At 36.1% G+C, this 72,089-nt stretch overlaps 3 protein-coding genes across 3 annotated transcripts; 1 reads left to right on the top strand and 2 right to left on the bottom strand.

The window, feature by feature from the left end:
* The first annotated feature begins 26,644 nt into the window (after nucleotides 1-26,644).
* LOC108458610 (proliferating cell nuclear antigen-like) lies at nucleotides 26,645-31,497 on the top strand. Its single transcript, XM_017758019.1, has 5 exons — nucleotides 26,645-26,836; nucleotides 29,945-30,281; nucleotides 30,629-30,781; nucleotides 30,858-30,955; nucleotides 31,027-31,497. Exons 1-5 carry the CDS (start codon nucleotides 26,645-26,647, stop codon nucleotides 31,495-31,497), a joined length of 1,251 nt encoding a protein of 416 aa, XP_017613508.1.
* Nucleotides 31,498-31,970: 473 nt separating this feature from the next.
* LOC108460674 (probable sugar phosphate/phosphate translocator At3g11320) lies at nucleotides 31,971-35,576 on the bottom strand. Its single transcript, XM_053027029.1, has 5 exons — nucleotides 35,233-35,576; nucleotides 34,547-35,019; nucleotides 33,338-33,441; nucleotides 33,002-33,230; nucleotides 31,971-32,513 (listed from the first exon to the last, which is right to left on the bottom strand). Exons 2-5 carry the CDS (start codon nucleotides 34,985-34,987, stop codon nucleotides 32,367-32,369), a joined length of 921 nt encoding a protein of 306 aa, XP_052882989.1. The 5' UTR covers nucleotides 34,988-35,019; nucleotides 35,233-35,576; the 3' UTR covers nucleotides 31,971-32,366.
* A 125-nt stretch (nucleotides 35,577-35,701) lies between these two features.
* Nucleotides 35,702-37,604, bottom strand: LOC108460676 (60S ribosomal protein L35a-1-like). The gene is made up of 5 exons (XM_017760263.2): nucleotides 37,436-37,604; nucleotides 37,276-37,311; nucleotides 36,573-36,801; nucleotides 36,446-36,488; nucleotides 35,702-35,919 (listed from the first exon to the last, which is right to left on the bottom strand). Exons 1-4 carry the CDS (start codon nucleotides 37,465-37,467, stop codon nucleotides 36,447-36,449), a joined length of 339 nt encoding a protein of 112 aa, XP_017615752.1. The 5' UTR covers nucleotides 37,468-37,604; the 3' UTR covers nucleotides 35,702-35,919; nucleotide 36,446.
* Between the last annotated feature and the right edge of the window lie 34,485 nt (nucleotides 37,605-72,089).

Genomic DNA, 72,089 nt, shown 5'->3' with positions numbered 1-72,089 from the left:
TCATGGGTCGGATAATTTTTCTCATGTGGCTTTAATTGTCTCGGCGCATAGGCCACAACTCGCCCTTCTTGCATCAATACGCAACCCAACCCAAGTAGGGATGCGTCACTATAAATGACAAACTCTTTGCCCGATTCGGGTTGCACTAGAATTGGGGCTTCATCAAATAAGCTTTCAATTGATCGAAACTTTTCGACATTTCTCCGTCCATTCGAACTTAACATCCTTTTGGAGTAAGCCGTCATTGGCGTGGCTATCATCGAGAAACCTTTTACAAATCGTCGGTAATAACCAAGAAGCCCCAAAAGCTCCTAACTTCGGTAACATTCCTTGGTGGTTTCCAATCGACTATGGCGAATTTTGTTCGGTCCACCTTGACACCGATCACGGACACCACGTGCCCCAAAAGCTAACCTCTTTCAACCAAAATTCACATTTCTTGAACTTTGCGTATAACTGTTTATCTCGTAAGATTTGCAACACTAGCCTCGGTGTTCAAAGATGTTCGATTTCATCTCTCGAATAGACCAAAATGTCATCGATAAATACAACTACGAACCGATCCAAGTATGGCCTGAAAATTCTATTCATTAATTCCATAAACACCGCAGGGCATTAGTGAGCCCAAACGGCATCACCAAGAATTCGTAGTGACCGTACCTCGTTCTAAAAGCGGTTTTGGGTATGTCCGATTCTGGACCCTCAACCGATAGTACCCGACCTCAAATCTATCTTTGAAAACACCGAGGCTCCCTTTAATTGATCAAACAAATCGTCAATTCGTGGCAATGGATATTTATTCTTTATCGTCACTTTATTGAGTTGACGATAGTCGATGCACAACCTCATGGTTCCGTCCTTCTTCTTCACAAACAATACAAAGCGCCCATGGAGAAAAACTCGATCGAGCGAAACCTCTATCCGTCAATTCTTGCAATTGAACCTTCAATTCCTTTAATTCCGTTAATGCCATACGATACGGGGCTATTGAAATCGGCGTAGTACCGGTACAACCGATGCGAATTCCACTTCTCGAACCAATGGCAATCCCGGTAACTCCTCGGAAAAACATCCGAATACTCACAAACCACCGGTACCGATTCGAGTTTCCTTTCCGTCTCTTTACTTCCAAACACATACGCAAGGTATGTTTCACACCCTTTTCACATACCTCCGAGCGGTCATAGAAGATATTATCATTGGGCGCTCCTTTTAAATCGATGAGACTCGACTCGGACTACCTCATTATTTGCACTCCTCAAATCAATGGTTTTCCTTTTGCGTCCACCATCGCATCATGTACGGTCACCAATCCATACCAAGAATAACATCAATTCATGAAATGGTAGAAGCATCGATCGGTAGGAAAGCAGATTTTCAATTATTAGGGGCATCTCTTGCACACTTTATCAACGAGCACGTATTGACCCAAAGGGTTTGACACTCGAATTACGAACTCGATGAGACTCAACGGTAGAGTCTTCTTTGGATGCTAAGGTTTCACATACATATGAGTGAGTAGAGCGGGGTCAATCAATGCAATCACAATAGTATCAAAGAGAGTAAAAGTACCAATGATAACGTCGGGGAGGATGCCTCCTCTCGCTGGGATGGCATATGCTCTAGCAGAGCACGGGTCTCGGATCGGACAGCCAGTATTAGAGGCTCCTCTCGATTACCACCCCTACCTCCAGAGATTCTCGGGGCCTACCTCCACCGTCGTTCCACTAGGTCTTGCACCTTGCGTCTTATTCCTCTCATCTAGCTCCGTGCAATCTCTAATGAAGTGGTCCTTGAACCGCATCCATAACAGAGCCCTATTAATGACTTACCCCAACATTCACCTAGGTGTCGTCTTCCACATTGGGGGCATTCAGGTCTCTCTTGACGATTATTGCCCACACTAGCTACTGAAGTAGCTCGAGTCCGTCGATGGTCGGGCTCTAATGGAAATTCCTTGCAATGTCCTCGACTTCTTGGTGTCCTCCCCGAACCTCTTTACAGCCGAGAACGGAGCTTTACTCACGATCTTTTACGGTAATCTCTTGCTTCAAATTCAGCCTTCTTCTTCTCCTTCCCAAGTTCTTCCGCTTTGCGTGCTCGTTCGACTAGTGTCACGAACTCCTTTATCTCCAAAATTCCCACTAGTAACTTTAACTCTTCATTCAATCCTTCTTCAAATCTTTTGCACATCGCAACCTCATCAGCCACACACTCCGAGCATACCGACCAAGTCTTACGAACTCATGTTCAGATTCAGATCTGATCATCCGCCTTGCTTGAGTTCCAAGAATTCCTTACGCTTCGATCGATGAACCGTTGACTAATGTATTTCTTTCAAATTGATTGAAAGAAATCCCAAGTAACTCGTTCATTTGGGACTATGGAAATTAAAGTCCTCCACCAATAGTAAGTGAGTCTCGCAACAAGGATATAGCACACTTAAGACATTCATCGGTGTGCATGACAGTTCATCTAACACTCTAATGGTGTTATCGAGCGAACTTCGGCCTTTTCGGCATCATCAAGAACTATGGCCTTGAACTCCTCGGCCCCACGCTTCCTAATCAAGTCCACAGGTGGTTTACTCAACCTCACAGGATCGATGAATCGGAGGCATTGCGGGCTCTTGGGGTGGAGTATTTAAATTTGGGAATGGTTGGACAGCCGGGTTGGTTCGGGCATATTATGAGACCCACTCATTCATCATGGTGAAGAAGGCTTGTTTCGCCTTCATTTTGATTATTCGCGGATGATCGAGGCTCAGCAGGCGGTGTCCCTTGCGCAGAGCAGCCGCTACAATTTCAACATCATCCGCCAAGGGTCTCTCTATCCGGGTTCCATTGCTAATCAAAACAAAAATTTCAACCGTCAGAAGTCATCACATTATTAAGCACTAACAATTTGGCATGTATAGCTAGACTCACACGCGCTATGGTAGTCCTAGAACCGACTAAACCATAGCTCGATACCAATAAAATGTAACACCCGAACCCGTGACCGTCGCGGTGTCGGACACGAGGGGTTAATGGGCCAAATCTTCTCAAGGTACCAACCAATTTGGCATTTCCAGACAGGCTGGAAAACTGCGTCACTGTCGCCATAAAAATCATATCTCGAGTTTCAAAACTCGGAAACTAATTCCGTAAATTTTCCCTGAATTTAGACTCATATATCTATCCATGTATTTATTTCTAGAATTTTTGGTTGGGCCAATTGGTACAGTTTATTAGTTAAAGTCACCAATGTTACAGGAGTCGACTACACTGACCTTCGCGCGTTAAAACTTGAATATCTCTCTGTACAGGGCTTTAATACTGGTGCCGTTTGTTTCTAATGAAAATAAACTCAAAATGGAATCTGCACATATAAGGAATGACTTATAATTATTTCTGGATAATTTATAGTAAATTTTCAAAGTCACGACAGGGGACCCAGAAACCGTTCTGGCCCTGTCTCACGAGAACTTTAATATCTCTCAATATACTGCTCATATGGTCGTTTCGTTCCATCCATATTAAACTAGATTCATCAAGGTTCAATTGCATAATTTATTCACTATTTAATTCTACTTCTAATATTTTTAGTGATTTTTCAATCTCACCTCACTGCTGCTGTCCGCAACAGTTACTGCGATGAACTATGCCAATTTCATGAATCTTTCCTTGGCCTTAATCATCCATCAAACATGACGCAAATTATGGACACCTTATCAAAATTAAAGTTTCTAAGACTCGTGGCTATAGGTTCTAGCATCCCACTCGACGACCACATAGGCCATTTTCACATGGCTTAAAGTTTACAACCCACAGTTCAACAAAATATAATAGCCTATACATGCCAAATGTTCTTCAACAACAAAGACAATACCAAAATATTTCAGCGGTGTGATGACTTCAACGACGGTTCCGAAAGCACGCAACAATACGAGTCCAAGAGACCTAAAATGGGTGACAAGAAAACACCGAGTGAGTTTATAACTCAGTAAGTCATAAGCACTTTACAATTATCCATTAGCTAAATTCATCACAAAGTGAAACAATGAAACAAGGCTAGGTACTTCATCCATATCGGAACTATACCATAATTCCTCGGACCTTTCGGTTCAATCTCATACCAAGCCATACATCCACATTTCATATTTATACGATAAGATATTTGAGGCATTTTCACACACTAACTCATTTTCACCACAATCACACAATTGCAATCATCACATAGATTTAAAGCTTACCAAGCTCAACCCCGAGCATGAACATATTGCCTATTCGTCATGAGCTCAAGGTACTTACCCGATTCGCTGTCCGGATTAACTCGATAATGTCGCACACTCAGTGCCAATTGTAATACAAGAGCATATAGTGAATCCGCACACTTAGTGCTATATATTTTCAGCTCGCACACTTAGTGCTATAGAATCAAACTCGCACACTTAGTGCTGTACAATTTTAAACCCGCACACTTAGTGCCAATCTTGTCACCGTGTCCATTTATACCCGCACACTTAGTGCCGTGACCAATACCTTATGCATTTTGCTGCCTTTATACATTCAACAATGGCATCATTCCATACACATACATTTTCATTTACACATCAATTCATTAAACACAATTGCATATATATTATGATCATTTAAATCAATACCAAATATATGCTTAATGACTTACCTCGGATGTTGTCGCACGCTTTCAATGGCTATTCAATTACTTTGTCTTTCCCTTGTCCAACTTTGATCCTTTGAGTTCTTGAGCTAGTTCACACAAATTTAACTTATTAAAACCTCATTATGCTAGCTTATGGCCGAATGTGACAAGGAGTTTAAATGGTCATATGGCCACCCTTTTGCTTGGATACACATTGGTCATGCACATTTTATATTACATCAAGCAATTCAATACAATTCATTCAAGCATCAAGGAAAAGCTAAGGCCCTCAATAGGCTACCTAAGGCCGAATATACACATCAACATATGTATTCGTTCATGTGGCGAACATACACATTCATGTTAAGGCCGATTTCCACACTTGATACATTCAACAAGTAAGGTCGCTTGTATCGAATTAACACCAATTTGATTCAAGTTCACAACTAGGCTAGTATGCATATATACACTAGTAAATCAAACACTAACATTTGTACTTCACCTTACTAGCACTTCTCATTCAAATGACATGAACAACGAACATAGTTTCCTTTTATTTCCTACCATGGCCAAATGCCATACAACACCATACCATGCATCATTACAAGCTTTACCTTTAGCATGCAAATAACATCCACAAATCCACCTTAGTTGAACCTTAACTCATCTTCATGCCTCACCACCACAACATCAAACATCAAACATCAATGATACCAAGAAGACAACACCCATGGCCGAATATCATCCCCATTTCATGGTAAAGGTTTAGACCATGGATTAGGTGGAACTCAAACTATCAACTAAAAACATGCATAAATCTCATGGATAACATCAACATACCTTAGTCTAGCAAACTCCCATGGCTGATTTTCTCAAGCTTCCCCCCCTTTCTTCTTAGTACATTCGGCCAAGCAAGGAGAAAATGAGAGAATGAACACTTTTTTTTTTCTTTCTTTCTTTGTTTTTGTTTCTCTCATGTACGGCAAGGGGGGAAAGCATCCACACTCTTTTTTTTTTTTTTGTTATCATCATTTTCTTTTTTCCATTTCTTTAATGCTAACTTTCTTAATTTATTGTTTCCTACATGCATCACTAGTCTAACATGTTGGAGACATGTTTCCACCCATAGTATGGCCGGCCATCATGCTTCATTTTGGCTAATTTGACATGCAAGGACAACACTTTCCCACATGTATTAATAGGCCACCTTACATTTGCCTAGCACATTTCTAAATTTTCTCACATAAGTCCTATTTGATAAAAATTCACTTACAATTAACAAAATCCAAACATGAAATTTTCACACATGCATATATACATATAATGAGCATCAATTATGATGGTTAATTATTATTATGACTCGGTTTAGTGGTCCCGAAACCACTTTCCGACTAGGGTCAATTTAGGGATGTCACATATGGTATGGTATTATGGAAATGTAAAGGATTATGTGATCTATTAATAGTTATGAAATGAAACGGTAATGAATTGAGATGTAAAGTATATAAACATTACAAGTGGAAAACGAATTATATTATGACACGATATGCGTTGATCTTGTGGAATATAGTATTATGCTATAAAGATAGAAAGATTATGGATTTTATATTTATCAAGCTTCGTGCCAGTGTATACTTATCAAGTTTTGTGCTGGTGTATTTTTAGCAGACTTTGTGTCGGTGTTATATTTAACAAGTACTATGTACTGATGATGGATGTCATACCAATGGCTTGAAATCCTGCATGTGTTGTGGATTCTCTGAAACTTGTGTGAGCAGCATCGTGTATCGATTGATGTCCTTATGTCAGCTCGTGTGAGCATTACCCTTTCATGTATCCGAAGTTAATTTACTATTATTCTCCGAGCAAAACAGTTAATTATTGAAATGGAAATGGAATGGTAAGATATGACGAATTATATTTGGTTGAGTATATCTTGATAGATATGAAATGCTTATATGAATAGATTATACGGAAATAGATATATGAAATGGTTATATGAAAGTAGATATGTGAAATGGAACATTGGATATAGATATTTGAAATGAAATGTGAGTTTTAAATGTGTTTACTTGTATATTGTCACACCCAAAAATTGGGCCTAAGAGCTTTAGGGATATTTTAGGAATTTTGGCTTAGTTGTGCTTGGAACCTCATAAGCATGGTAACCGAAAATGTTTTTTACTATGGCTTTTAGAGAATTAAATCAATTTTCGAAAATGAATTTTAAAGACCTGTAATTTCAAAAATAGGACTGATTTGAAAAGGGGTCAAAGTTGTGAGTTTTTAAGAGACAATTAGACCCAATTTCTAGTTTTAACCTAAAAAATCTCATCTCTAATTTTATTTTCACGAAAGATTTTCCCATTATTTGTTCTTGCCGTCCTATGCTCGTCCAAACTCTCCCATTCAATTTTATTTGTTGAACCTTCATCCCTTTTATTTCTACCATTAACCAAGCCATAAATCTCCATAGAACCTTAAGAAAAACACTCAAAACACCATTGATTTAGTCATCTTCCAAGCTTGTTGGTTTTTTGAATTTTTAACTAGAAGCTCATTTTTTTTCCATAGAAGGAAACGATTTGATTTCCTATTAGTTTTTAATGTTATTTGATCATTTAAACTGAGTTTTTAGTCATTAAAATGCATGTTTTAAATAAAAGCCGAAAATTGATATGTTAATGGCAGATTTCAGGATTTTGGATCAAAACATGATTTCAAAATGTTTTTCAATTATCTTTGATGTAATTAGAAGGTTTCTAAACTTACTTTGAAATTTCATTAAAGATTTCCAACGTTTTAATGAATTTTTGTGAAAATAGCCATAACTTGTCGAAAAATTTTGATAGCATGAATTGGACAATTTTGTGTGGTTTAAAGGTTGAGAATTAGTCATAGATGAATAATAAGATGAATGTAATTGATTTTAGGCAAAAAGATTAAGTATAGACTGATATAATTGGGTTTTAAGTTTGTTAAGTTGAAGGTTTCGTGTGACATCCCAAAATTGACCATAGTCGGGAAGTGGTTTCAGGACCGCTAAACCGAGTCACCGACATGTTCGAACGTAATATTTATTGTCTAGAATATGTGAAAATGCATGTGTGAATTTTGAATTCTTTGATTTAGTTAATTTGATTGTGAATTGAAGGAAAAAGGACTCATGTGAAAGGATTTAAATATATGTGGCTAATTTTAAGAGATTAATAAAAGGATGAAGTAAAATAAATGGACTTGCATGTCAAATAGCCCATTGTTAAGGTTAGTGGCCGGCCATGTCAAGAGTGATGGGCAAGGGAAAACATGTTTCAAACATGTTTAGTTAATGGATTATGCTTGAAAGAATAAAGAAATGAAATTGAAAAAAAGGGATATGATGAAAACAAAGAGAAAAAAAGTGTCCATCCTCTCATCTTTTTCTTGCTTGGCGAATATACTAAGAAGAAAGGGGGAAAAAGCTTGAGAAAATCAGCCATGGGAGCTTACTAGACTAAGGTGTTTTGATACAAGAAGGTATGTTTTATGCCACTCTTGAAAATGCATGCATGATTTGGAGGATTGGTTCAAAATTTTCCTTGAATCTTGAATCGAAACTAGGTTGTTAGGTGAGTTAAATTTCGCCATGAATGTTGTCTCCCTTGGTGAGTGTTTTGATGTTGTTGTGATGAAAGCATGGAGATGAGTGAGTTCGAATGTTTAACAAAAAGAAATTTTGTGCCATTGAGTTCTTGTTGTTATGTGTGTGTGCATGAGTATTCGCCATGCTATAGAATTTATGTTGCAAAATGATTAATGCTTAATGAGATGTATAATAGTACTTGTGAATGAGCTTGAGGGTATTTAAACAATTAGACATAAAAAGGGTGGTAATGAGGTTGAAAATTGTTGAATGGTTAATTGGGTAATGAATGAAGCATTCGCCATATGGGGTATAAATGGGCATAGGTGTTAAATACCTTGTATTGGAAATTTTGATAAATAAGTAGCAATAAATTAAGATGAGATTGAGTAAATTTTCAGCTTAGTTGTGTTAAGTATTCGGCAATAATCATAATAATGCATGTGAATGCCGTATGTTTGTGTTTGATGGAGAGGTAAATTGTTTGATTTAGCTCAAGATCAAAGGGAACTAAATTGGACAAAGGAAAGGAGAAAGCAAACGAGTAGCCGATTTGGAACCGTTTCTACCCCAAACAAGGTAAGTCATTAAGCACGATTTGATATTGCTTAAATGATTGTAAAATTTATGCAATTGTGTTTAATGGGATGATATATATATTTACAAATGAAAATGTATGTGTATGGAATGATGACATTTGTTGAATGTAAAAGAAATAGTGAAATGTGTAGAAAGTTGCTTTCGGCACTAAGTGTCGGGCAATCGAGTGTACGGTGATTTAGATTGGCACTAAGTGTGCATGCTTGGAAATATATGGCACTAAGTGTGCATGCTGGAAATATATGGCACTGAGTGTGCATGCTGGAAAAATATGGCACCGAGTGTGCATGCTGGAAATATATGGCACTAAGTGTGCGAGCTCAAGGGTATGGCACTGTAAAAGGGCTTAAATCTCATGGCACTAAGTGTGCGAAATTGAGTATTAAGCACTTGTGTGTAAGCATACTATATATATATATATATATATATATATATATATATATATATATCTCCGATCGAACAATTATATGGAGGGTGTGTCTCCATCGAGTTGAGTATGGACAATGGATCGGGTAAGTACCTTGAGCTCATGACGAATAGGCAATACGTTCTTGCTCGAGGTTGAGCGTGGTAAGCTTTAAATCTATGTGATGATTGCAATTGTATGATTGTGGTGTGAATGAGTTGGTGTGTAAAATGCCTCAATTATCTTATTGTATAGAATATGAAATGTGGATGTATGACTTGGAATGAGATTGAACCGAAAGGTCCGAGGAATTATGGTATAGTTCGATATGGATGAAGTACCTAGCCTCGTTCTCGTTTCATGTTGTGAAAATTTTACTAATGGATGGTTGATGAATGCTTATGACTTACTGAGTTATAAACTCACCGGTGTTTTCTTGTCACCCATTTTAGGTCTCTTGGACTCGTATTGTTGCGTTTCGGAACCGTCGTTGAAGTCATCACACCGGCTGGAAACCTTTTGGTATTGTCTTCGTAGTTGAACTAGGAGAACATTTGGCATGTATAGGCTATTATGTTTTGTTGAATTGTGGGTTGTAAACTTTAAGCCATGTGAAAATGGCCTATGTGGTCGTCGAGTGGGATGCTAGAACCTATAGCCACGAGTCTTAGAAACTTTTATTTTGATAAGGTGTGACAGCCCAAAATTGACCCTAGTCGGAATGTGGTTTCGGGACCACAAAACCGAGGCATAAAAATAATTAAAAAATTATTTTGATGCCTATAATATGTGTGTGCCCATGTATGACATTTTATGATGATTGATTTAGTGTTAGAAAAGTGAATTTCACTAGAAAGGACTTGTGTGAGAAAACTTAGAAATGAGATAGGCAAATGTTGAAGTGGCCTATTGATGCACACTAGGAAATGTTGTCCTTGCATGTCAAATTCCCCAAATTTGACTATAATGGCCGGCCAAGGTGGGTATGATGGGCAAGGGAAAACATGTTTCCAGCATGTTTGGCTAGTGAGTTATGTAGGAAGTATTATAATAAAAATAAGCATAAAAAATGAAAAAAAAAAAAGAGAAAGATGAGCTTGGATGCCCCTTGTTGCCGTGAGTAGAGGAAAAGAGAGGAGAAATTTTTGTTCATCCATTTTCACTTCTTGGCCGAAAATACTAAGGAAAAAGGGGGAGGATTTTTGCTTCATGCTTGGTTTAGAAGAGATCTAGAAGGAGATTTGGCTAAATTTGCATCAAGATTAAGGTATGTATGAGGTTGTGTTGGGAGTTTCATGCATGTTTTGGTTGCTAACTTGATGTGCATGTTAGCCATGGCTCAAATCTTTGTTATGCCATGGAAATGGCATTTGGCCAAAGTTGTTATGGTGATAAAGCCATTGCATGCTAAGTGTGAAGCTTGATGATGATGCATGCAATGATGGATTGTCTACTCTTGAGTAAGATTTTGAGTTTTCTTTTTGTTTAACCATGATTGAAGTTGAAAAGGGCATGATTGTCATATTCGCCATGATGCATTCATGAGCATGATTCATGCTTCTTGCATGTTAGTTAAAATTTGTGTTTTGGATGGCTATGGACACCTTGAAATTCGCCATGCTCATATATGTATATATATGTTTGCACATGATGTTTTGGTTATGAAGGAAGTGATGAATATGTTTGTTTAAAGAAGAAGATGTTGAAGAATAATTGTGAAATTGCAAGCACATTCGCCTAGCACACATATGAGTGCTTGATGCTATATTATAAGTTTTGAGCTACAATATGCAAAGCATTAACTAGTAAAATGCATGCTGTTTTTGTGAGGTATTAAGTGCATAATTGGCCTCAACATGTACATGAATATTCGGCCTTAGGTAGCCTATTGATGGCCTTAGCTTTTCCTTGATGCTCGAATGAATTGTATTGAATTGCTTGATGTAGTATAAAATGTGCATGACCATTGTGTATTCAAGCTAAAGAGTGGCCATATGACCATTTAAACTCCTTGTCATATTCGGCCATAAGCTAGCACAATGAGGTTTTAATAAATTGAATTTGTTTGAATTAGCTCAATAGCTAAGAGGGCCACAATTGGACAAGGGGAAGGAAAAAGTGATCGAATAGCCGTAAAAGCCGTTCGACAACATCCGAGGTAAGTCCTCAAGAAGTGACCTTACTTGAATTATGTGGAATGAAATATGGATGTATTGATTATTGATTTATGTGTGTATGAGTATTCGAATGATACCCGGGCTAAGTCCCGAAGGCGATTATGCTAGTGATTATAATTGTGTTTGAGCCTTAGTAACGAAAATGAAATATGTATGTCCAATGATTATTGATGTATGTGTGCATGAGAAATTGAATGATATCCGGCTAAGCCCAAGACAATTATGCTGGAAATTATATCCGGTTAAGACCAAGGCAATTGTGCTAGTGGCTACATCCGGTTAAGACCAAGGCATTCGTGAAGTCATTCTATCCGGCTAAGACCAAGGCATTTGTGCACATGGTTATATCCGGTTATATTCAAGAATCTTGGGCTGGAGGTGAGTGTTGGTTGCTGTAATAAATTCAATTAGTACACTCGAAAAGCCCAAAGAATAAGGTACGTTTATATGTGCATTGGAAAGTCGACATGTTTGAGCAACATTCGCTCAATCGACTAATGAATTTTAGCTATTGAATTGATTGATACTTTGTGAAAGTATGTAATGATGAAGTGTGAAGTAAGAATGACTATGTGAATGTGTATTAATGGAATGATGCATTTGGTTATGTGAATGTATTGCTTTAATTAAAGCTGATTATATTCCTTGAGACTTACTAAGCATAAAAATGCTTACCCCGTTGCTTTGGCTCTCTGTTTTATAGATTTCGCTCGATAGCAATCGGATTCGGGATCAATAAAGTCGAAGTCATCCACACTATCAACGCCTCTATTTTGGTATAAATTTTGTTTGAACTTTGAAATGGCATGTATAGGACTACCCCTTGTTGGTTTAAAAATGTGGTGATGTATATGTATACGGCCATGCGAAAATGGCTCGTAAAAGGAAGCATGAACTTAGACTATTTTTGGTTTGTATGTATATATATGGTGTCATGATGTGATTATGGATTGGAAATGGGAATGTTGGTCACATGATCAGCCATTGGTATGGTTAAGATGATCATATATGAACCTATGTATGGCAAGACTAGTTGGTTCATGGAGACTACAAAATAGGTAAGACCTACCTTAAAAACAGATGCTGCCAGCTGCAGTGACGTGAATGTGAAAAATCACCAAAATTTGTAGGAATGGTATTAATTAGTGAATAAGCTATGTAAATGAACCTTGATGAGTCTATTTTCATATGGAAGAAACGAAATGGTCATAGGAGTTACATGTTAAGAGATATTAAAGCTATTGTGAGACAGGGCCAGAACGGTTTCTGGGTCCCCTGTCGCAACTTTAAAAATTTACTATAAATTATCCAGAAAGAATTAGGAGTCATACCTTATATGTACAGATTCCATTTTGATTCTAGTTTCATTAGAAACAAATGGCACCAGTATTAAAGCCCTGTACAGAGAGATATTCAAGTTATACCGCGCGAAGGTCAAAGCAGTCGATCCCTGTAACATGGGTGATTTTAACTAATAAACTGTACCAATTGGCCCGACCAAAAATTCTAGAAATAAATCCATGGATGGATATATGAGTCTAAATTCAGGGAAAATTTACAAAACCAGTTTCCAAGTTTTGAAACTCGAGATATGATTTTTAAGGCGACGGTGACGCAGTTTTCCAGCCTGACTGGAAAAGTGGAAATTGGTGGGCAAAATATGTGAACTTGGCTTGTTAACCCCTCGTGTCCGACACCGGCGATGGTCTCGGGTTCGGGGTTTTACATAAGGTGGCCATAATTTGTGTCATGTATGATGGATGATTAGTAAGGCCAAGGAAAGATTCATGAAATTGGCATAGTCTACTGCAGTAACTGTTGCGGACAGCAGCAGTGAGATGAGATTGAAAAAAATCACTAAAAATAGTAGAAGTAGAATTAAATAGTGAATAAATTATGAAATTGAACCTTGATGAATCTATTTAATATGGACGAAACGAAACGACCATATGAACAGTATACTGAGAGATATTAAAGTTCTCGTGAGACAGGGCCAGAACGGTTTCTGGGTCCCCTGTCTCGACTTTGAAAATTTACTATAAATTATCCAGAAAGAATTAGAAGTCATTCCTTATATGTTAAGATTCCATTTTGAGTCTAGTTTCATTAGAAACAAACGGCACCAGTATTAAAGCTCTGTACAGAGAGATATTCAAGTTGTAACGCGCGAAGGTCAGTGTAGTCGACTCCTGTAACATGGGTGACTTTAACTAATAAACTGTACCAATTGGCCCGACCAAAATTTCTAGAAATAAATCCATGGATATATATATGAGTCTAAATTCAGGGAAAATTTACGGAATCAGTTTCCGAGTTTTGAAACTCGAGATATGATTTTTAAGGCGACAGTGATGCAGTTAGCTAGCCTGCCTGGAACAGACAATCAGATATTACAAAGAGAGAAATAAGGGAAGTAAGCCCGGTAACACCACGTGTTCAAATCCGGTGACGGTCACGGGTTTGGGGTGTTACATTTCGGTTACTTGAGAACATAGCTTTGGCTTATTTTTTTATTGTTTAAGGTGAATCATTGGCTGATTGTTGATTATGTTATTGTGTGAATTATTATGTTGAAACTTTGGATTCATTAGGATCTTCTTTGAGCTAAGGAAAGGCTAGTTTGAGCTTTCGGTATTTTGATGAAAGTGTATTGGTGAGTGTTTGGAATCTCTACTTGTTGACACAATTCAATGTGTTAATTGGGAATTTAGAAGTAGCCTGAACCCCTACTCTAAATTCTGAGTGTAAGCTTTCTTATACTCATGCCTAACTTGTGAAATATGTGCTTGAGTTATTGTGTAAATGTGAACTGAGATGTGATGATTTTATAGGTGTTATGTGTTCATGACAATGGTTATGAAAGTGTAAATGTAGACATGTTATACATGTTATATGAAAATGATGATATTGTGCTCACTATGCAAATATGCAGTGATAGTAGGTGGAAAATCAGTAAGTAATATATGTGTTAATAACAGATATTTTGGCCTTGTGAACTTTGAGACCATTGGATATATTTGGCATGTCATAGGATTGTGAGTACTCACCTATATGTTTTATGTGATTTGGGCATTAAGGCCCTAGAACATATTCGAGAGATAAGGGAATGTGAGCTAAACTCCATTCAACGGGACATGTTTGGTGTGCTCGAGAGTGTTAACTTTATTCTTCACTTTTTGGGATATGTTGGACTTCATGAGTCTTTTGGTGTGTTGGAGATCCGTGTATCTGATGTGCGGTGATAGAGCCCACTTTTACATTTCATAGTTCAAGTGCTAAATTATCTATACATGTGACTATATGTATCGTGGTATATGATTAATGTCTATGTGATTTTTATGAAAATGAACTAATAAATATTGTATGTTTGAATACAACATGACGCTTGAGTTGGAACTGTTGGAATTATGTTAAATGGTTGCTTGTTAATGCTTGATGAAATGTTTGCAAGGTAGTGGTTCTAGGCATTCAGTGAGCTTGTTAAGCTCACCCATTCCTTTTAAACTTTTACAGATTAGTAGCATTTCGGTGTGAACGGTGTGGTTCCAAGGGGTGACCCAAGCAAGACTTTTACGTTATTTCAAAGGTGTTTATTTATTTGTTTATGTTTTGGGAAAAAGGCAATGTGGTAGACTTTATGTTGATGATTGTCATGATGTTTAGATATTTCCTAGCTTAATTGTTCTTAGGAATTATAGGCTTGGACATTGTTATGATGATTGCTTACTTTGACATGTTTTCGATGTTGTGAACTGTTATTGTGGTCACTTTGACAATGGTTTGATGGGATAAAAGTTTCATGATGAATAACTATCATTTAGAATGGATTATATGCTTAAAATTGTTATATTTTTGTGGTCTGGAACAGAGGTATCGATATTTGTGTTTTAAAAACGATACTTTTATGATTTTTAAGCGTACAAGAAGTTAGAATCGTAATTTGGTATCGATGCCATATTACAAGTATCGATACTTGGGGTAAAATAATCAGTATTTAGTAAAGGTACTGATAATTTCTAAGATTTTGATTTTCAAACGAGAAATAGTAAGCAGTTTTGGTATCAATTTTTCAGTCGGTATCAATATCGATTAAGTGAAATATCGATACCTTTATTTCAGTATCGATACCTGTGTGATTATTTTGCAAATTTTGCTGAGTAGTCCTAATACATGTTTAATGTTTATTTTATGTTAACTCAGCATGTGTTTAACATGTTTTAACGACAAATAGAGCAAGTATGACTTATAATTCACACGAATGCAAACTAAAAGAGGATGATTGCTTAAAAGTGTGGTTTTTTATATGTGTACGATGTGTGACGGTGGTGTGACATTCAATATTCTGGCTCGATGACTGGTCTAGGTATAGAGTGTTACATTTGGTGGTATCAGAGCCTATGTTCATTAACATTAGGACCTAAGTGCTTGTTGTGTGGATTAGAGTTTCGTAACCCGTGAATCTAGAAACCCATGTGATCAAAATTCTCTGTTTGCTTGAACTATTTGAAAATGTATGAATCTGTTTGAAATTATCTTTAATTGAATGGCATGTGGGGTAAGAATGGGAACACATTGCCTTTATTCTAAAGTTTGTTTACAGGAATGTAGCTTGGATCACTTCCCTGCCACTTACACCTTTGTTTGTTTGTTTGTATGTATTAGATTAGATTCGATATGCCTCCTAGACGTGTTAATGTGAGAGCTAGTGCTGAAGAGGATGGTACATCCTCTATACCTCCTATGCTGCTTCTTAGGGTGAATATACCTGATGAGGGCGTAGTCCCCCTGATGGAAGCTATGATTGGAGTGTTTCAAAGGATTGTTGGTGATAACCCTGCTACTGCACCTGCCAATCATGCACCTGTTAATTGAGGTTTGCCGCTTGAACATCTTCGAGCGTTGGGCGATAAGGAATTTTCTGGGGTAAAAGGGACTAATCTTGTAACACCCCAAACCCGGCCCAGACGTTATGGCCAGATCTGATGTGTCACATGGACTTACAACTTAATATGCATTCGCTGGTTTAAGTGATTGGGGTGGTCTTTGTAAAAACAGCGGTTGAATGAAAAGCCGGTTTATCAATCTTTAGGCTATCCATTTGTTATGCTTGTTAGAGTCTTGAAAAAGTTCATTAATTTTGAAAACCCGCGCAGCCTAACACTAGCAGTTTCGTCATAATATAAATATAATCAGAAAATAAAACCATAGCAGAAAAAAAGAAATTTAAATAGCGGCCTTATTACAACTTAAAACCCAAAATTAAATCAGAATATAAAAATAATAAAAATAAACTAACTTAGAAAAACCAACTTTGCAGATGATGTGGCCACTCTGAATCCCTCACAACTTCAAGCCCACTATGGTTGGGGATTTCCTGTAGAGATGAAAATAAAGGGTGAGTTCGGTAAACTCAGTGTGTAACATAACCCAACCATAGCCCAAAAGCAGTTAAACCTCGAGTCGACTTATCGGGCCTTGGCCCAAGATGTAAATCGAATGAAACCCATAGGCCCATAGCAGATACAGAACAAATATATCATGAATGAAAAAATCCCAACCCAAAGCCATCCATAACACCCCCGTACCAGCCTTACACCATGTGGGGAGACTACTCACCCACCCAACCGCTACACACACGTAAATTGCAATAGGTGCGGATATTGTGACGAAGTCACCAGATCTGAATATTGTGGCTAGGCCACTGAATAGATACATATATATATATATATATATATATATATATATATATATGGCGAAGCCACCAGATTGTAGCGAGGCTACCAGATATTGTGACGAAGTCACCAAAACAGATATATGTGGTGAGGCCACCAGATTGTAGCGAGGCTGCCAGAACACTTCCTCCATCAATATAAACAAATGTCCCATGCACCAGAAATAATATGTCATGGCATACATATACAGAAACAGAACATCATGCTTTTCAGAAAAAAATAACCCTAGAGGTAAAATCATAATTTTGCATGCATAAGGGTATTTTAGTAATTATTACCTATTGCTAAGGTTTCATGCTCATTCTAACGTTTACCAAGTAATCAGAAGTACTTACCTCGTCTTTTTACCAAAGTGGGCCTGGTGGCCCATTGGCCCGTTTTCGGCCCATTAAGCCCAAAAATACCGTTTTGCACAAAAATGCACACTCTGCACTCTAATCATCCAAATGTACCATATTCATTAACAACTGTCTCACGAGCGCTCGCACACTCGCGAGTTCACAAAATACCAACGTTTCGGTATTTCGACTTTTACCGATTCAATCTAAGGGAGGGTGTCGTTTACACACCTGGTTGATGACGATTGATGACGATATCTCCCATGTGATAATCCTACAATCGATCACTAACACATTAGACTTACGAATTAACGATAACTAACATAAATCCACGTCAACTAACCCAATCATCACACAAGTTAGTCATTTACGCACGATGGGGCAAAATAGTCATTTTACCCTCTAGGGGTAAATCAGTAGTCCTACCCTATAGGGGTATTTTAATAATTCTACAACTTATCCACTTGGGCCTACGGACCCATTGGGACCACATGGCCCATTTCATTATCGCGACCCGAAATAGCCGCCCCATCGCTAGAGTAATGAGAAATACACACTGTTAGGAGACTGCAGTTAATCCGCTCCAAACACTCTTAGCTGACGTCCAACCCAAATGAGCACGTCACAAAGCGAAAGGGATCAGCCAAGAAGGGTATGCCTACTCTCCTCATGGTTTGCTCTATTTAAAGCCAGCTCACCATCTACTCTTATGTTAGCTTCCCGATGTGGGATCCCTCCATCACCAGAGTTTAAAACCAACACCAACTCTTGTCATCCCAACATAGCAAAATAATCAACCTTTGCGTGCCAAGGGATTCGAACCAAAGTCCTCTCACATGCCAACTCACGCCACCACCACTAGGCCATCAACTCATTTGTGTCATAAATCCAACACATTAAACTTTAAAGCACACCTACTTGCTTCCAGATTTATTGAAAAGAAAAACCAAAATATATTGCAAGAGCCAAGACTTGAACCTTGGACCCCTTGCTTCCTCTATGGCATCACTTCCTTGTCCCCTAAGTGGCGCCACCTTGCCACTACACCACACTCCTTTTTGTGTCATCTTTTACCCCTTTACTCTTAAAAGCCCAAACGCCAATTGCATCACCTGTTCATAAAATTAAAATTCCAAAGACTACCACGGATTTAACTTAAGTTTGGGTCTTCCAAAGGCCAACTAACCTACTAAAATATATATTTTAACCAACCAGAACACACACAAATTTTAAAAATCACAGAAACACAGAAAACCCGAAAATTGGGGCGTTACAACTCTACCCTCCTTAAAGAAATTTCATCCTCGAAATTTTACCTGAATCAAACAGATGAGGAAATTGTTGACACATCGCCACTTCTGGCTCCCAAGTAGCTTCTTCTCTACCATGATTACGCCACAGCACCTTTTACTAGCGGAACTGATTTCCTCCTCAAAATCTTAACATCTCGATCCAAAATCTGCACAGGCTCTTCCTCAAAAGTCAAGTCTGTTTGGACCTTGATCTCTGCAACCGGCACAACATGAGTAGGGTCAGAACGATACCGCCTTAACATGGAGACGTGAAAAACATCATGAATCCTATTCAACTCTGGAGGTAGCTCCAACTGATAAGCCACTGGACCCACTCGCTTAAGAATCCGATAAGGCCCAATGAACCGCGAACTTTAACTTGCCTTTCCTCCCAAACCTTAATATTTCCTTCCAAGGCGAAACCTTCAAGAAGACCATATCACCCACAGAGTACTCAATTTTCTTGCGCTTCAAATCTGCATAAGACTTCTGTCTATTAGATGCTTCCTTCAACCGGTCTCTAATCAACTTGACCTTATCCTCAGTATCTGCCACCAACTCAGGTCCAAGAACCTGTCATTCACCTAACTCGGTCCAACAACTAGGTGTACGACATCTTCGCTCATACAGTGCCTCATAAGGAGCCATTCGAATACTTGCCTGATAACTGTTGTTGTATGCAAACTCTGCCAACGGTAAGTAATCCTTTCAATTGCCTCGAAAGTTGATAACGTATCCCCTCAACATGTCTTCTAGAATCTGACTAACCCTTTCCAACTGACCATCAGTCTGAGGATGAAAGGCTGTACTAAAGTTCAACCGCGTACCCAACGCCTCATGCAATTTTTGTCAAAACTGATATGTGAATCTAGGATCTCGATCAGAAATAATTAACACTGGCACTTCGTGAAGTCGCACTATTTCTGCCACATACAATTTGGCTAACTTCTGAAGTGAATAATTAGTGCGGACAAGTATGAAATGAGCAGATTCGGTCAACCTATCCACAATTACCCAAATCGAGTCCTTCTTCGACGGTGTCAAGGGTAACCCACTCACAAAATCCATGGTAACCCTCTCCCACTTCCAAAGTGGTACTTTCACTAGCTGCAAAAGTTCGGAAGGTAATTGATGTTCAGCTTTCACTTGCTGACAAGTCAGACATTTTCCCACAACTTCCGTTACCTCTCGCTTCAATCCAGGCCACCAATACAACTCCTTTAAGTTGCGATTCATTTTACTCCCTCCAGGATGCATAGCACACAGACCTCCATCAGCTTCTTTCAGAATTACTTGCCTCTAGTTAGAGTCCTTCGGAATACAAACTCTACCTCAGTAACACAGAACTCCCTTACTGTTCAGTTCGAACTCAGAAGTATCCCCATTCTTAACTTGCCGGAATTGAGAAACCAGGGACTCATCCCTCGACTATTTTTCCTTAATCTCATCCACCCAAGTCGGCCTAACTTGCAGTTCTGCTAACAGACTACCGTCGTCATACAGACTCAAACGAGCAAACATGGCTCTCGGATCGAATCTTCTTCTACGACTTAAGGCATCACCACCACATTAGCTTTGCTCGGTGATACTCAATCGCTGATCATAATCCTTAAGCAACTCTATCCATCTCCGCGCCTAAGGTTCAGCTCCTTCTAAGTCGACAAGTACTTAAGACTCTTATGGTCGTATATAATACACCTTTCTCCGTACAGGTAATGTCTCCAAATCTTAAGCGCAAAGATTACCGCTGCCAACTCTAGATCATGAGTAGGATAGTTAACTTCATGTGGTTTAAGCTGTCGCGATGCATAAGCAACCACTTTACCCTCTTGCATCAAGACACGCCCAACCCTACATGTGATGCATCACGCATACGGTAAAATCTTTTCCGGACTCAAATGAATCGAGACAGTGCCTCGGTCGAACTTTCTTGACTTCTCAAAAGATTCCTGTTGTTTCTCAGTCCAAACAAACGGTACTCCCTTCCTTATAAGCTTTGTCAAAGGTGCTGCCATCACAGAAAATCCTTCCACAAACCTTTTATAGTACCTAGCTAAACCCAGAAAACTTTGAATTTCTGACACTGACCTCGGTGGCTTCCATTCCAGAATTGCTTCAATCTTCGAGGTCCACCTTGATCCCTTCAAGAAGACAACATGCCCCAAGAAAGTTATCTCTCTCAACCGAACTCACACTTCATCAATTTCGCATAAAGCTCCTTCTCCTCAAAGACTTGCAAAGACAATACGAGATGCTCATCATGCTTCTCCTCAATTTCAGAATAAACCAGAATATCATCGATAAAGACGACCACGAATCGATCCAAGTATGGCTGGAACACTCGATTCATCAGATCCATAAATGCCGCAAGTGCGTTCGTCAACCTAAATAGCATAACCAAGAACTCATAGTAACCATACCGAGTTCTGAATGCCGTCTTGTGAATATCCACCTCCTTAACCCTCAACTGATGGTACCCAAATCGAAGGTCAATCTTGGAAAATACTGAAGCTCCTCTAAGTTGGTCAAATAAATCATCGATTCTCGGCAGTGGGTACTTGTTCTTAATCGTCAGTTTGTTCAACTGCCGATAATCAATGCACATCCACATTGACCTATCTTTCTTCTTTACGAACAATACTGGTGCTTCCCACGGAGACACACTTGGTCTAATGAAGCCTCTATCCAATAACTGTTGAATTTGGGCTTTCAACTCTACCAACTCCTTCGGTGCCATCCTATAAGGTGCAATGGACACCGATGCCGTTCCAGGCAATAAGTCGATTCCAAACTCAACCTCTCGATTCGAGGGTAAACCCGGAAGCTCCTCTGGAAAAATATCTTGAAAATCCTTGACGGTTCTAACTTTATCCACTATCAGATCCTCAGTTTTCGATTGGCTTACAAATGCCAAATGAGCCTCACATCCCTTTTGAATCCACTTCTCGGCTCTCAATGCCGATACCACATTAAACAGATAATCCCTACGCTCGCCTATCACCAAAACCTCCTCATCCTTTGTGGTCTTTAACATTATTCGCTTAGCAGCACAATCCAGAGTAGCCCTATGCTTAACAAGCCAATCCATTCCCAAAATGAGATCGAATTCTCCAAAAGGTAGCTCCATCAGATCTTTAGAGAAAACTTTTCCTTGAGTTTCTATAGGCACATCTCTATACAGTTTATCTACCCTAACCGAGTGACCCAAAGGACTTAGTATAGATACCCCACTCACGGTCTCCTCAAAGCACACACCCAGCGACCCAGATATGGCACATGCAACATATGAATGGGTAGATCCAACATCTATCAACGCAGTGTTTGGCATCTTGGAAATCGAACGCGTACAGTTATGACGTCGGTGCATCACCCTCCTCTCGGATGAGCAGATACACCAATGCCGGTTGACGAGCCTCAAGAAATCCAAAGACCCGCCAAGCGCCGCTCTTCTTCGACCATTTCCATTACCACCTCCGCTTGCCCACGCCCTCTGAACCGTGGTCCACCCTCACCGGTTGAGCGACCCTCGCTTTAAAACTTGAACTCGATCGGTTCACGGAACAATCCTTAACCCTATGCTCCATAGATCCGCATCAGAAACAAGCACCAGAACATTTTTGACACTCGCCCATATGCATCTTCCCACAATTCCTACAACCTCGCGGTCTAACAAAGATTCATCCAGATCGCTCGAATCGGCTCCATTACCCTTGCTATCTTAACATTCTTGTTCATACCACCTGAAAGTCCTGAATCTCTCCTAAAATAGTTCTGATCTTTCTCACGATTCTGTCTTTCAGATGCTTCACTTCCTCACTATCTTAGCTTTCTCCACTAAAGCAATGGGTTACGCTCCCTCTACGAGTAATCAAGACCCTAAGTTCATCTCTCGACCATCCTCGAAGCGTACGCTACGCTCATACTTTGTAGTGACAATCCTAGAAGCATACCGGCTCAGTCTCAAAAACTCAGACTCATACTCAGCCACTGACTTACTCCCTTGGACCAGTTTAGAAATTCTTTCCATGGCGTCCCACGTAACTAGCCCCAACATACTTTCCTTTGAAGGCTGTCTTACACAGCTCCCAAGTCACACTGTCAACAGGAGTTCCATCTCTCACTGTGAGCCACCACTGATAAGCCTCATCCTTGAGTAACGATATGGCTCCCTTCAGCTTCTGCTCCACAGAGCAGTCCAGATCATCCATAATCCACTCTGTGGATTCTAACCAATACTCAGCCACATTCGGAGCTACACCAGATACGCCCCTAAATATCTCTGCTCCATTGGCCCGGAACCGCTCAGAAATAGACCCTCGAATTCTATTTCCCGTACTTGCTCCAGCAATCCTTTCCAAAACTCAGAGCATTACCTAGGACAGAACATCATCCCCGGCACCTCGATCATGAGACTCTACCTCTGTTGCCGGTGGTACCGGTGCATCTGCTACCGGCGCATGTCCTGAAGACGAAGATTCAGCCTGAGCATTACCTCGGCCACGTCCACGGCCTCTTCCACGAGCTACTCGTGTACTCATTTCATATTATCTGGTTAAGAATTTTATGAATCAGTTTAATACTTCAGTGTTTATTACGATGTCTTATGAATAATGATAATTCAGCGTTTGAGTTTGTTTCCTTTTGCGGTAGCCTAGCTACGATCTCGATCTACTTATCGAGTTTCTATAGTTCGGTGTTACCCTAACTAAAGTACCATGATAAGGTTTTGTACAAGCATATAATGATATTTGAAACAATCGAAAGGCTCGAAAACTTACGACTTGGTAGGAGATTCGGTGTGCCACCTTCTAAAAACCTAATTTTAGAAAACCGATTTTAATCTTTAAAACCATCTATTTGTAAAGAGAAAATATTGGAAACATTCTCGAAAAAAATTTATAATCAAGTTCCAAAAAAACGATTTTCGAAAACCTTTATTCAGTGTTTCTTTACAAACTCCCATTTTTAGACCCGTTCCACAACCGAGTTATTGCAACCTGGCTCTGATACCACTAAATGTAAAATCCCAAACCCGGCCCAAATGTTATGATCAGATCTGACGTGTCACATGGACTTACGACTTAGTATGCATTCGCTAGTTTAAGTGATTGGGATGGTCTTTGTAAAAACAGCGGTTGAATGAAAAGCCGATTTATCAATCTTTAGGTTATCCATTTGTTGTACTTGTTGAGTCTTGAAAACGTTCATTAATTTTGAAAACCCACGCAACCTAACACTAGCAGTTTTGTCATATTATAAATATAATCAGAAAATAAAACCATAGCGGAAAAAAAGAAATTTAAATAGCGGCCTTATTACAACTTAAAACCCAAAATTAAATCGAATATAAAAATAATAAAATAAACTAACTTAGAAAAACCAACTTTGCAGATGATGTGGCCACTCAATCCCTCACGACTCCAAGCCCACTATGGTTGGGGATTTCTGCAGAGATGAAAATAAAGGGTGAGTTTGGTAAACTAAGTGTAACATAACCCAACCATAGCCCAAAAGCAGACCAAACCTTAGAGTCGAGACTTATCTGGGCCTTGGCCCAAGACTGAAAATCGAATGAAACCCATAGGCCCATAGCGAGATCTGAAACAAATATATCATGAATGCGAAATCCCAACCCAGAGCCATCTATAACACCCCTGCATCAGCCTTACACCATGTGGGAGACTACTTGACCCACCCAACCGCTACACACCACGTAAATTACAATGAGGTGCGGATATTGTGACGAAGTCACCAGATATGAATATTGTGGCTAGGCCACTGAGCAGTATATATATATATATATATATATATGTGTGTGTGTGTGTGGCGAAGCCACCAGATTGTAGCGAGGCTGTCAGATATTGTGACGAAGTCACCAAAACATATATATGTGGCGAGGCCACCAGATTGCAGCGAGGCTTCCAGAACGCTTCCTCCATCAATATAAACCCATGTCCTATGCAACAGAAATAATATGTCATGGCATACGATACGTAAATGTAACATCATGCTTTTCAGAAAAAAATAACCCTATGGGTAAAATCGTAATTTTGCATGCATAAGGGTATTTCAGTAATTATTACCTATTGCTAAGGTTTCATGCTTATTCTAACATTTACCAAGTAATCAGAAGTACTTACCTCGTCTTTTTACCAAAGTGGGCCCGTTGGCCCGTTTTCGGCCCATTAAGCCCAAAAATACCGTTGTGCACGAAAATGCACAGTCTGCACTCTAATCATCCAAATGCACCATATTCATTAACAACTCTTTCACGAGTGCTCGCACGCTCGTGAGTTTAAAAAGTACCAACGTTTCGGTATTTCGACTTTTACCGATTCAATCTAATGGAGGGTGTCGTTTACACACCTGGTTGATGACGATTGATGACGATATCTCCCATGTGATAATCCTACAATCGATCACTAACACATTAGACTTACGAATTAACGATAACTAACATAAATCCACGTCAACTAACCCAATCATCACACAAGTTAGTCATTTACGCACGATGGGGCAAAATAGTCATTTTACCCTCTAGGGGTAAATCAGTAGTCCTACCCTACAGGGGTATTTTAATAATTCTACAACTTATCCACTTGGGCCTACGGACCCATTGGGACCACATGGCCCATTTCAGCCCATCATGCGTCCGAAATAGCCGCCCCATCGCTAGAGTAATGAGAAATACACACCTGTTAGGAGACTGCAGTTAATCCGCGCTCCAAACACTCTTAGCTGACGCCCAACCCAAACGAGCACATCACAAAGCGAAAGGGATCAGCCAAGAAGGGTATGCCTACTCTCCTCATGGTTTGCTCTATTTAAAGCCAGCTCTCCATCTACTCTTATGTTAGCTTCCCGATGTGGGATCCCCCCATCACCAGAGTTTAAAACCAACACCGACTCTTGCCGCCCCAACATAGCAAAATAATTAACCTTTGCGTGCCAAGGGATTCGAACCAAAGTCCTCTCACATGCCAACTCACGCCACCACCACTAGGCCATCAACTCATTTGTGTCATAAATCCAACACATTAAACTTTAAAGCGCACCTACTTGCTTCCAGATTTATTGAAAAGAAAACCGAAATATATTGCAAGAGCCAAGACTTGAACCTTGAACCCTTGCTTCCTCTATGGCGTCACTTCCTTGTCCCTAAGTGGCGCCACCTTGCCACTACACCACACTCCTTTTGTGTCATCTTTACCCTTTACTCTTAAAAGCCCAAACGCCAATTGCATCACCTATTCATAAAATTAAAATTCCGAAGACTACCACGAATTTAACTTAAGTTTGGGCCTTCCAAAGGCCCACTAACCTACTAAAATATATATTTTAACCAACCAGAACACATACAAATTTTAAAAATCACAGAAACACAGAAAACCCGAAAATTGGGGCGTTACAGATCTGACCATAGTTGAGTACTGGTTGGAGGGAGTTGAAAGGATCCTTGAGCGAATGTCCTATTTTGACGAGGAAAAGTTGGGTTGTACTGTGTCCTTACTCGACGGTGAGGCTCATCGTTGGTGGAATACGGTTAGGAGAGGTAGTACTACTAATTATTTGACTTGGGAAAATTTTCTTAAGGTTTTTAAGAGAAAGTTTATGGGCGAGCAGTATATTGAGGCTCGTAAGCATGAGTTCTTGGATTTGGTTTAGGGTGATTTATCAGTGGCTAATTATGAGGCAGAGTTCATCCGACTTTGTCAGTACGCACCTGAGATGATTCCTTCTGAAAAGGACCATTGTAAGAGGTTCCGATTTGGGCTTAATCGCTAAATTAGATTTTATTTAGTAGCACAAAAAGCAAAGGTGTTTGATGAGTTAATGGAGAAAGCTAAAGCAGTTGAGGAGACTTTAGTTGAGCTGGCTCGTTCTATGGTTACTGAATCTGGTAAGAGGACTTCTGATGGTGCATCTGGCCTACCGCCTAAGAGAAGGCGTGATAGTCATAGTTCTGGTAGGGGAGCGAGATGTGGGTCTCGACCGAGTCAGTCTAGGCAGCAAAGCAGTGTTATGGTTAGTGCTAGTGGTTCGACGGGTGATTCTAGATGGCCACTTTGTGCACATTGTGAGTGTAGGCATTCTGGTGAATGTCATAAGTTGACAGATGGTTTTTTTAAGTGTGGTTCAAAGTAATATTTTCTGAGGGATTGCCCAAATAAGGATATTGCCCTGTTTACACTTTTTGTTCAAAATTTCATAAAAATTTCAATTTAATCTAGAATTGATCCCGATTTGTTTTAAATGATCTGTAAGCTCGAATTAAGTCCCAAATTGATTGAAAAGCAAGAAAATTATTGATGACGAATTATTTTGATTATGTTTAAATAAATTATGAAAAATGTTAAAGTTTTATAATTGTAACACCTTATAGCTCGGGTTGGTGACCGGATCGGTTATAGGGTGTTATAGAAATGCAATAGAAATCTTCTTTTATTGTCATCTATTATTCTTGTGTTGTTTACATTATTATTATTATTATTATTATTATTATTATTATTATTATTATTATTATTATTATTTCATAACAATTTTTGGTAATTCAACTTTTAAGGCTCAAATTGGTACTAAAGAATTTTTTTTAAATTAGGTATCTAAACTTAGCCTCAATGTTTAATTTGGCTAAATTAGGCATATGTGTTGTTTTTAAAAAATATTTGAGTGATTAGGTTGATATTTGGGATATTTATTGAGAATAGACCAATTTTGGAGGGAGAAGGCAAAAACCCATCCAATTGGACGCGCTTTCAATCACCTTATGATATTTTTGATAAATCATCACATTTGCTTAGATAGTTAAATGTTATTGTTTTTATCCTTGAGTTCGAGGTTTAATTCCTTTACTACTAACATTTATACTTTCTATTTCATGATACTTCAAGCTTTTTTTTTTATTTTTAATTAATATTTTAAACATAATAACTCTTTTGGTTAGATGGTTAGATAATTACAAAAACATCATTGAGCCCCAAGTTTAATTATTTTTATAAGCATATGAATAGGGGTCGTGCTACCCAGCACAGCCCGGTCCGAAGGCCCGCCCGAAAAATAGGAGGTTTGAGTAAAAATATAGGCCCGAAATATGAGTTTGGGCAAAAAAATAGGCTGGGCCTCGGGTAAAACTCGAGTCTGGCCCGACCCGAATTATATACTAAATATATATTTTTTAATTTTTAATTATATTTACATTTTATTTTCAATTTTAATATAACCACTTTTTATTATATTTTCAATTTGTGTATTGTTTTAAGAATTGTTTGTCTCATTTTTTATTTGTTTCTTGTTTTAATAATTGTTTTATGTTTTTAAATGTATTTGATTTATTATATTTTAAATTTTTTATTTAATTTAATGAAATAAGCTAAAAAAATTAATATGGGTCGAGCTGTGCTCTGCTTAACAATTTTATTTTGGGCCAGCTTGGACAATTTTTAGGCCCACATTTAGGGTCGGGCTGGGTCCAAGCCTAGAAAATGAGACTAAAATTTTGTCTAGACCCACCGCCCATGCACACCTCTACATATGAATGTATTTTTTTATTTCATATTGTTTCAAGTTTTATATTTTTAATTAATTTTTTAGTTAATAAATATATTAATTTCAAGTTTTATTTTAATTAATTTTTTAACTAATAATTCTTTTATTTATAAAATCAAATAATTATTGTAAATATCATCATTTTTAGTATTATATATTTTTGTGTGTATTTGAAATATTTCATGTATAAACATATTGATATTTAAATTAATTAATTGAGATTTATATTTACCAAAAATAATGATATTTATCAAAGAAATCGACCTAATCACTCAAATATATTTTTAAAAATGACATATAAGCTTAATTTAGTCATTTAATTGAGTTCTTAAACTTGTTTTTGTCCAATTAGGTAGTTGAACTTGGTTACATAGTTTAAATTTGTTCAAATAAGAAATTTACCGTAAGTACTAATTTGGATCAAAAAGTCAATTTCAAGCATCTAATTGGACTATAATAAATTTTAAGTACCAAATTAAACCTTAAAGCCAAATTCAAATACTTAGGGTGGGTTTGGATAGACAATAGGATGCGGTGCAGTATGTTTAGCTTACTTTTTATCTCATGTTATAGTATCGCTATATGATCTAATCTCACCGCCATAGCTATTTTTACATTAATCACAAATAAACATATCACCCATCCAAACCCACCCTTATTTGATAAGCTAATTTCAGTTACTAATATATATATATATATATATATATATATATATTTGTCTCTTGAGTGCAACTTAGTAGCTCTTTTCCCTATTGAGGTCAAAATCAAATTAGATTTATTGGTTAAATTGATAATGTATATAATTGAAATTAGGCAAAAATAGGTAAAAAAATTCAAAATTATAATTTTTTTTAATTATTTTTAATTTTATGATTTTAAAATTAATACTTTATTCCTTTAGAATTTTAAAGTAATTAAACCTTCCATTCACAACATGAAAATAGAAAGTTGAGCTAATTCTTATAACATTCTCTTTTAACTTTCGATATTTTATAAATCTCAAAACTATATTTAAATTATGGTTTAATGTGTAATTTTAATTTTATGTAATTTTATACATGAAATTTTGATGTGTAATTTTAATTTTGTGTAATTTTATACATGAAATTTTGATTTGATCTATTTCTTGTAAATTATTAACACGATTATTGATATAACATCATTTTATGTTTATATATTACATACATAAATAATTATATTTATCTAATATAAAAATAAATTAATTTATTTATTTCATTAAATATGTATGATTAAATTAAAATTAAATTTTAAGTATATATTTAAATCACAATTAAAATTTAAGGTATATAAAAATTTTATATACAATTATACATTAAATAAAAGTTGAGGTTATAATCCAAACAATTTTTATATACAATTTTACAAAGTTCACGTTATAATCCAAACAACATGAATTCCAGTGGAAGAGTAGAAGGTTAAATATGTAAAGGAATAAAACCTTCTTATACATACATGCAAATAAAGAAATGTGTTATTCTTACTGCTTAATCCACGTCGTTTAGATGGCAGTTTTCTGGCGGGCATGCTGTGTTTAAACAGAGCTATAAGGTTATAACTATAAAGTAGCAATCAGACACTTTCGGTTTTGCTCAGAACTCTCAAGAAAAGAAAAGAAAAGAAAAGAAAGTGTTGGAATCTATCAGAGACCTGGTAACTGATGCCAACTTCGACTGCGCCGCAACTGGATGTTCTCTCCAAGCCATGGATTCCAGCCGCGTTGCCATGCTCTCTCTTCTTCTTCGCCCCGACGGCTTTGAGCATTACCGCTGTGACCGCAACATTTCCATGGGGATAAACCTCGCTAACATGGCTAGGATGCTACGTTGTGCATCTGATGATGATATTGTCACCATTAATGGTGATGATGGCAGCGATACTATCACCTCTATCTTTGAAAGCTCCTGTAACTACTTTTCTTTTTGCTATTGCCTTTGAAAGAATTCTTGGGTTTGTTGGAGGGTTTGCTAAGAAAATCAAGAAAAAGAAAATTTTTTCATGGGATCAATAGCAAACTTTAGGGCAATAGGATTCTTTATGTTAAAGTTTTGAGGATTGCTTTGCTGGTTCTTCTTTTCATAGTTTTGATAGTTACTTGTTTTTGGGTAGTCAATGAGAATGAAACCTTTTAACCAAGAAAATTAGATTTTTCCTGGCTCTTTTTACAGCACGTTCTAGGACAACGTTCTTTCCCTGATTTTAGTTTATAGGTCTTACTTGTTGATTGCTGGTTCATCTTTCATGGTTTTACAGCTCAAGAAAAGATTTCTGATTATGAGATGAAGCTGATGCACATTAGTAGTGAGAACCTTGAGATCCCAGAAGCTGGATACGAGGCTATTGTTAAGATGCCAGCATCTGTGTTTGCTCGAATTTGCAAGGATTTAGGCACCATTGGAGATACTGGTACTGAGTTGAAAACTGCATGTTTCATTGTCTGAATTCTGAGTTTGGGTTTAATGGTTGATGCTTTAATATGCAGTCATGATATCTGTGACAAAAGAAGGGATCCAATTCTTCACTAGAGGTGATATTGGGACTGCAAATATCTTTTGCAGGAAAACCACACCAGTAGCTAAGGTAACATTTATCTATAAGATGGAATAGGCTTTAGAATTTGGGAAGCTGATGGCTGTTTAATGTATTAGCAGGAGGAAGAAGCTATTTCTATAGAGATGGAGAAGCAAGTTTCGCTGACCTTGGCATTGAGGTACCTGATTTCCTTCACGAAGGCAACCCCATTAGCCAAGCAAGTGACGATTAGTATGTCGTATGAGCAGCCAATTGTAGTAGAGTACAAGATGGAAATCATGGGTCACATTAGGTTTTACTTGGTTCCCAAGGTTGAAGAAGAAGTGACTGTACCTCTGGAGAATGTGGCTGAAGCGGACACCAAAAGTAAACCAGATGTCAAGCCTGAAGTGGAGGAAAAGCCTAAGGAGGTGATCGAAATCGAAGAGGGATGTGAACTAAAGGCAGAGACAAAACTGAAGCCGGAGAAGAATGATATTGATGATCAAAGTGAGCCGAAGTTGGGGACCAAGCCTAAAGAGGGTAGAATTAATGAAACTATGCTTCAAGTGGAAGATAAGACAGAGGTTGAAGTTATGGATGTTGAGTAACTGCATTATCCCTACATTGCATAACATAACTTTTTTCTTGTATAATCTCTGGCCGATGTCTGAATTTAGGATGTGAATATGTTAGGAAATGATGCCATGCTTAGTGATGACATGCGTGGACCTTTAAACATGAGCAATTACCAACAATAGGACTTTGGTTTTTTTTGCATCTCTGATCAATGGGGTTTAGAATGATGTTTCCTTGTTGATGTGCATGATGCTTGGAAGCTTTGACTTGGGCAAATATTGTCAATAGTTTGTTATAGTTTGTGAATGAAAGGATATCTGGAAATTTGGAGGATTCTTGTCATTCTTAAAGTGTTGCATGAATCTATCCTGATGACCATATTCAACATGAATATTTGCTGAACAAAGTCAATACCATGACTAATTAAAATTAAAGGAGTTAAATCACATAATCATACATCAATAATTACCAGCATATGAAAAAGACTACTCATGCAATAAAGTGGTAAACTAATGTGTTTCCTTCATTAATTAATAAAAAATATTAGCAATGTTTTGATAACAAATGGACTGTGTGTCAATTCTACAGACTTTTCCGTTTAAAAGGAAATGAAGATATTCCTCTACAACCCCAAGCTGGGAATGATAGAGACCGATCAGTCACTTCTGGGAGTCCTCTAATTTGTTTTCATAATCCAGCTGATGTTTCTGATATATATCTATGTATATATGATATATAAAACCTAATTTTCCAGGCTTACAGGGAAAATTTTGAATCTATAGTGCAAATCCATGGCACCACAGGCTTCTACACAGCCAGAACTGCTTCTTGAGCTTTACCGTTGTCCTTGCAATAAAATAAGAAAAATTGCACGTATGTATTGTGATCCCGGGATGTTGCCTCATTTGCTTCGTTTCTTGGCTTCACTGTAGAGTATTACACCAAAGACAGTGAGTGTATAACCAAGCATTCCGGTAACGGAGACTGGATTTCTAAAAATTAAGATGGAAACCACCACAGCCACAGCTCCTTTTGCATTCCCTAGAACCTGCAAGAGTAACCATTTCAGTATCTCAAAGATAAAATTAATGCATGTCTAAATGTCTGCATGATCATGCAAGATTTATTTCATATATAGGACCAAAAGATAGATTTATTTCCTGTTCATATCAGTTTGTAGAATTCAAACCTTCATAATGATAAGATCATCTTTCTATTAGAGAATACCCTTATTAGTAAAATGTACAAAGGGAAATGTGTACATAAGAAAAGACAGACAAAAGAATAATTAACCATATGGTATAATGGTCATTCCTATTAAAAATTTATAAAGCCGTGCCAATTTCTTTAAACAGCCAAAAAGAGGATTCATTTCATAATCATAGGAGTTCGTGGAATTAAAATACTATTATCATAGGATACGTTTCATTTTTCCTTTGAAAGAGAATGCAACATTTACGTGGCAAGTTCCTAAAAGCCAAAATATTAGGGGAAAATGTTGAGTAAAGTCTGTTACAAGTATCACGCATGTCATACCTGCAAAGTCAGGGCACTGGTGTGTTTTGTGACCAAAAAGTTGGTCAAATTCACAAAATATGCTAGTGCTGAATTGAATAATAGATACCAAATGATCTTGATGTCATCTCTAGCAAGGGCAAGGGTAATGGCAACCACATTTTCTTCCATAATAAGCGTTGCGGGAAGTAGAAATACGACAGCCATTGGAGCCATGTAGAGGAGGAGGTTCATGGAATTCAGCTTCTCTCTAAGATAAAATAACAATAATTTTTTCACAAACTTTTCTACTCTAGAACTAACATAAATTAAGCCATGCAAAACAAAGCAGGAGCAAAAGGCATAAACATTCCTAACCCTTCAGAAGAAAGCAAAATCCCTTGTAAAACTGTCTTAAGAGCCCTTGCAGCCGTAGCTGAGATGCACATGATAAAACCAAATAGGTTGAAACTTGGTTCACCCTATGGTCATGTAAGAAAAATGAAAAATAACAATAAGAAGGCAGGTAAATCAAATGAAATATTATAAAGATAAAATGAGGAAACTTGAAGGATTTCAAATCAATAGATGGGCAAAATTCAATGCTACACCCTTCTAAGTAGCACAATTGAAACATACAATATGGAAAATGCCAGAGAAAAAGCAGAGGAGGAAAAAGAGATGCATTGATGAATCATAAACAATAAGTTCATGAGTTAATTATCTATATGAAACCAACATAAAAGAATAGATAACCCACAAAGGGGACGGGATCCAGTTACACTAGTGTAAAACTAAAGTAGTTTTACACCTTTTTATATCTCTTCGTATGATTAATATTTTAACAATCCAACCGTTGAATTTATCGTTGAAATTGTAATTGTCATGCATGTAAATTTTCAAACTGATCAGATATCTTCATCATATTGATCTAAAATACTACACATAAATATCTATTAAATGGTTGAAAGATTTTTACCTAAAACAAATCCTTATAAATTTTTAATTTGCATCAAATTTGACATATGAATGGAGGTTGGATCTTAAAATATTGATTGTACAAAAAGATACAAAAGGGTGCACCGGTGTAAATGGATCCCTCTCCATCCACAAATTATGATCATTATTATTTAAAAACCCTCCAAATTAAGATAAGAAACAGGGTATTTCAATTCCATTTTTCAGCAGCTGAAAAGAGCTAGAAGCAAATCCTTCAATTCATAATTCTAAGTTCAAAGTACTGCAATCTACAACAATTAATGGATTCTTTAGGCTACATGATGGTCACAAAATTGAAATGAGACTCAAGAACCCATTTATTTACAACAATACAACACTTTGAACCATTATCCAACAAAAAAAAAGGAGCAAATCAACACTAATTTGAACAAAAATAAAAGAAACCAGTTTCCACATTCCAAAAAGATTATCAACAGATCCCTAAAATAAGCTACCAATTTCATTAACTACTCTATCATCACTTATATTATATAAAACCAACAAAGTTAAGCCAAACCCATTTCCAGTAAAAGCAAAAGAAAAGGGTAAACAATTTCATATTCCAAGAAAAACAAGCAAAATACATACCCCACTGGCAATGATAACCCCAGCAACAACAGGAACAAGGGTAAGATAAGTAAGCCATGCCTCCCTCTTTAATGTCATCAAGTAAGCAAATACCGCCGTAAAAAATGGCGTCGTAGCACCAACAGCCTGATTAAAGCTAACCGGAAGGAACCTCAAAGAAATATTCCCAAACACCACCGACACACAAAATACCAAACTCAACGCCGAAATCTTGAAGAATTGGACCCTAGATCGAATGGTCTGCATGGGGACCATCTTCATCCATGCAATTGCGATGTAGCTTAACAATGAACAAGCTGTCATGTGACACATGGTTAAGAAGATGGGGTATCTGAAACCATAATTGCTTAGTAAATATTTGTTTAACAACAATACACCAATGTTGGAGGAGTACCAGGCTGTTACTAGCCCGATTGTGAACAATTTGGAGTTGGTTTTCATGGTCTTCTTTGGTGTTTTGAAGATCTGGGTATCTGGGATTAAAAAAAGGAGAAAGAAAACGGGATTAACTTGAAATCTGTTAAACAATGGGTCTTTTTCTTGGAAACAAAGGGATTTTTTTTTATTTTTTATTTTTTATTTTGGAATGATGGGATTGAATTAGCTTCTATGGATTTAATTGAAGTTTCTCTTTAGAAAATCAAGGATCCCCATTTCCAAAATGGCAGAAAATCTAGAAATGTTACCTTAAAAAAGAGTTTTTATTTTTTTTAAAAAGAAAGCTTTTCAGTTTTGAGGAACACCAAATGGAAAGAATGTGGCTCTCTCTACAGATTTTTCTGAAGAAAGGACTAAAGAGAGAGGAAGAAATGGGATATAAAAGCTTGTGTGTTTCTGTGTTTCTTTTTGAATTTTTCCTAATGTTATTTATTTAGGGCCTTATGGAAGAGGACAAGGTGGGTTTACCAATTAATTAATTGAGACTCATTAGTTTATTCGTTTGGGTTTATTAGAAATATGTTAGCTCAATTTTAGATACAAAATTCAATAGAAATGAATTGTTTCTTTCTTTTAATTAAGAGTGAAGAGTTTAGCAAAAAATTATCATTTTAATAAATAAAGAAAATCAAAGTAATTTTATAAAGATTCCCCTCTGAGTCGAGCTCGATTAGCCCCTAGCTAAAAACCTAGCAGAAGACCAAAGATGACAATAGATTCCCAAAAAATGAATGATTATCCAAAATCTTCAAATTTAAGTAAAAATCCTTGAGAAAAGAAAATATGTGTAAACAAAATGCTAATTGTCTTATTTCATACACCATCCTAAACAAACCAAAAATAAACACCAAACATGTTGAATAAGTTTATCAGAACAAAGTGAAAAGGCAGAGTCACTCAAGTAGTCAATCACAAGCCGTCCGGCATCGAGACAGCTGCAAACAAAGAAGAAAATGCAAAATTAGGAGATAGTAAACAAGCATTAGTAGCTACAATAGTATGTCACAAGGACGATTTATCACACTCTAAAACGAGATTAATATCACTATATAAACAATTTGAACAAATGTTTTAAGGCGAGGTGCAAGGATCTAGACAAGAATTAGGCTAAAAGATGACAGATTGTGTCAACCATAGCAATGATCAAACGTTTGAATAATTACAGATGTAGTCATTATAAAAGTTGCAGTTGTTCACATGCCTAGACTTCAACACAAATTCACAGCAAAAATTGTAACAGACACACAAAAAGGACATAACAATGAATACAGAAGGCAATTAATGTACAAAAATTAGCTTGTCCGTCAAGCAGCTAATCTTCAAACAGAAAGTTGCAATCATTAAACTGAAGAAGATTCATCACATACAAACAAACAAATCCCGGTTCAACCAAAGAAAGTGGCAAACTCGTAAATCCACAAAACAAATAAGATAGAACATAAACTGTGAAGCCAAGATTACCTTAGATATTGCTAGGGTACATGAAGACTCTGACTAGATCTCCCTGCAATGGAAACAAAAAGATGAAGTAAGATCTAAAACACATTGTTGAGAAATCCATTAAATAATAACAATGTAACACGCTCACCATAGATTTTGGGGGAAGGTTAGACTTGAACTTAGCACGAACAACACCACTGTTACCATGAGGTCTAGTGACCTTTCCCCAAATGCAGCGATAGTGTGAGCCATTCTTCTTCACCTTAGCTTTGTATATATAAGCCATGCGCTTTCCTGCATACCAAGCTACTTCCTCCTTGGTGTTAACTCGCTCAATCTGGATCAAAGAAGTATTTGGGTACTGGTTCGACTTCGACCTAACCACACCACCACCATCAAACAAATAATAAGCTTAAATCCCAAACATAAAATATAACAGCCCCCAAAATCAATGTCTAGTTCTTCAACTCAGAACATCTAAAAAAACACAACTCCAAACCCTCATTCTAAAACCTAGAAATTCAATCACCCTTTATTACCCAAACACTGATTTTAGTTCGAAAATGAAGCACTACCCAGCACCTATAGTCAATAAAAAACCTACTTCAGCAAAAAAACAAAAAGTAACTAATTTTTTGTTTCCTTCACTCAATTTCATAACAAACAAACAATACAGTTAAAACTTCAACTTTATTTTCCATTTAACAGATTAAATCAGCTAAATTTAATCCTACATTTAACTAAATATTCAATTTCCGTAAAAAGAGTTTCCTCTAATTCCTAAAACTAAAAGCCCAGCTTTAAACCAACAACAATAAAACAGTTAATTTTTTTTGGAAAAGTCTTACTACCTTTTGTAACCCAAGATTGTTCCTCTTACATAGAGTCTGCCAAAAAAAAAAGTGAGTGAGTAAAATCCAAAAGCTATATTCCGTACGTCAAACTGGGAAAATTGATAGTAAAAAGGAGGTAGGTTCAGAACGAAGAACAAGTGAAGAGATCAAAGGTTACCTGACACGCTCTCCTTGGCGTCCCTTCACCATTTCCTCCCGATTTGGACGCTGAAGCTTATTCCTTTCGAATCCTGAAAAAGGTCTAAAACCCTAATAAGATTTCCGATTTGGGGGAAATTTATATAGAGCGGCTGTAAGTTTTTAGAAATGAAGGAAATTATGAAATGAAGTTGGGCCAGTTGTCTTTTAATTCAAAGGCCTAAAAATCGAAGGTATCTGTTCATGGGCCAAGGCCTCTTGTTTACATGTTTAGATTTCTAACTATTTATCGTGGAATAGATTTTGGTTACATTATAAAATTAATAACTGTGACATTCCACACTCGACTCGAACAATGTATTTAATAGCAAGATGTTATTTTAGGTTAACAAAGTAACTCAAACACCATCCAATCATTAAATGAGTTGAAAATTTAAGTTTTAAAATTATGAAAATAGAATTAATTATGCATTTTTAAAATTAGGGTAAACAATTAAAATGGTCACTTTTATTTACTTCAGGCTAAATTTTAATCACTTAGTTTGAAATGTTACGTTTTAGCCACTTATGTTAACATGTTGTAAAATTTTAGTCATTAAGCCGTTAACAGTGTAACGGTAAGCTAACATGGCATATTAAATCATCATTTCAAACAAAAATTTTAAATTAAATTATACAATTGATCTCCATATTTTTTTTGTTTTGAGCAATTTAATTTTTTTTCTTTTATATTCTTTTAACTTACCTTTTTTTTCTTTCTTTATTTTTCATTCTCTTTTGCTTCCCCTTATTTTTTTTCTTTCTTTATTTTTCATTCTCTTCTGCTTCCCCTTATGTCTTCTTACTGTCTCCATCTCTTTTAACGTAGTTTTTCTATATTTTTTATTTGTTAAAACTTTTTTATGTTTATGAAAAAAGAAAATATTAAAGATGAAACCAAAATAAAACTTGTTTTGCATATTCTCATCCCATAATGACAAAACCTCATCGTCCATCATCGCTTTAACGAACCAATTTAGATCTCTCAATGACCTAGTCCACAAGCTCACCTCAATCGAAGACTTCGCTAGTCGTGACTTATGACAATTCACCCTTAACAAAGTTTCTCGAGCTCATTCATTTAAGCTCCTAACCAACCCCCACAACCACCTTATCTATCTTACCTACAACATTCTCGCCCTCTCAAAACTACGTTGTTTCATGGATTTTTCAAATGAGCTATACACTCTCAATGACTAAAACGACCATCATACGAAACTTACCCTCAACTTTATCCAAACTAGTTTGGTTTCATGCTTCCTTTCTCTCTTTGGTTCATTCATGCTCAGCTTCCAATTAAGCTTGCTTGGGAATATCCAAGAAGGTTTAGATCAATTTTATTGTTGGTTTCATTTTATTCATCATAAAATAAAATAAATAATATAAACGATTCTATAAATGTTTGGAAACAAAAAAAACTTGTTTTGAATATAAATAATTCAATTTATGTTTAGAATTGATTAATGATATGATTTTTATATTGATTAGTTAGATCCAATTTTAGTTTCAAAATCAAAGTTATTTTCAAATTGAAATTTGATTAAGAATGATTGATGTTTGATTTCAATGAAATTCAATTTAGGAACCATGTGAAAGAAACAATGATTTAGTTTAATTGGTGGACAAAGATTATGTTTTTGTAGAGAAGAATATGAGAAGAGAAAAAATAAAGGAGAAGAAAAGGAAAATAAAGAAAGAAAAAGAAAAAAAAATTAAATTAAATTGTTTAAAGAAATAAAAGTATAGGGGATAGTTTAACAAATGAAAAACATAGAAAAACTGTGTTAAAAGAATGGATAAGAGAGAAAAATAAATGAAGAAGGAGAAGAGAATGGAAATAAAGAAAAGAAAATGAAAGTTCAAAGGACATAAAAAAAAAGTTAAATTGCTCAAAACAAAAAAAATATATAGAGACCAATTATATAATTTAACCTACAATTTTCGTTTGAAATGATAATTTAACGTGCCACGTCAGCTTATCTTTACACCGTTAACGGCAATTAGCGCTTAGTGACTAAAATGTAATCTAAAAACAAACAAAAGTGACTATTTTAATAGTTTACCTTTAAAATTATGTTTAAAATCATTTTTATAATATGTCTTGATTCTAAGTTGTGCTCACGAGAAAGGCCATGAACTTTGGGATCAGTTTTAAAGCTTAAAAAGGCACTTCGTAGATGCAGGACACTTTTATATTGGTACATGAACTCTCCAAAAAGAGGACAAATTAAACTGAAGTGAAATAGGTTTTTCCCATTCACCCGGTCCTAATGTCTCTCTCTATTCACAATAGAAGACATAATAATATCGAATGAAAAATAGAAATAAGATTAGTAAGAGGATTCTCCCACTCATTGTGGTTAGCATACAATAAATTCACCGGTGCTGATGAATGAGCTGCCTTATTAGCTCCTTGAAGATTCCAAAGAAAAGACAAATGCTGAAAATGCACCTTAAAATGCAAACAATCTTGAATCAGCAAACAGAAATCAGAAACATCTCATCTTGGGCAAGTCAAAGAAGAAATAGTAACAAAGTAATCTGACTCCACATTTAACGAACGCAACCAAGAAAGAGCCTCCCAATTGCAAATGCTTCAAATATACAAGTATCTATCAACGAATTAACAAAACCAGTGAAGCACTTAACCACCAAACCATTCAAATCCTTCATCACATCCACAAAACAAGTAGCCTTATGTTCCTCCAATTGTACTTAAGAAAACTTGAAGGTGGCTTCAACCAAGTCGGAGATAACTTAGTAGAAACCTGCACAGAATAAAAAATTACTCCTTGAATGCTGCCAATTCTGCAAAAATGAATCAACAAACACCAAAATACTAGAAGCAGTAGTATACTGGTTCGGCCAGAGAAAGACATTTTGATGGAACCAAATGCCCCACAAAATAGCCAGGCTCCAACTAGTCAAACTCGCCTCAGTAGTTTGCTACAGAGGAATAATAAAATAGTCGATAATAAACTGCCCATGTTACATCTATGCTAGCTGCCAAACTTCCATTGCAATCGGACACTGAAAAAACACGTGGACGTAACGGAGTCATATTCACACTTCTCTCTATCAATCTAGCTTTTATCGATAAAAAGATGTGAGAAAATATAGACATCACATATATAATAAGGATATTTACATATTATTATTTACTATCATGATACCATTGCTCAAATTAAAAGTGATCTAATTTGGTTAAAGTTTTTTTGGTTAAATTTGTGTAGATACTCTAATAATTGAGTTCTAATCAAATTCTAATTAATGATTGGCTAATTAGGAATTAGAACTAATATGCCAAGTGTCGAAACCATTTTTTGAAAGGTCGACTTTTTATTTAAAAAACGAAAATGAAAATGGGAATCGCCACCGATCTTTTTTTTATGAGGTGTGATTGGGCCACCTCGTAATTTGATTATTTTAATAAGAGATTTGATTTATTAAAGCAATGTTTTTTAGTCTACGAAAATTCAGAAAATAGGTTCGGGAGTCGGTTACGTACGAGGAAGGATTAGCACCCTCGTAACGCCCAAAATTAGTACCTAGTTGATTAGTTAATATTTTAGTGTCGAAAGTTGAATTAATGTATTAAAATACGATCCTTTCTTTTGTATCATGTATTTTTTGATAAATCTCTTGAACTAATGAAAACGTGTAAAAGGACATCTTATCTCGAAGTAATAAAAAGGTCGTACCCCGTAAGTTAGGATACGACATCTCGAATCCCTAAAAATAAGTTTTCCTTTTGTTTGAATCATTTAATCGAATCTCATGTATTTTAATTTTAAAAGGATATTCGGTTATTTAAATTTAATGAAAAAATCGAGACCCCGTAAGTTAGTGTACGACCTCTTAAATCTCTAAATACGAACATTGCCTATTTTTTAAGATTTTCCCTTTTGCAATAATAACAAATGTGAAACTTCAAACGATAGGTACTTACCTTATTCGAGGGTATAGTATAAAAACAATTTATGGATAAATAAGTTTAAACGCAATTTTTGACGTGATTTCAACGAAATAAGATAAAATGGCGATGTAGAAAATGGAACGATGATATACAAATGAAACGTCGTGTTAATAAATGACAATAATATAAATTACTAATCAAACATCTCATGATACATATAACGACGATAACCACATAATATATATTATTTTAATACTAACATGAACACCCAAAATAAAATAAATAATAAAATAGATAGTAACAATAATAAGAACAATAAAATTTTGATAGTATATAAAAAAGAGGTAATAAATAAATAGATGAATAGGTAATAATAAAATAGTGATAATAATAATGAAGTCATAAATAAAATAAATAATTGATGAAAGAAAATAAAATGTTAAAAATGAAGGAATAATAAATAAACGAATACAAGGATTAAAATAATAAATAAATGAATAATATATAAATAAGTAAATGAACAAATAAATGAATAAAATAAAAGAATAATGAGTAAATAAACATGTGAATAAGTGAATAAATAAAAGAATTAAAATAAAAAGGCTTAATTGTAACTTAAGCGAAATTAAAAGGACAGATTGAATAAAATAAAATAACAAAGGGGTTAATTTGAAGCTTAAATTAAACTTTAGGGGAGAAATCGAGGTAAACATAAAATAAAGGACCACATCGTAACGCGCAAATAAAAGGGAGGGACCAAATGGAAAATAATCCATGTCTTCCAAAACGCGTAACTCCAAGGCGGACTGAAATAAAGCAAAGCCGAAATTACAGGGCCAAATTAAAAAAAAAATGGGACCGAATTAAAACATCACTAAAAAGCGAAAGGACTGAAAGGGTAAATAACCCATTTATTAAAAAACACGCAGATCCTCCTTGTTTGCGGGTCGAATCTATTCGATCTGGCTCAAAACGATTTCGTTTTGGGGCCTTTCTGACCTCTCCAAAATGGTGCCATTTTGGCAACTTATATAAACCAAAAAAAAATTTAAAAAAATCATTTGATTCCTCATTCTAAAATAAATAAATAAATAAAAACACTCTCAATTCTCTCTCAGCCCTAGAGCTCCGGTCGTCAGTCCGACTAGTCGCCACCACGCCGGCCACCAGTCACTGGCGACGGCACCGTAGTCCATGGTGGCCAAAAATCGCCCCGAACCCATTTTGACCCCCTTTTTTGGCATAAAAACCGATTTAGAGCCCAAAATCTTCAAAATAAAATTAAAAAAAAAACTCTAAAAGGAAGAAAGCCTTTCGGCATCCAACATTCGCCGTCGCGACCCTTGGCCAAATCCTAGAGGGTTCGACGACCTTGCGAACCAACGATGGCCCCAGCGGCGACACCCCGACGAAACAACAGGTAAAAAAAAATATTATTATTCTTATTTATTTTATATTTTTTCGAATATGAAATCACCTTTTTTTTTTAATATGATTTTTCCTTTCTTTTTTGTATTTGATTTCTACATAAGGAAAATTTACATTGATTTGGCCATGGCTTTTATAGCCGAAAAGATACAATATTTTTATGTTCTGCTGCTATTGTTTCTCTGCTCTGTTGTTGCGTCGTTTGTTCTTCTTTGCAGGTGATGGTGGCAAAAGGGTGTCAGGCAGCAAGCCTGCCGATGTGAAGAAGCGGCGCAAGGGAAGCATGCGGCTAGGGTTTCTTCTCTTCTTTTTTTTTTTTGCTGAAAATAGTTTAGTTTTTGGGCCATTTGGGCCATTAGGATTTTTTAATTTTTTAGGGTTTTGTAATTTGTAAAATTGGGCCAACATATTTTGTGATTGGACTTTTGATTTATTATTTTTTTGGTTTTATTATTTTTATTTGGTTTCTATTTCGACCGAGCAAATTGGGCCTAGTACACTAAGGTTATAAATATTAGGGTTATGGTCCCTAAATTATACACAAGTTATCTTTTCTAATATCGCATCATTAGGAAAGAGAGAGCAAATATTCTCTAAATTTCTTGTGTGCTAATTTAGAAGATCAAAACCCCAAAATCCAAAAAATTTCAAGGAATTCATGGATTCAGGTAAGCTTCCGCATCTAGTTCTTTTATTTATTTATTCTTGATTATTTGACATGATAGATTCTGATTTACAGTTCTAATTTTATATTAGATATTATTTAAAATTCCAACAAGTGGCATCCGAGCCTCGTCAAGTTAAATCATTGGAAATTGATTAAGTTTCTATTCTTTTTGGAATGAATTAATTCTCTATTATTTTGGATTGATTGGTTTTTTAGATCTTATAGATTTGATATTTCTATGTTGAATCTTTGAAATTCTTGTAAATATTTTTAGGTTTTGGTTAATTATAATTCAATCTTTTAGGGTTATTTTTATTTGATTTCCATTCAACGATGAATCTTGAATTAAATATGGTTTTGATCTTTTAAGATTTTCTTATTTAGAATGTTTTAATTGCAATTGCATAAAATAACATTCTTGATATTCTTGATTTATCATATGTAAATCTTGATTTATAATTTTCGGATTAATTCGCAAATCTAATAATTCATTTTAGATTAATTTTTATGGCATTATGTCAATTATTTTGCTTGTTTTAGCATGCATGTGCATATAAAACAACGCAAAATATAAGCTTTCTAAGGTTAAAATTTAGTTTTCTATTTGTATATTATGCTTTTGCTCATGATTATGCTTAATAATGAATAAATGAAAGTTGTTAAGATGTTTTTTTCACACTATTTGTTTTAAATTTTCTATTTGTGGTTGAATGTATATGAAATTATCATCTTTTGTCTTAATTCATGATGAATTATATTCACCATTGAATTCAATTCATATATACAAATGATTACTTTTGGTTCCTGCTATAATTATTTTATATAAGTTTTAGTACTTATGGAACCTGACTAAAATTAAAATGTTTGGGATTTTTTTTAATATGGTGGCTGTCGAAACCTTTTTTTTATTTGGAAAAAAAGGGGATCGACTTTTAAAACCAAGTGTGGAGTCGCCACCAATCTTTTTGTTTAGGTATGATTGGATCACCTAATAAAACGTTTTGTTCCATTAAAATCAATTTTGGTCCACGTAAATTTTAAAAAATGGGTTCGGGAGCCGGTTACGTATGAGGAAGGGTTAGCACCCTCACTATTCCCAAAAATTGGTACCAGACTGATTAAGTGTTGTCCTTATGTCTAAGATTTTAGAAAAAATTTTAGAAATATGGTTCCTTTTAAAACATTTGAGTGGTTCAAGTTGGTCGTCAAAATTCTCTCATTTCAAAGGTATACAACATCACATCCAGCACGATAGGATACGATCCTTTATACTTTTAAAAACATGATTGATTTTTGACTTCTAAGAACTCATATGTCGAAAATTAAAAAAGGATATCCAACTATTTAGTCCAACGAAAAAATCAAAACTCAGTACAGAAGGGCACGATTTCTCGAATTTCTAAATACTGAAATTGTCTTATTTTAGGATTTTTAAAAAGATTTGTAAACTAACTCAAAACACATTAATTTTACTTGAAAATAAAATGGAATAATTAATGTTAAAGAGTTGGAAATTATAAAGCGACGTTTGTAAACCAAAAGAAAAAATAATAAGCATGGGATATTATGTACACATAAAATACAATATTTGATGAATGAAGATAATATAACCTTATTTAACCAACTAACAAGACAAACAATTAAATATGACTAATCTAAGAAAAATGTAACCAAATTATTAAGCATGGATGGAGAACAATTGATATAATAATACAAAAAAAATATACAACAATAATATATATAGCCTAGTATAACACAATCAAGACAAAATGTACAAAACAACAATGGAAATTAGAAGTCAATGTGGTATAAGACAATTTTAAAATAATGATGAATTGATGAACACATAATATACATGATATATTGTAGCAACGTAAAAAAAAATTTTGTTTCGCTTGGTCGCTAATTGTGGCGATTTATTAAACATTTGAAAACCAACTTTCGATTTTATTAACAAAGGGAGTCGCCACCGATCCTTTTTTATTGGTGTGATCGGACACCTAATAAAATTATTTTAAAACAAAAAGAAGGCCAAATTTAGGTCTACGTGAAAGTCCAGAGAAAAATTAGGGTTCGAGTCGATTCGCAGCGAGGAAGGTATTAGCACCCTCGCGACGCCCAAAATTGGTATCTCATAAACATGTGTTGACTTGATTTTCAAAAATACGAGTTCAATATAATATTTAATCGTGATTCAATTGAAAAATGAGAATTTTTAGTTTTCGATTTTTTTTTAGAAAGGGTGTCCCGTTTTTTAACACAAGCCGATGAATTTCACCCAACATAGCGATGAAATCGATGGCTTCATATTAAATCGGTACATTGCCTTATTTTTGAAATTAATTAAAGCATGAGAAAAATATTCCTAAAGTGAGAAATTAAAATAGATAAAGAACGAAAAAAAATGATATCATTAATGAAAAATATTAACATGGAATACTAGAATATTAGAATAACAATAATAATGATATTTACAAAATAAAAACAAATCATGTACTAATAATAAAATAGGAAAAATGATATATTTGGTAATAATAATATGTACATAAAAATACATATATATATATATATATGCATATAATAAAAGTATGTAATAATAATAATAATAATATCTACAATAAAAAAAATATTAGGAAACGCATATAAAAATTTACAATAATAATATAAAATAATGATATGTACAAAAAAAAATATATATATATATATACATATGTACATAAAATATACACTAATATAATAATAGTTATAATAATACTAGCAATAGTAATAATTTGTAATAATAATATATACACAATATGGTATTTAAAATATATATATATATATATGTATATATAATAGTATTTAAGAATATATACATAAGAAATATATAATTAATGGCATTAAAAATATATACATAATATATATAAAATACCTAAAAGGAAAGAAGGGGAAAGAAGAGAGAGGGAGGGGGAAAGGAAATCCGGCCAAGGGGGCAGTCACTTGATCGATCGTCGATATCATTTATCGCCAATCCACCACCACGGTGGTAGGAAAAAGATAAAATTTTTTTTAACAATATATGTATATATAAAGAAAGAAAAAAAACAACACAAAAAAAAAAAGAAAGAAAAAAAATATTCGAAAGAAGAGAAAAAAAGAAAAAGATGCAACCTTTTTATTAATGTTTCTTTTGTGTTCAAAATTTGAAGGGATTTTTGTGTTTGTCTCCTTTTTCAATCTTTGTAAAAAATCCCTCCTTACAAGATTTTTGAATGGCTTTTTATAGCCATCTTTTACATGATTTTCTATTATTTCTTTTTCTATTTTGTAGGTGGTGGTGGTAGACAATGGATATCAAAAATGGGAGGAAAAATGGGGCAAGTGGGAAAGTGGTTAGGTGGCTAGGGTTTCTTGGTTTTTTTTGGGGGGGTTAGGTTTTTTTTTTTTTTTTGGTTAGGTTTTTTTTTTGGGGGAGGGCTTAATGGGCTTTTGAATTGGGTTTAATATTTGGGTTTTGTAATGGGTTTGGGTAGATGTAAATGGGTCATGGGTTAAGGGTTTTAGTGGGTTTAGAGGTTTGGTTGGGTTTTGATATAATCGGGCCCGGGCAATTTGGGCTTCTACAGCTGCCCCGCTTTGCTCTTTGTCGTGCAACGATAATAGAGCAAAGACTTTCAAGGAAGACCAAACTTGCCCGGTCTTTCTAGGTCTTGACTTGCTTTGGAACTCTTCTTGTTTAGTTAGTCCTTTTCACCCACGCATCTTGTAGCTTTGGTTCAATCCACGCAAATTCGAGATATGCCTTGTAACTTCAATCTGTTCCAATGTAACTTCAAGGATATGAGATTTGTGGCTTCGATCCGCTTCACTATAACTTCAGAAAGATAAGATCTACAACTTCAATATGCTCTTCTATCGCTTTAGTGAGATAAGGTTTTGGTCTTCTCTTTTGCGACTCTAGAAAGGCAAGATCTGATGCCCTCGATCAACTCCACTACAACTTTAAGGAGACAGAATCTGACGTCTTCAATAAGCTTCAATCTTTATTCTCTACTCGGCATGTGATCCTGAGCTCAACTCATTTTTCGCAATATGAATTGACTCTCTAAAAACAGACATTAAAAATAGAAATTGAAAATAGCTCAATAGCGTGAGCCAAGGCTCAACTCACCTCTCATAATATGAGTTGATTTTTGAAACTTAACTTGAAAAGCGATTTTGAAAATACCTCGATATGTGATGGAGGTTCAACTCACCTCTCGCAATATGAGTTGATTTTAAAAATAGAAATTAAAAGACTCAACTCAACTCTTGCAGAAATTAAAAGCTCAACTCACCTCTCGCAATATGAGTTGAATTTTTTGAAAAAAAAGAATTGAAAATAGCTCAAGACGTGAGCCAAGGCTCAACTCACTTCTCATAATATGAGTTGATTTTGAAAATGAATCAAAAAAAGATTTTGAAAATACCTCGACATGTGACTCGAGGCTCAACTCACATTTCGCAATGTGAGTTGATTTTTTTGAAAAATATAAATTGAAAAAATACCTCAGTGTGTGATCTGAAGCTCAACTCACCTCTCGCAATATGAGTTGATTTTTTTGAAAGACAGAAATTGAAAATAGCTTAGCGCGTGAGCCAAGGCTCAACTCACCTCTCGCAATATAGTTGATTTTTTTTTGAAAGGCAGAAATTGAAAAACGGAAATTGAAAATACCTCGACGTGTGACCTGAGGCTCAACTCGCCTCTCACAATCTGAGTTGATTTTTTGACAACAGAATTGAAATTACCTCAACAGTGTCACGAGGCTCAACTCACCTCTCGCAATATGAGTTGATTTTTTGAAAAAGAAATTGAAAATACCTCAAGATGTCTTGAGGCTCAACTCATTTCTCACAATATGAGTTGATTTTTTTTTTGAAAAACAGAAATTGAAAATACCTCTGCATGTCTTGAGGCTCAACTAATTTCTCGCAATATGAGTTGAATTTTGAAAACAGAAATTGAAATTACCTCAACGTGTCTTGAGGCTCAACTCATTTTGAACAGAAATTGAAATTACCTCAACGTGTCTTGAGGCTCAACTCATTTCTCACAATATGAGTTGAATTTTGAAAACAGAAATTGAAATTACCTCAACGTGTCTTGAGGCTCAACTCATTTCTCGCAATATGAGTTGAATTTTTTTGAAAGACAGAAATTGAAAATACCTCAGCATGTGAACCGAGGCTCAACTCACCTCTCGCAATATGAGCTGATTTTGAAAAAGTAGAAATTAAAAGGTTCAACCCACCTCTCGCAATATGAGTTGATTCTTGAACAACATAAATTGAAAAGAGAATTGAAAATACCTCAACGTGACTCGAGGCTCAACTCACCTCTCGCAATATGAGCTGATTTTGAAAAAGTAGAAATTAAAAGGTTCAACCCACTTCTCACAATATGAGTTGATTCTTGAACAACGTAAATTGAAAATGAAATTGAAAATACCTTAGCGTGACTGAGGCTCAACTCACCTCTCGCAATATGAGCTGATTTTGAAAAAGTAGAAATTAAAAGGTTCAACCCACCTCTCTAATATGAGTTGATTCTTGAACAATGTAAATTGAAAATGAAATTGAAAATACCTCAACGTGACTGAGGCTCAACTCACCTCTCGCAATATGAGCAGATTTTGAAAAGTAGAAATTAAAAGGTTCAACCCACCTCTCTCAATATGAGTTGATTCTTGAACAACGTAAATTGAAAAGAATTGAAAATACCTCAACGTGACTCGAGGCTCAACTCACCTATCGCAATATGAGTTGAAATTAAAACACAAAAATTGAAAATACTTGACGTGCCCGAGGCTCAACTCACCTCTAGCAATATGAGTTGATTTTGAAAAACAAAATTAAAAGGCTTAACTCACCTCTAGCAATATGAGTCAATTTAAAACATAAACTAAAAATACCTCGGCGTGCCGAGGTTCAACTCACTTCTCGTAATATGAGTTGATTTTGAAAACAAAATTAAAAATACCTCAACGTGTCTTGAGGCTCAACTCATCTCTCGCAATATGAGTTGATTTCCTTGAAAAGCATGAATTAAAACATCAAAATACCAAAACCATCATTTGGTAGAACTCGGTGTCTTTTCCTTTGATTCGGTCGACTCTCATTCAAGATTTCTTGCTCTGCTGGAGTACCTGTATATGCCATGTATGATGTTATCATGATATGCACATGTTTGTCTTAAATGCTTTTATGCCTACATGATTATGCGATGCTCCTTAAGCATGTTTGTCGGATGTCCATTTAGCCACGATTGTTGAGGATCTGTGTTTATTGCTTTGATTCTCGACTTTCTCTTCAGGCCTTATACCTGTCTTCAAGCTTTACGAGTAATCGACGTTTCTCAGATATCACTTTTCTGCCCCCGATTGAACTTTGTTTTTACTTTGAGACTCTTGTGCTTATCAAATTTTCATCCAGGTAATGCTTAACATTTCTTTTGTTTAGAGTATGTCATTTCACCATTTATCATGTAAATAAACACATAATGAGATGCATGAAAAAGGTCAGATAGGGACAAAAATGATATTTCATATTCATCTATTTCAAATGTGGCAAACAAAGCAAGTTAACCAATGAGAGTAAAAAATGTCAAAAAGAAAGAAAGGATCGTATTCAACGGATACAAATGTTCTAGATATTCAACACATGAACTCTTCCTCGTTCCTCAATCAAAATCTTTTCGAGCGCTTTCTTGCTTAGAAGATTTCGAGCTTTAAAATGCTTCAAATCTCAGTAGCCTCACCGCTTGACCTATCGTTCGACCGCCAGTTTGTTTCATTAGGACGCCTCTCGGGTTTTCATCCTAATCTTTTGTACTAATCAAGACGCCCTTTTCGGTTTTCGCCTTGATCCTTTTTTTTTTTTAAGATGCCCTTTTGGGTTTTCATCTTAAGCATAATATTTCTTCACAAAGATCTCGAGTTCACCGGATTCAACACTTCTTTCCCATCCATCTCGGTAAGGATCAAAACTCCGCCTGAGAATGCCTTCTTTACGACGTATGGACCTTCCCAATTTGGCTCCCATTTTCCTCGCAGATCTTTTTGTATTGGGAGAATTTTTCTCAGCACGAGTTCTCCTTCATGGAATTCTCTTGGTCGTACCTTCTTGTCATGGGCTGCGATCATTCTTTTTTGGTACATCTGCCCGTGAAAAATTGCCCTGAGATGCTTTTCTTCAATGAGGTTCAGCTGATCATATCGAGCTTGTACCCATTCTGCTTCTTCTAACTTTGATTCCATTAAGACTCGTAGAGAAGGGATCTCAACTTCGATAGGTAGCACAGCTTCCATTCTATAAACCAGAGAGAAAGGAGTTGCTCCCGTAGATGTTCGTACAGATGTGCGATATGAAAACAAAGCAAATGGAAGCTTCTCGTGCCAATCTTTAAACGTCTCAGTCATTTTCCCAATGATCCTCTTAATATTTTTATTGGCTGCTTCAATAGCCCCGTACATCTTTGGGCGATAGGGCGAGGAGTTATGATGCTTTATTTAGAATTGCTCGCATACTTCCTTCATCATCTTGTTATTCAGATTCATGGCATTATCTGAAATGATTCTTTCAGGCAAACCATATCGACAAATGATTTCCTTCTTCAAAAACCTGCAAACTGCAGTCTTGGTCACATTGGCAAACGAAGCGGCTTCTATCCATTTTGTGAAGTAATCAATGACCACAAAAATGAATTGATGTCCATTAGAAGCTTTCGGGAAAATAGGCCCTATAACATCCATGCCCCACATAGAAAAAGGCCACGGAGAAGTCATGACGTGAAGGGCGAAGGGCTACATGAATTTTATCGCCGAGATTTGACATTTGTGGCATTTTCCGCAAAACTAATGCGATCGCTTTCCATCGTCAACTAGTAGTAACCGAGTCTCATAGTCTTTCCGCCATCTCGAAACCATTGGCATGTGTCCCATGATTCCTCATGGACATCTTCAAGTATCTTTCGGCTTCAACATCATCCACGCATCTCAAAAGTACTTGATCCTTTCCTCTTTATACAGATATCCCCATCAAGAACAAATCCACGCCATTCTTCCGATTGTTCTTTGTCGTTCTCATCCGCTTGTTCGGGATAGCTTTGATTCTTGATATATTCTAAGATATCATGGAACCATGGCCGTCCGTCTGCCTCTTTCTCAATGCTACAACAGTGTGCAGAGACCTCGTATATGCTCATTTTGAGGGGCATTATTTCTACTTCTTTACTTGCTTTAAACATTGAAGCCAAGGTGGCTAGGGCATCAGCCAATTGGTTTTCTTCTCGTGGGAAGTAATGAAAAGTTATTTCTTTGAATTCTTTGATCAATTCAGCCACTAAATCACTGTACTTAACCAATTTTGGGTCCCTCACTTCCTACTCTCCACGGATTTGGTAAACCACTAGGGCTGAGTCCCCGTACACCTCCAAGATCTCGATGTTTCGTTCGATAGCTGCACGAAGCCCCATGATACAGGCCTCATATTTTGCGATATTATTGGTACAGAAGAAGTTCAGTCTTGCAGTGAACGGATAATGATTCCCGTCTGGTGATACCAGGATTGCTCCAATTCCATGCCCTAAAGCATTTGACTCACCATCAAAGCACATCTTCCATGACTTCTCCTTTGATGACTCGGATTCTATTTCTGTGATGCACATTAAGTCTTCGTCTAGGAAATCAAATCTTAAAGGCTCATATTCCTCTATCGTTCGAGTTGCTAAGAAGTCAGCTATTGTGCTCCCTTTTATCGACTTCTGACTTACATAGGCAATGTCATATTCCGAAAGGAGGATCTGCCATCGTGCCATTCTTCCTGATAGTGCCGGTGATTCCATCATGTATTTTATTGGGTCCAGCTTTGAAATTAGCCATGTCGTGTGATACAACATATATTGTCTAAGTCTCCGAGCTACCCAAACCAGAGCGCAACAATATTTCTCAATGAACGAATATTTTGACTCATATTCAGTGAACTTTTTGCTGAGGTAGTAGATCGCTTTTTCTTTCTTTCCTGACTCGTCGTGTTACCCAGTACGCAACCCATTGAACTTTCGAACACAGTCAAATACAATATCAATGGTCTTCCAAGAGTTGGCGGTACTAGTCTTGGAAGATGGACAAATATTGTTTTATCTTATCAAAGGCCACCGGCATTCCTCGCTCCATTCTCCGGGTTATGTTTTCAAGAAGCCGAAAGATTGGGTCGCATTGGTTGGTAAGTTGAGCGATAAATCAAAGGCGATGTAGTTTAATCTCCTAAAATCCTCTAACTTCCTTTTGCGCGCGAGGTGGTAATTCTTGGATGGCTTTTATTTTATCCGGATCAACTTCGATACCTCTTTCATCGACAATGAAGCCTAGCAACTTTCTCGAGGTAGCCCCAAATGTACATTTGGATGGATTAAGCTTTAGTGAAACTTTCTCGACCTTTCGAACAACTTCTTGAGGTTCACTACATGCTCTTCTTCCCTGGATTTAGCGATCATGTCGTCGACGAGACCTCTATTTCTTTATGCATCATGTCATGGAATAACGTTACTATAGCCCTCTGATATGTTGCCCCAGCATTCTTTAACCCGAATGGTATCACCTTGTAGCAGAACGTTCCCCACATTGTTATGAAGGTAGTTTTCTCCATATCCTCAAGGGCCATCTTGATCTGATTATACCCCGAGAATCCATCCATGAAAGAAAACAATGAATGTTTTGCTGTGTTGTCCACCAACGTGTCAATATGTGGCAAGGGAAAATTATCTTTTGGGCTTGCTCGATTCAGGTCACGGTAATCCACGCACATTCGTACTTTGCCATCTTTCTTTGGTACCGGGACTATGTTAGCCACCCATTCTGGATATTTGGAGGTTTGTAGGAAGCCAGCATCAAATTGCTTCTTGACTTCCTCTTTTATCTTCAACAGCATTTCGGGTCTCATCCGTCTTAATTTTTGCTGGATGGGCTTGCATTCTGGCTTTAATGGGAGCTTATGAACCACTAAATCTTCATCTAGCCATGGCATGTCCTGGTATGACCATGCGAAAACATCTTTGTATTCGCAGAGTAAAGTGATCAAACTATTCCTGGTACTCTCTGAAATAGAAGTCCCAATCTTCACTTCTTGTTTCCTCTCTTCAGTGCCCAAATTTATTGTTTTCACAGATTCTTCATAAGGCAAAATCTGTTTATCCTCTTGTTCCACCATTCTTAACAATTCAGGAGACGAGACATAATCTTCAGCATTTTCTTCGGCTTCAAATTCTCCTAAGCAAACAAACCTTCTCAAAATCAATTTCAAGATTCAGAATAAAGCTTATTCATGTCGTCAATATCCGAGCACCGAAAGTTGAATGGAAAAGGAAGCTATAGAGGGACATCCAAGTATTGGAAACAACAAACAAAATGTTATGTCATGGCAATGAGGCAAAGGTAAGGATAAGCTATGAAATGAGAAAATAATTATGAAATTAGTGATAATGCGAAAAAATCGTGACAAAATGCATCTTCATTGATATTCATTTAAATAATAAAGTGCGAATGCAAGCTCTTACAAAAGAATTCTATTATATCTAAGGACACAATAGAAGGTTAATGTTTAGCATTACTCTGAAGACTTATAAACTACAAGAAGCTCCTCGGCAGTCCAATTGTTCAACATGAAACCAGGAGGGCAAGGGCGTATCCTCGAGACATCTTTACTTGCACCAGCCCCTTTGTCAATGACATTTATACTGACATTCTGAAAACCCATTTCAATTAACCCAGCATGTTTCATGGATCATCTTGTCCATGGTACATCATTCTCGCAGATGTAAATGTTTTTGACAAAGGAGGGTACTCTATTGGTTCCCATTCTGGTTCTCGCCCAAAGTTCTTGCAATTCTTCTCTTGATCCTTCTTCCATGTCTTCTTCTTTGACGCATGTCGCCGGAACCCCAAACCGTATCGGCCCTGTGGTGCACTGGCTTTAAAGCCCTGACTATTCATTGCAGATATCTCCTTAAACCTCTTCTCGCTCGAGCTCCCCTTCCTACGGTCAATTTGACACCAATTCTAGTATTTCTCGACAGTTTTAGCACTGGAATTCTGTTTCCCTCAACAACAAAAGTGGCATTGATGAATTTAAAGGATCGGAAGGAACATTCCAATGACTTCTAAGTACGGTGCATCGGCAGAGACAGATGCGGCAATGTCTTCTTCTCCCTCGACAGTGACCAAACAACCGTCCATGATAAATTTCACCTTTTGATGGAGGGATGATGGGACTGCTCCAGCAGAATGGATCAAGGGTCTTCCCAAAAGGCAGTTATAAGAGGGTGTAATATCCATGACTTGGAACTCGACATCATAAATGTAAGGGCCCACTTCCAAAGGGATTTTGATCTTTCCCATGACTTCGCGCCTCGTCCCGTCGAATGCCCTTACCGTGGAATGACAGGGCCTTAAGTAGGACAAATCCATCGGTATTCTGGAAAGTGTGGCTAATGGCATAACATTTAACGCTGACCCATTATCGATGAGTACGTTCGGTATTATGTAGCCCTTGCAGCGAGTCGTGATATGTAGCGCTTTCACCGAGCCTCTACCATTTGGCGGTATCTCATCATCACTAAAAGAGATGAAATTGTCCGTATTTAGATTTTTTACCCACCTATCATGCTTCTCAACGGATATGTTGTTGGCCACATAAGCTTGATTTAACACCTTCAATAAAGTATTCCGGTGTGGCTCTGAATTTAACAGTAGAGATAAAACTGAGATTCGTCTTGTCGCTTACTCAATTGTTCCACCACACTATACTCGCTGTGCTTGATAAATTTCAAGAATTCCTGAGCTTCTTCCTCATTCACAGGCTTTTTAGTTTCTTGCACGGGTGGAATTTCTTGCTCGACTTCGACTTCGTGCATCATCTGTTTTCCCTTTTACTTGAGTCGCTACTTTTCTTTACCGGTTCAACTTCTAGAATAGCATCGTCCACTTCGAGTAAAATGACCTACCTTCCCAACATCTTCGCTATGGCTTTGGACTTTTCAACTTCCGTAACGATATTAACATCATATCTCCACTGATCGCTTTTGTTGTCCTTATACGGAAAGGAGACGGTACTTCAATTACCATCTGTGGTTTCAACGGCTCTCTCATCGCGTCGTAATAAATTACCAACGGTCGATCAGCACTATATGGGGGCCCTGATGATTGGCTATCAGAGACGCATACTTCTCTTTCGTTGGCATCTTCCCTCTTGTTAAGGACCTTGATCTCCTTATTATCCATCCGGTCTTGAAGTAACCTTTTAAAGTCCTCACATGACTGAATGTCATGTCCAACAATCCCATGAAAATTGTAAAAACTTTGACCTTCTTCTCCAAAAATTCTATCAGAGTGACAGAGCAATCCTTTCTTAACCAATACCTACCAGATTTTCTGCAGAGGCGTCCTTATTTCTGAAACACATCTTCTGACCTTCCATTCATCCTCTTTCCTCACTGTGCTCACATTCCCTTCGGTATGGTTAGGGAACGGGTTCCCCGTGGCGTTACTGGCACTATTGAATCGTAGGATACCCGCGTCAATGAGTCCTTGAACTCTCCTTTTGAAAGCAAGACAGTTCTCAGTAGAATGCCCCTGGTTCCCGGCATGGTATGCACAACTAGCGTTTGGATCGTACCATTTCGGGTATGGAGGTTTAAGGGGTGCCATGTAATGGGGAGAAATCAGTTGTTTCTCCAAAAGTTTTGGGTACAATTCCCCATACGACACAGGGATAGGAGTAAACTGCAGTCTCTCGGGATTAGGCCTTACTGGTCTTGGTTCATTTCTGGTTTGGCTTTGAGCGGGTACCATGTTTTGTGGGAATGAGGTGACGGGTGTTTGATTGTTCGTGGCGTAAACGGGATAGGAATGAGGTGGTGCTTGGTAATAAGGGGTTTGAGGAGGATAATAGAAATTTGGAGGTGGATAATTTCGAAGTCGGGGTTGATTTGGATATGGATTAGAGGCATAACGGCTTTTCATTCCCACCATGTGGGCTTCTGGTTCTTTCTTCTTCATAGGTGCTGCCCTTTTTGAACCTTCTGAGCCTTCCATTCTACCGCTCTTGACTGCATTCTCTATGAGCTCACCAGATATTACAATATCCGCAAACTCTTTCGTGGCACTTCCCATTAATTTGTCATAAAATGGCGCCTTTAAGGTGTTGATAAAGAGAACGATTATCTCCGTTTTTGTTAGTGGGGGTTCCACTTGGGCCGAGACGTCTCTCCATCTCTCGCAAGATACTTCTCAAGGTTTCGATGGCTTTTTCTCCATCATTTGCAAGGTCATCCGGTTCGCACCATATCGACACATGCTTGTATCGCTTTCATGAATCTTGACGCCAAGTCCTTCCAGATCGAATCTTTTCTCTCTTGAGTTGGTTGTACTACCAAGAGTCAACCTGTTAGACTATCTTGAAAGCAATGTATGAGTAGTTTATCCTCGTTCACATAACCGGTCATTTTTCGACAGAACATAATGAGATGTACTTTTGGGCACCTTGTCCCATCATACTTCTCAAAATCAGGCACTTTGAACTTCGGAGGCAAAATTAGATCAGGTGCCAAACTGAGTTCCTTGGCACCTAGTGCGGAGAAGACTTCAGTGCCTTCTATTGCTTTGAGTACATGCTTGTACTGCTCGCAGAATGCTGACGCCAAGTCTTTCCAGGATCGAATCTTTTCTCTACTGAGTTGGTTGTACCACCGAAGAGCTGACCCTGTTAGACTATCTTGAAAGCAATGTATGAGTAGTTTATCCTCGTTCACATAACCGGTCATTTTTCGACAGAACATAATGAGATGTGCTTTTGGGCACCTTGTCCCATCATACTTCTCAAAATCAGGCACTTTGAACTTCGGAGGCAAAATTAGATCAGGTGCCAAACTGAGTTCCTTGGCACCTAGTGCGGAGAAGACTTCAGTGCCTTCTATTTCTTTGAGTCTTTCCTCTAGACTCCTATATTTTGTGTCATGGTTATCCAATTTTAACTTGGCTACCTCTCTTTGGTCATCCAGATCTCGAACTAGTGGATCAGCAGGACTAGCCCCAGGTTCGACGCGAATATTCCTTGCCCCAAATTAGTGGGTGGAGCGGTGGCATAGGTCGATGTTCCAAGCCCGTGGGTTCCCTTGAGTATACCCTCTTTGTGTTGTATATGCGGGTGGTGGAGTGAATCCGGGGATAGAGTGGATCCCGATCGTGGTGAATTCTTGATCGAGGTTCCGAACATCGGGTTCTGCAGGGTCCTTTTCCTTTGACCAAAGTTGTCATCATCTCCATCATTTTGGCCATCTGATCTCTTTGCTCGAGTGATTCCTCTCGAGATCTCACCATTAGGTCTCTCATTTCTTGTTGCGATTTGGCCAGTTGCTCTTGTAATTCCTTTTGAGCCCTTTCCATCCTTTCAATTCTCTCATTGAATTCAGCCTCCATTACTCTAGCTTGTCGGCGCATTTTATACGGATGACGTGGTTCCAGTCTTGTGGTATTACAACTGCGAATTATATATTTTATCTTCAAATAATTTAGTATAGGATATGCAATGTATGAATGAATGTATGAATGAATGCATGAATGTTAAATGAATGTCAGTCATGAATGAATATGCAAAAATTTGGTGTTAATTTCAAGATAGCACCTATTTAGGCATTTCCTTAATCAAAGGAGTATTACACAACGTTTCGGTCACTCGTATAATTGACTCCTCCATTAGAAACCCGTTTTTGGCAACCAATCTCTAATCAACACCTTCCTAACAAGATGCCTTCGATGCATGATGAAAAATAAAAATACAGACAAACGACCTTGGTTAGCGCAACACATATAAACAGAGAAAAACTATGGAAAATCTAACAAATTAAGCTACTTGGTCCAGTGGACTCGATTCCCTTCCTTAGAAAGCACAAATGTAAAAGAAATAGACGGTAAGATGTGCTTTTCCCGTGTACTTATTTCGGTGACTACTAAACGAGCGGAGGTTCGGCATGGCTCTAGTTGGGTGGCTCGTATGGTTCACTATATGCGGTTTTGGTTCTAGACAGGTACTCGAATTGCTCGTACTATCATCTGCTAAGATTAGCATGAAGCCTCGGTCATAACCCATCACAGGCTCACGAGTTCAATTCGAGGGATTACATTTACTTATGCCTATGCGGAGGGACAAGTTAACTCACGAAAGCATAAGTCATATGTAACCCGAAAGTATTCACTAGCCTGTGCGGAGGGACGAGTTAACTCACGAAGGCATAGCGTTTACTTTCACTTAAACGGACAGAGCCCGGGTAGAGAGCTTATGTTATGCAAAATGCAAGTGCACGGTGTGTGGGAGAAACTTGCAATCCTTTACGTTTTATTTAAAAAACTAAACCAAAACTAAAATCACAAAAATTTAAAGCTGAAAAACAACCGGATAAAACAAGTTAGAATATATACAACACGATGCAAATGCATGATTTTTTTGAAAACAAAAAATTTGAGGATCACGACTAAATGTTAATTTGAACAATGAACTTTGAAAATTTTGACAACGCGAGTTTAATTCGACTCGACTCTCAAAAAGCGTCCCCAGCGGAGTCGCCAGCTGTAGCGACGTAAAAAAAATTTTTGTTTCGCTTGGTCGCTAATTGTGGCGATTTATTAAATATTTGAAAACCAACTTTCGATTTTATTAACAAAGGAGTCGCCATCGATCCTTTTTATAGGTGTGATCGGACACCTAATAAAATTATTTTAAAACAAAAAGAAGGCCAAATTTAGGTCTACGTGAAAGTCCAGAGAAAAATTAGGGTTCGGAGTCGATTCTGCGAGGAAGGTATTAGCACCTCGCGACGCCCAAAATTGGTATCTCATAAACATGTGTTGACTTGATTTTCAAAAATACGAGTTCAATATAATATTTAATCGTGATTCGATTGAAAATGAGAATTTTAGTTTTCGATTTTTTTAGAAAGGGTGTCCTGCTTTTTAACACAAGCCGATGAATTTCACCCAACATAGCGATGAAATCGATGGCTTCATATTAAATCGGTACATTGCCTTATTTTTGAAATTAATTAAAACATGAGAAAAATATTCCTAAAGTGAGAAATTAAAAATAGATAAAGAGCGCAAAAAAATGATATCATTAATGAAAAATATTAACATGGAATACTAGAATATTAGAATAACAATAATAATGATATTTACAAAATAAAACAAATCATGTACTAATAATAAAATAGGAAAAATGATATATTTGGTAATAATAATATAAAATAATAATATGTACATAAAAATACATATATATATATGCATATAATAAAAGTATGTAATAAAAATAATAATATCTACAATAAAAGAAAATATTAGGAAACGTACATAAAAATTTACAACAATAATATAAAATAATGATATGTACAAAATATATATATATATACATATGTACATAAAATATACACTAATATAATAATAGTTATAATAATACTAGCAATAGTAATAATTTGTAATAATAATATATACACAATATGGTATTTAAAAATATATATATATATATATATATATGTATATATAATAGTATTTAAGAATATATACATAAGAAATATATAATTAATGGCATTAAAAATATATACATAATATATATAAAATACCTAAAACGAAAGAAGGGGAAAGAAGAGAGAAGGGAGGGGGGAAAGGAAATCCGGCCAAGGGGGGGCCAGTCACCGGTCGATCGTCGGCCGCCGCCCGTCGCCGGCCACCTCCCACGGTGGCCGGAAAAGATAAAATTTTTTTTAACAATATATGTATATATAAAGAAAGAAAAAAACAACACAAAAAAGAAAGAAAAAAAGATTCGAAGAAGAGAAAAAAGAAAAGATGCAACCTTTTATTGATGTTTCTTTTGTGTTCAAAATTTGAAGGGATTTTTGTGTTTGTCTCCTTTTTCAATCTTTGTAAAAAATCCCCCCTTACATGATTTTTGAATGGCTTTTTATAGCCATCTTTTACATGATTTTCTATTATTTCTTTTTCTATTTTATAGGTGGTGGTGGTAGACAATGGATATCAAAAATGGGAGGAAAAATGGGGCAAGTGGGAAAGTGGTTAGATGGCTAGGGTTTCTTGGTTTTTTTTGGGGGGGTTAGGTTTTTTTTTTTTTGGTTAGGTTTTTTTTTGGGGGAGGGCTTAATGGGCTTTTGAATTGGGTTTAATATTTGGGTTTTGTAATGGGTTTGGGTAGATGTAAATGGGTCATGAGTTAAGGGTTTTAGTGGGTTTAGAGGTTTGGTTGGGTTTTGATATAATCGGGCCCGGGCAATTTGGGCTTCTACATATATGAATTGACGAATTTGGCATAATTTGCACTAGGGATATATATAATTATTAAATTAAATGTTATAGAGTGAAGACATTTGAATCCAATAATATGCAAAATGTTTTAAAAATATTTATTTAGAATTGACAATATACACAAAGAAGAATTTAAATAATGTATAAAATATGAAAAGAGAGCAAAAATACATAATAAAATATAATCTTAGGAAATACACATAATAGATTTACAAAACATATATATACATAAATAGGTTTAGAAGCAATTATTTGTGAAAATAGCATGAAATTAATAATGCATATAAGATTAAATTAATTTTATCATAAATTATATATGTAATAGATTTTGAAAACATAATTATGTACACAAAGAAAAAAACTATATGTATAAAATAACGTGGATTTAATGATGTATATAAATCAAACATATGTACCAATATATATGTATATGTATAATAATAATTTAAATAATATATAAGATACGTAGGATTTTCCTTTGAATAACAAAAATATATAATATGTGAATAGATTTAAAAGAAATTACATGTAAAAAATAACATAAGATTAATAATATACATAGAATAAGATTAGCTTTATCATGAATTATATATATAATAATTTTTAAGAACATTTTATAAAATATTATACTAAATATCAAAATGATATGATATAAAAATTTTACAATAATGACTTTAAAAAATAAAATATAATTATCAAAGTAACTCAAAATATAAAAATAAGTAAATAAGAATTAAAAAAATAATAGGAATGGATCTTAAAAAATAATGAAAACAAGAATTAAAAGAATAAATGTGAAATGGATATTTAAAAAAATAATGAAAACAAGAATTAAAAGAATGAATGTGAAATGGATCTTTAAAAAAATAATGAAAAAAACTCAATTAAAATAAAACTAAAATGAAAGGGATAATTTATAAATAAAATAAACCTTTGAAATCAAAATGAGGACCAACGCGCAATGCGTACAAATGCACAGGGACTAAAGCTGGAAATAATCAGGATCCCAAAACGCAGTGTTGAGGCGCGTGCCTAATTGACATATGCGCAAATTATGGGCATAAATTCTAAAAAACAAAGTAAAGAAAATAAGGTACAATTGAACAAAAATGCACAAGGAAGGACTAAACGCACAATTAACCCTCAAGGACCAAATGTGCGGATCTCAACTTGGCACCGGTCGGGTCACTAGGTTTGTGGCTCCCAGACGGTGCCGTTTCAAAGCCATTGAGATTGGCTCAAAACGACGTCACTTCATACACTTTAAAAGATAAAGAAAAAAATAAAACTCTAATGAAGCACATACACCATTTCCTTCATTTTCTAAAGAAATCAGAGTAAAAAAAAACCTAAAACTTATCGCTGCTATTCGGCTGACCCCAAAACTCAAGCAGATCAATTGCCACCACTGTAATTGGTGGATATCTACATGCACGTCCTTCGTATGGAGCTTTGGCTCAAGGATTACTGATTTCGGCCCTAAAAATCTCATCTCGAACTTCGATTTCAGCGAAGGAGCTAAGAATTTCAATGGCCTATTCGTGGAGGTAAACACTCCTTTTCTTTTATTTTCTTATATTCAAACCACATGCAAACTCAAAGAAGAAAAACGCATAATTAATAAGACCGAGAATATCCTTTTCAACAATTTTCAATTTGATTTTTTTGTATCCAGTATGCGTGTGTATTTCTCTCCAAAAAGATCATCCACTTTACATCGTTTTCATTCGATTTTATAGCCGAAAAAATAGAAATAAATAAAAAAAGAAAATACAAATTTCATTGCTGTCATTTGCTGTCCATTGCTCCTTTGTTTGCAGGTGTGCATGGCGTGGAGAAGTCGTTCGTGGGCGTGGAGCGTGGCGCGCGTGGAAGCCGTTGCTGATGGTGTTTGCGGCGCATGAGAACGACAGCTTGGTGGCCTAGGGTTTTCAATTTCTGAAACTAGTTAATGGGCTAAGTTTTGGGTTAGGTTTTTGGGCTGTGTAATGGGTTAAGATTAGGTCTAAGTCAATGGGTTTGGGTTTTATTAATTTGGGTTTATTTGGACTTATTTAATGGACTGTGAATTTGGAATTTATTTATTATTTATTTGTTATTTTTGTGCTGTTTTGGTTTTGATGTGGGCTAAGGGGTTATGGACTATTTTATTGATTTTTATGATTTTATTATTTTTTAGTTTTTTTTTTTTGCATTTAGTTTATAAGTCTAAAGGCTCGGGCGAAATGGGCCTTCTACAGTGGCTATGAATTTTCATAAGTGGTTGTGCATATGAAGGCTTTTATACAATTTGGGATTCTTTTATATTTGGTAGTTATGGATTTTTTTTAAGTATTTGTGCGTATAAAGAAGTTTTATGATAATATCTTTAGTCATTAATATAAATTTGAGTTTACATGAAATATGTAAGGCAAACTAATATTATTTTGTTTATTATATAATTGTGTGTATATATTTTGTGTATATATATTATATGCATATAAATGATTTTGAGGATTAATGCATGATTATAGTTGGCATGAATAGGTGTTTATAACCATTATTCAATAAGATATCTTTTATAGTTTAATTGGTGAAATTAAGTTTTGGTGGATATTGTTGAAGTTGTTGTTGTTATTATTATTATTATTATTATTATTATTATTATTATTATTATTATTATTATTGCTATGGTTATATATTTAATTTTACGGTGCTTTAGTGCAAATTCATGTAAACTATATACATATTTAAATAATTTGGTTTTAAGTTTGGTTCTTTAATCTTAGGTTTTGGCATCTTATGATTCTAAATATTTGGTTAAATTATGATGATACGGTTTATTATATGAATTGTGGGATATGCCAACTATTATGATTTTGTTTTTTGAGATTTATTGGCCTGAAAATATTTTTCAAGTATTCATGTGAATATCTGTTTAATCATAAATACAACTTTGGATTTACATGGTAAATTTAAGGTAAGTTTTTCTATTTGATTATGGATTCATGTATATGCGTGAATTGCTTTGGTGTTTTTGTCCATGCCAAAATTATGAATATATGTGCTTGTTGTTATGAGTATACTTTGTATAGTTAAAGTTAGTTGAAGCAGTTAGTTTGATGTTAACTGAAGAAGTAGGCAGTTAGCTCTTAACGTCAGTTAGTTGTTATCTTGTTCATGTTAAATACTCTGGTGGTGGTTTTTAAGTGAAATAATGAATAAAGATTTTTCATAAAGGTTCTTGGTAGAGTTTCTAACATGGTATCAAGAGCTAAGGGTTTCTTTGAGTGATTTTTTTTTCTTTCTCGCTTCTCTTGTCTTCTCTTTGTTCATGGCATCCGAACCTCCTCCAGCAATTGATACTCCTCGACATTCTTCTAATGTTGAAGCAGCAACTCAGTCACAGGGTTCTGAAAGTTTTTCTTCTAATGGCATTCATTATTTTTCTAAGCATGACACTATTAAACTTGCTGAGCACAACTTTCTTCTTTGGAAACATCAACTTCTATTGATTCTTGAAGGCTATGGCCTTGAGGGGTTTGTACTAGGGACCGTCTCCATTCCGTCGCCTTTTATCTCTGGACCTGAGGGTCAGCTTGTTGCTAATCCTACTTATCTTGTTCACAAGAAGCAAGAAAAATTCTTGGCTCTTGGTTACTATCTACAGTTACGAATGATGTGTTAGTCCATCTTACAATGGCCAAGACTAGTCTTGAGATTTGTACCACCATTGAAAGACGTTTTGGTACTAAGCCTAATATTGACATTTCGACTATGCGTCATTCTCTTTATTTCATCAAGAAAGGAAGTCTTACTGTCAAGGAATATTTGGCCAAGGTTAAGCAATTGAGTGATTGGCTTGTTGCAGCTTGAAGTGTGGTTACTGACCAAGAACAAGTTAGTATTATCTTGGCTGGTCTCTCCATAGAATATGAGTCCATTCCTGTGATCGCCTCGGCTACTCCTTTCTCTATGGAGTTGTTAACCGAGATGCTTCTCGATTGTGAAGCACGCCAGATGGCCTTACAACAGATGCTCATCTGCAAGCTAATTTGGCTTCTCATTCCCAACAAGATTGTGGCGTTCATTCCACTCAATCTTCTCAAGATTCCAAGCAAGGCCAGTGAGGGTCAGGCCGAGGTTGATCTTGCAGCAGGGGTCGCAATAGTAGATGGAGTTGGTCTCGTTTTAGACCACAGTGTCAACTGTGCGGGAAGGTTGGTCACATGGTCCAGACATGCTATTATAGATTCGACGAGAGTTTTTCTAGAGTCAGTCCTGGTCATTCGATGTAAGTCAACTGCCACCAGCTTCATCATCATAGTTTTACTTCTCCCTCGACTACTTGTTCCTCTGTTTCTCATTGTTGTGGCTCTCCTAGTACTTTTGCCTCCTGTCAGTCTTCCTCTTGTGGTTTCTCCCCTTCAGAACAGGCCTAGTATCCTGATCCAGGGGCAATGGATCATATTACCCCTGACATGTCCACTCTCACAACAACTTATCCTTATACAGGTACGAGCAGCGTTTCTATGGGAAATGGTGATACTGTTCCTATAGCTAGTGTAGGTTCCTCTACCTTCTTGGCTGGTTCTAGACTGTTACATCTCAGGCGTGTTCTCCATGTTCCAAATGTCTGCAAGAATTTGTTGTCTGTAGGGCAATTTGTACGAGATAATGCTGTGTATTTTGAATTTCACCTTTTTTTGTGTTTTGTGAAGGATATTTAGACAAAGAGAACTCTCCTAGTGGGCCGCATGCATGAGGATCTCTATCAGTTTGATGTTTCTCGGTCTGGTCTTGCTGCTCATTCAAAATCTTCTCTCAAGACTGTTACTGCACCGAAGACTGGCACAACTCTACTTAATACTGCTCAACTTGCTTCTTCGCCTTTGGTATGGCATGCTAGGCTGGGTCACCCTTGTAATAACACTTTGGTTCATGTGTTACGTACGTGTAATGTTTCTTTTTCACGAAAGAGTTTACCTCATGTGTTTTCAGCTTGCCAACTCGGCAAAGCTCATAAATTGCCTTTTAGTAATTTAAAAACAATTTATTCTTTGCCTTTTAAGCTTATTGTTTCTAATGTTTGGGGACTAGCCCATGTGAAGTCCTCTAGTTCCTTCTACTATGTGTCTTTTGTTGATATGTACAGTCGTTATACATGGCTTTATTTTCTCAAAAATAAGTCAGATGTCTTTCACTATTTTCTTCTTTTTCATCGCATGATACAAGTTCAATTTGGGTACTCTATTAAGATGTTGTAATGTGACCGGGGGGAGAGTATCGATCTCTTTCAACAAAGCTTTCTCTGCTTGGAATTCAGCATTGACTCACATGTCCTCACAGCTCAGAGAAGAATGGGGTCGTTGAGAGGAAACACTGACAGATAGTTGACATAGGGCTTTCTTTACTGGCTCAATCTTCCATGCCTCTAGAGTTTTGGTCATATGCATTTGCTTATGCGGTTCATTTAACTAATCGACTACCTACTCCCACTCTTCAACAGTGTAGTCCTTATGAACGGCTCTATAAACAACACCCTTCCTACTCTCAGCTCAAAGTCTTTGGCTTTGCCTACTATCTTGACTTAAGGCCTTTTAATCAACACAAACTTCAGTTTCGGTCCAAGTTATGTATTTTTCTTGGTGTTGGCACTAACCAGAAAGGGTACAAGTGTTTGGCTTCAGATGGTCAAATTTTTGTTTCAAGACATGTGGTTTTTGATGAATCTCAGTTTCTTTTTCAGAAGGGGTTCTCTCCACTGACATCTTTGGCCACTACTCGCTCTGCTCATTAGGAGTTTAGTTTGCCTTTGGTTCTTCCTACTGGGTCTACTATTCATCCTTTGTCAACTAGTTCAGGGTCTCTCGGGTGTTCTCCTATGGCAGCTTCTCCTTTGGTTTCGTCCCATATGCCACCTTCTTCTAGTTCAAGCCAGTATAAAGGTTCCACAACAGCTGCTTCGGTTTCATACCAAGGGGATCATGCTGCTGTTCCTACAGGAACCACAACCACTGTCAACTTTCATCCTATGTAGACTAGGTCAAAGAATGGTATTTACAAGCCGAAACTATTTTCCTCTATATTGACTGAGCTGGAGCCCACTTCTATTACAAAGGCTTTTTAGAGTCCTGTTTGGATTGCAGCAGCACAAGCCGAATACGATGCATTGCTTTCCAATAACACTTGGGATCTTGTCCCACTTCTTGACGGTCGACAGGCAGTTGGCTATAAGTGGATCTTCAAAGTTAAGCGCCATGCTAATGGTTCCGTTGCTCGGTACAAAGGAAGGCTGGTGGTTAAGGGGTATTTGAAAGAGGCAGGAGTCGACTTCAGGAAACTTTTAGTCCTATCGTTAAGCCAACGACGATAAGGGTGGTTCTATCATTGGCAGTTTCTCTTGGTTGGTCTCTCCGCCAAGTCGATATTAACAATGCATTCTTAAACGGTGAGTTATGTGAAGAAATCTAAATGGTGCAACCCCCAGGCTTTGAAAAGCAAGGGGTGTCTGGTCAACAGCTGGTATGTCGATTAAAAAAATCTTTATATGGGCTCAAACAAGCCCCACGTGCTTGGTTTCACAAGTTACAAGAATTTCTGGTTGCTACCAATTTTACAGCCTCTAGTGCTGACAACTCTCTATTTATTCATCGTTCAGAGTCTCAGTTGATTTATGTCCTCATATATGTTGATGATATTATAGTCACTGGAACAAGTACTCAAGCTATCGATCGGTTTGTGAAGGAACTGGATGCAAAGTTTTCCTTAAAAGATTTAGGGCGGCTAAATTACTTTCTTGGCATAGAGGTCACCTACAATTAGGATGGTGTTTTTCTTAGTTAGAAAAAATACATCCTAGAGTTACTTCGAAGGGTTTCCATGGATAGGTCGAAGGGGTTGCCTACACTAATGGTAACCACGTGTAAGTTGTCTACTATTGAAGGGAGTCCCGTTGATGATGAGCACCTGTATAGGAGCATTGTTGGTGATTAACAATATATAGTTCACACAGGACCAGATGTTGCTTTTTCTGTAAATAAGGTGTGCCAGTTCATGCACAAACTACTGGATATACACTTTAAAGCTGTCAAGAGAATCTTAAGGTATCTTCAAGAGACTTTGGATCATGGTTTGCAGTTCACTCGATCTTCGAAGTTTTTGCTTGAAGGGTTTTCAGACGCCAGCTGGAGGTCTGACTCAGATGATCGCTGCTCTACCTCTGGTTTTTGCGTCTTTCTTGAGGTAATCCCATCTCATGGGGCTCAAGGAAACAACAATTCGTTTCTAGGTCTACCGCCGAAGCAGAATACAGAAGCCTTGCGCACCTCACTGCGGAAAAAATCTAGATTCAGTCTCTATTGTCTGAACTTTTTGCTCCAGTGAAAACTAAAGCCCTGGTGTGGTGTGACAGTGCAGCTGCTATTGCGGTTGCAGGAAATCCAGTCATGCATTCCAAATTCAAACATGTTGAGTTGGACTTGTTTTTTGTGAGAGAAAAAGTTGCAAGTGGTATGGTCCAAGTCGGTCATGTACCCAACCAAGATTAAATAGCAGATGTGTTGACAAAACCATTGTCTGAGGGTTTGTTCAAAAAGTTCAGGAGCCAGCTTCGAGTCCTTACTAATCACTAGGAAAGTCAAGAAGGAAGGAGAGTTAGATAAGCTTAGGGCATGCTATGGGTGTACTTTGTATAGTTAAAGTTAGTTGAAGCAGTTAGTTTGTTGTTAACTGAAGAAGTAGGCAGTTAGCTCTTAACGTTAGTTAGCTGTTATCTTGTTCATGTTAAATACTCTGGTGATGGTTTTCAAGTGGAATAATGAATAAAGATTTTTCATAAAGGTTCTTGGTAGAGTTTCTAACACTTGTTAATTATTTGGCTTTGAACCACTACATTATTTCTGTTTGGTTTTGATATATGTAATTTTAGAACAACATCAAAAAAAAAAAAAACTAGTCAAAGATTAAATTTTTCGGTTTTTTATTGTATTATTAAGACAACCTTATTTTGGGTTATTTTGGAGTTTATAAAGCAATAAAAAATAGTTTTGACATTTGACTATTGGTAAATTTTAAATTTGAATATTGATATGTTTATATATATTTTAAAATTACTTAATTGAAGCAATAAGTTACCAAAGTAATTTTTTTATATAAATTATTTTGTTTTAAAATATAAAAGGCTGTGTGCATGTAACTTAAGTTATGTTCATATTGATCGGCCCAAATGAAGGTTAATAATATTACATGTGCAATCATAGTAATAAACATGTGACGATTATTTGGTTTTACATGTGAGCAATAAATTGGACCAAAAGAATATTTATGGTTCAACATGTTCTTATTGTCAATGTTTGATTATTACACCAATATATCACTTACAAGTTAATATTTTGTCCAAAAATAAAATATTAATGGAGTGTTTGATATCTTGAGATGAGATTTATCTTTATTCAAATTATTTTGGTTTAAATCAAGTCTTATGTGAGGTTATTTATGGTTTATGATTTATTCAACTATTACTATATTTGCCAACATTATTGTATGTTGTTTTGGGATAAATATATATACATATATATACTATTATGTTTTAATTTGATTGAAAGATGAAATTAAAAGAAATATTTTGAAACAAATAAATTCAGATTTTGGCATTAGGTTTTAATTAAAGATGTCTAATATTTTAAATAGATTAATTGAAGCAAAATGCCACTAAAGTGACCTATTTTGTTTATATTAATTTATTTAAAATATCAAGATGATTATATGTTTTTGTGATTCATGTGTTTATTAATTGACCCAAAGGTAAGTAAATATTTGGCAGAATTTCAACGACATCTGTGGTTATAAATGTGTGACAATTATAAGGTACTTTATGTGAGTAATATGTTAGTCCAAAGATTAATTCATTGTTTGACATAATTTATTGTCAATGTTTGATTGCTACAACAAGAGTACCGCTTACTGTTAATATTACTGTCCAAAGACTTGATATTAATGTTGTGTTTGGTATCTTGAGATGGGATTAGCCATTATCCTGAATTTATTGTTTACGTATGAGTATTGATGTGAACTTGTTTTTATTTATTTTTTGTTCTATATTCAACTAATCCATCTTCTACTGCTACAATATCTGCTAATATAAATTCTATACCCATACTTAATAGGACTAATTTCAATGAATGGAAAATATATTTACTTATAGTGCTTGGCTGTATGAACATAGACATTGCACTAAGAGAAGAACAACGCACACCTCTCACTACGGAAAGCAACCCTTATGTTAAAAGGAATTTTGAGAGGTGGGATCGTTCATGTAACACCCCTTACCCGTGTTCTAAGTCGGAACAGGGTACGAGACATTACCGGAACATAATACATGCAAACGCACGAAATCATGACATAGAATTTTTTTTAAAAAACATATATTTTCATGTCCTATAACCTGAACAATATTAGTTAACATCAACGGGCATATACAAAATGAACTATTAAATTTTGAAGACCAACATTTTAGGCCAATTTAATTATGACATATAACAAAAATAACCAAGTCATCTATACATGCCATAACTCCAAAATAATGTTTACAAAATACCAAAAAGTATTGATAGTGCGGATGGATCTCCGACGATCTCTGAATCCCGAGCTAGCCTAGTGACACTATAAGACAAGAGAAAGAAAAGAGAGTAAGCGTAAAGCTTAGTAAGTAAGTACGTAAGTGATATACAATTTATCAACATATTTCTCAAAATAAAACAATCATAATAGTACATAATCTCATGTTTAGGTCAAAGTATTTTCTTGAGTCACTATCACTAAATCATTTATATCTAGAGTTACGGAACTACGAATTTAAATTTGTTAATTTTTCCAAAAACTAGACTCATATAATTTCTTACCATAAAAATTTCAGAATTTTTGGTTTAGCCAATTGGTACAGTTTATTCATTAACCTTTCCCCTATTTCACTGTCTGACAGTTCCGACCTCTTCTTACTAAAAATTAAATATCTCATAGTAAAAAACTCGGATAATGTTCTAGTTTATTTCTATTAAAATTAGACCCATCAAAGATTCTAGGAATATAAATTATAACCCATAATTATTTTTCTATAATTTTTAGCAATTTTTCCAAGTAAGAATAGGGGATCTTGAATTCATTCTGACACTATCTCACAAAAATTAGAATATCACATAATATAGAACTCTATTGCTCCCTTTGTTTCTTTTATATAAAAATAGACTCATTAATGTTGAATCCAATAATTTATTTAAAATTTAATTAAACTTACACAATTTTTTTTTGAATTTTCAAAGTCACACAACTGCTGCTGTCTAACACTGTTTTACTACTAAAATTCACTCTTACATAATTTCACTTAATCCATTTTGTCTTATCGAAGTTCACTCAAATATCAAGCATATTGCTCAAAATTTTCTTAAACATATACCTACACTTATTCATCATATAATCATATTCACATGTATTTTTACTTAATCAATTTTCCCGTTAAACTCTTTGGAATAATAACTGATACTCAGTTGCCTGCACATATTTTCACACTTGTCGCCAAAGCTATCTGGTACGTATAGTAGCCTGCAATTAGTACTACACATGCGACCAATTATCCGGTACACGTAGTAGCCTGCACTTAGTACTACACACGTGACCTAACCATCTGATACACGTAGTAGCTTGCACTTAGTACTACACACGTGATCGAAGTTATCGGGTACGCATAGTAGACTGCACTTAGTACTACACATGCGACCAATAATCCGGTACACGTAGTAGCCTGTACTTAGCACTACACACGTGACCTCACAATAGATCATTCGTATCGTTTCTATTCCGAAGGCTCAACCGAGAAATTCATCACTTTCCAACATGTTACAATTTATTCATAGTCCTTTTTCAATTTGCAATTTACAACAAATAATCATTCTATAGGCAGCCACATTTCATATGATAACAAAATATAATAAAATAAAAAGAATCGATAAATTATTTACGTACAAACTTACCTCGGTGAAAAATATAGAAATGTTGCAATTTAGTCCGAAATCTTTTCTTTTCCCTGATCAAGGTCGATTCTACGTCTTTCTTGATTATAGAGCTTGGAAGCTTGAAACAAACCCTAGCTATGGAGAACCCTTGAAATTTCAGCCTAATGAAGAAGATGAGCAAATTTTTTCTTGATTTTTCCCTTTTTAATTCATTTATTAACTAAATGACCAAAATGCCCTTTTTACTAAAC

This window comes from Gossypium arboreum, chromosome 4, assembly GCF_025698485.1.
Source record: "Gossypium arboreum isolate Shixiya-1 chromosome 4, ASM2569848v2, whole genome shotgun sequence".
NCBI lineage: Eukaryota > Viridiplantae > Streptophyta > Magnoliopsida > Malvales > Malvaceae > Gossypium > Gossypium arboreum.
This window is presented reverse-complemented; position numbering and strand designations above follow the sequence as displayed.

Coding starts and splice junctions, on each gene's coding strand:
- LOC108460676 (XM_017760263.2), bottom strand. CDS start 37,467: ATGGTGAAGGGACGCCAAGGAGAGCGTGTCAG. Junction 37,312..37,435: donor CGCCAAGGAGAGCGTGTCAG/GTAACCTTTGAT, acceptor TTTTTTTGGCAG/ACTCTATGTAAGAGGAACAA. Junction 36,802..37,275: donor ACAATCTTGGGTTACAAAAG/GTAGTAAGACTT, acceptor TGGTGTGGTTAG/GTCGAAGTCGAACCAGTACC.
- LOC108458610 (XM_017758019.1), top strand. CDS start 26,645: ATGGAGAAAGCTAAAGCAGTTGAGGAGACTTTAGTTGAGCTGGCTCGT. Junction 30,282..30,628: donor CTCTATCTTTGAAAGCTCCT/GTAACTACTTTT, acceptor ATGGTTTTACAG/CTCAAGAAAAGATTTCTGAT. Junction 30,956..31,026: donor AAACCACACCAGTAGCTAAG/GTAACATTTATC, acceptor ATGTATTAGCAG/GAGGAAGAAGCTATTTCTAT.
- LOC108460674 (XM_053027029.1), bottom strand. CDS start 34,987: ATGAAAACCAACTCCAAATTGTTCACAATCGGGCTAGTAACAGCCTGG. Junction 33,442..34,546: donor GGGTTATCATTGCCAGTGGG/GTATGTATTTTG, acceptor ACATGACCATAG/GGTGAACCAAGTTTCAACCT. Junction 33,231..33,337: donor ATTTTGCTTTCTTCTGAAGG/GTTAGGAATGTT, acceptor ATTTTATCTTAG/AGAGAAGCTGAATTCCATGA.